The 66,239-nt window shown below is 37.6% G+C and overlaps 4 protein-coding genes across 5 annotated transcripts; 2 read left to right on the top strand and 2 right to left on the bottom strand.

The window, feature by feature from the left end:
- Window positions 1–42,421: 42,421 nt before the first annotated feature.
- Window positions 42,422–44,147, bottom strand: LOC124633890 (protein D2-like). 2 transcript variants are annotated; one of them, XM_047169261.1, is made up of 5 exons: window positions 43,942–44,147; window positions 43,533–43,744; window positions 43,310–43,402; window positions 43,168–43,222; window positions 42,422–43,083 (listed from the first exon to the last, which is right to left on the bottom strand). In XM_047169261.1, exons 2-5 carry the CDS (start codon window positions 43,671–43,673, stop codon window positions 42,890–42,892), a joined length of 483 nt encoding a protein of 160 aa, XP_047025217.1. In that variant the 5' UTR covers window positions 43,674–43,744; window positions 43,942–44,147; the 3' UTR covers window positions 42,422–42,889. The 2 variants fall into 2 exon arrangements, with proteins under 2 accessions (XP_047025217.1, XP_047025216.1); XM_047169260.1 differs by lacking the exon at window positions 43,942–44,147 and having other exon boundaries at window positions 43,533–43,824.
- Window positions 44,148–46,681: 2,534 nt separating this feature from the next.
- LOC124633823 (nuclear receptor-binding factor 2-like) lies at window positions 46,682–47,955 on the top strand. Its single transcript, XM_047169184.1, has 2 exons — window positions 46,682–46,816; window positions 46,900–47,955. Exons 1-2 carry the CDS (start codon window positions 46,793–46,795, stop codon window positions 47,671–47,673), a joined length of 798 nt encoding a protein of 265 aa, XP_047025140.1. The 5' UTR covers window positions 46,682–46,792; the 3' UTR covers window positions 47,674–47,955.
- A 175-nt stretch (window positions 47,956–48,130) lies between these two features.
- On the bottom strand, window positions 48,131–52,157 carry LOC124633822 (transmembrane protein 127-like). The gene is made up of 4 exons (XM_047169183.1): window positions 51,953–52,157; window positions 51,174–51,407; window positions 50,520–50,819; window positions 48,131–50,106 (listed from the first exon to the last, which is right to left on the bottom strand). The coding sequence occupies exons 1-4, from the start codon at window positions 51,975–51,977 to the stop codon at window positions 49,826–49,828; spliced, it is 840 nt and encodes a 279-aa protein (XP_047025139.1). The 5' UTR covers window positions 51,978–52,157; the 3' UTR covers window positions 48,131–49,825.
- Window positions 52,158–59,124: 6,967 nt separating this feature from the next.
- On the top strand, window positions 59,125–60,516 carry LOC124634137 (octopamine receptor-like). The gene is made up of 2 exons (XM_047169561.1): window positions 59,125–59,974; window positions 60,065–60,516. The coding sequence occupies exons 1-2, from the start codon at window positions 59,125–59,127 to the stop codon at window positions 60,514–60,516; spliced, it is 1,302 nt and encodes a 433-aa protein (XP_047025517.1).
- The last annotated feature ends 5,723 nt before the right edge of the window (window positions 60,517–66,239 follow it).

Here is a 66,239-nt window from a genome sequence, read left to right on the forward strand (position 1 = left end):
TTCATGCCTTTATGCAAATCAAAACAAGGCCTACTTTGGAAATGAGAGGTACTGCAACAGCGAAATACATAACCTACTTTGAAAGATAAGATAAACTAAACATATATTTTTTTCTACAGAAGACAAGCAATGTCCTAAGTTTTTGTATCATTCAGTTACGTCATCGCGTAATCAATGAAATATGTTCTATTGCAAAATCGCAATAACAGCTTACGACTTACAACAGACAATAATATTTGCTTAAAAACCCAGTTCATTCATAGAGAGCAATGCACCATTATCACTTGATCTCAATAAGAACATAAGTACAGTTGCGGGAGACGCGCGGGGGGCGAGGTTCATTCATCAAGCCTTCATAAGGCTCTAAACCTAATTCGACACAAGCAGCCTCGCAACATCCGCTCTTGCAAAACGTTATTTCATTCATAACTTTAGCACGTGCCGTGTTTACACCGAGAACAAAACAATACGGCTAATTAATAACGTAATAAAACGAACCAGGAACACGTTTGATTTGTGTGTTTTGAAGTTCATTTTGAAAAGGTACTTAATTTATTGCACTTGTTTTTTATGTATGTTTTTTGGTTAAGTATTTTAATTAAAAATGTGCCTTAAATAGCGTTAACCGCTGTTTTTCAAAAACATTTTTGATACAAAATTCTACATCCGTGCACATATTATCGTTCAGATGCAAGTGCCTAGTAAATGGAAGTGATGAGAAATAAAATTCAGTTTACAAAGGCGTAATAAAAAGATAATGTGCAAAATAAGGTTTTGTGGGTTTGGTATGACCACGGCCGATAGTGGTTACCGCGCCCACGCGAAGCCGAGCGACGGAAAATAACATTTAAGTTGAGCCGATGACATCAGCGCTTGCGCCGCGCCCGCTACCGCGCAGCTGCACTCGCGCACGCGCACGCAATCACCATCTTATAAAAATATAACCATTCTCACTAAAGACGATAATAATTGTAATACGGAAATGGTAATGACATAATGATATTATGAATAAGTACCGGTTATTTTGTTTACATTAAACACCTAATGATTTCATTTTGGTGTTTTGTGGTGAGGCCTCTCACCTTTTGCCACAGGAAGTTCATAATAAAACTAACGGTTAAGTTTGGTCTACTATGTAATATATGGTTTTCGATAACTGGTTTTTATCTTAAGTTATGAATGTTTATTAGGACATTACTAAAATAATTGACACTGGGGACGATATTAGGTAGGCTAACTGTCAAAGATGTGTCAAAGCCTTCTTTCAAGAAAATGAAAACGAATCAATTACTCCCATAAGATATATTGACATAACTTATAATAAATTTTAACATTATAAAGGGACTGAACCCGTCAGCCATAGACAAAACGTCTCGCTGGATCTGAGGTAAGACAATCCGTGCGATGAAAGCAGCCTCGCTCTTCCTAAATCAACGTCAAATTACCACCTTTTAATCTTTTGTAAGCGATTCGGTTACACACACGTGTTGTAAACGCAACTAATAGTCGCAGCGACTGAAATACTGACGGAGATTGCCGTATAAATCTGACGTTTGAGAAATTTTACACGTCTTTGTTACAAATACATGTTTGTCGGCGAGCAGCTATATTATTTTACTATTAGCTCGTGAATGGAGCGCGATGTCGTAAATGACCCATTCTTTTGTGGTAAGTTTCGGGTTTAAATTTATTGTAGCACTATGTTTGAAATAGTCATTTAAGATAGAATCGGTATAAAATTGGGTAATGTTACACTTTGTACACTAAAGTATTATGTAATAAGAATCGGGCGACGTCGAGAGAGATCATCGACACTTAAGGCTTTATAGACAATAAAGCAGACAAGTGTAATGGGATCTGACGTGCCAGCCGGCCTATAAGACGGGTCGGAGGGCATTCCGTTAGGACTCATTGTGAAACAGACTGGACTAAACGATCCGGCTTTTCTGAAGAATAGTCTGCACATAAGGAAATGAAATCGCAAGCTGTTCAGGAAAACCAATTGTGCCGCTCTTTAACCATTCAGATTTATTCAACAAAACGATCTTATGTAAGCAGTGAAACAGGAAGATGATATGAAGTGAGTATAATTTATTATCTTCTAAATTGCGTGCTTTATAGCGTTAATGGTCTCAATTATTTATGAGGTTTGAGTCTTACGAGAATTTTTTGAAGTCCTGAGGGTTTGTTTGGAATAACTTACATTTTTACTCTGGAAGCTTACCAGATTGTGGAATCTACCGAGATGAGAAGCTATTTTGGTGACCTATATAACAGGTGTTTATTCAGAGTTGCACCTGATTATGTAAATATGTATTGCTAAGTTGCTGACATTTAGAGAAACGGTAAATGTCGAGCGAACATCATATTTCATGTCATTGTTTAAAGTGTTTGGGTTTGTTTCAATCTATATTTATTTACAAATGCATATTAATAATGTGTTACAATTTTGTTTTCTTAGTATTATTAATTTAGACTACATTATGCAGCTTACGCTTCATTTACTTTCCTATAGCTTCTTACCAATATATGGGACGCAACTTAGGGATGTTAATTCTATGCGAATCAACATCCTACATCCACTTAAGTTTGAAATTGAATTGTAATTCGGTTAAGTCGAGTGATAGTAATTCCCAATGATAGGCTGCATAAGTTCACAGACGTAGATTGCCGGTGAAGATAATTGTCTTGAGTTAATGCTGGCTAAACAAAGTGCGTATGCTGTATGAATGACGGGCGTGCGGTTGGCGCCTCGGGCGTATGGCAATAGCAACTCGTATGGGAAACCTTCGGACATGTGCTTTAAATGCTTTAACTATGGTTTACACGCGTGTAATTTTAATATTGAACAAAATAATATTAAGAAGAAAATACAAATTTGCTGCAAAAAATTGCGAAGAACTTCAATCTTCCATCAATTTCGTTGAATGGTTGACTTAGAAAAAAAAAGTGGATATCAAAAATAAAATATTGTATGAGGAGCAAAATTTCCTAGGTAAATCTCCATTAGGTACGTATATGAAGCCTAAAAAAACGATGTGTCGTGTCTAAGGGCCAGCCCTCAGTTGATATGGGCCAACACAATGGCCTCCACACACGTGCAGCGATCCATTACACAGGATAAGTGCAGCTAATTCCCACTCTTGAATGTTGCGTTCACGCGTTAGAATAACCATCGCAGGCTGTACAAATAGGCATAAAATGAAAGAGGTTTCTAGATTGTGGGTTATTTTTTTCCAGAATAGGTTTTGGTTGTGGTAGATTATTTATATACAATTTGGATGCAATGTCCACAGAATTATTTTATATGTCGTGTAGGACTCATGCTTAGCTTTTAAAAAATGTCGAATTTTCCATTAATATTTAATTAATGAAAGTACCAAAATAATTAATATTTCATGAATTTCAGCACAAAACCTGATTTACTGAGTCATGCCTATCAGTTGTTTTGGTGTAAATCTTTCAAGTGGCCAGTAAGGTTAGCGTACAATCACTTAGTCTATGCATGAGGTGCTTATTCATTTGTGCGTCGCAGTCGGCTCGTTAGCAATTGGACATGCCCGTTGCACGAAATATTTCAGCGATTGAAGCGGCGGTAAATTGCGCGCAACAATAGCACGCGTCCGCGGCATGCGCCCGCGCCACGAGACCCTATTTACTACAAGAGTTTTACGATTCACTCGTTATCTTTAAATTATGTTAACTGGTTTAGAACGAAATTATACACCCAGGTCTCTATGATACAGTTGGCACTCGCGTTCTTTACATGTAAGTTACTTGTCAGATAATTGTTTCTGTACTGTAGTCGAAAGCAATAAATAACCGACCAATGACAGTGTACAGTATTACCTTACGGAGTGGAAAACGACATAAAGTGACAGCGATTCCCATAGGCCGTACCGCTCGTATTAATTACAGCGCAGTGATCCGAGCGGAGCGACGTCGCGCGTCGCAGGCGCATCCATCACACGCGTCAGATAGCGCGTTATGAACGACGCACAGATTTGTATTCGTAATTTGTACTACTGTCATCACATTTCAAAGACAAATATAAAAGATTGAGGACCGGAATGACAAGTGTCAATGGGCTCATTCGGTTGGTATTTTAAGAGAGGTTTTTATTTAACACGAGCAACAAGAGGTGGATTGATCGAGACAGGTTTCAAGTGCCGTTCGATGGCCAGGTAACGTCGCGTCGCCGAGTCCTTTAGTGTCTCGGCCAGCATTCCGAGAAATGTCCTTACCTAACTCTTCACGTTTAACCAACAACCATCACATGACTCTGCTTATGTTTCTGTCTCTCACGGTTATTTTATCACTGGCTTTTATGCGTTTTATTAACAAATGGATGTTTTGCTTCGGTCGAACTAATTGAAAGTGTTTGATCATTTCATAATGGACTGCAATCTGAGGTGGAATTACTGCCTGTAAGTAGCGAGAATCTCCAAAAGATTTTTCTCTGATAGCTAAAACCTGATGCGTATAATTTGCCGTAAACGGCTATAATTTTGCACCCGAAACGCGTGGCGTGTGTCGAATATTAATTGAGCGGGTATCGATGCTGTCGTCGGTTTACAATTACACGCCGCGATGGTATCGGATGGCCAAGCGCCGGCGGCAGCGTGCATGCGTCAAAATTTAATTACCCGCAAATTCGCCACTCACTCGGCCGGGATCGTCGAGATTCGTATCGATTCGAGCGCGACTTCACAACATCCGCTCGCATTAACACGATGTTGATGGACTATGTATCCGAATATCAATCATCATTGATTGGCATTCCGGTTGTTTGTTAAGCTTTTGTAAAACGTAATCCAGTAGATGAAGAGAACTAGTTCTATTCATAGCTTTTAAAGCAGAATTAAGCAGATATTGAAGTATTTAGTCTAATATCGTATCTACAGCCATGTCAATCTATTTTTTATAATTACCTACCTTTATTATTTTAAGTAATTTTGATCATTGATTTTTAATGAGTCTTGAGCTTGCAAATAGCAAAAATAAACGTTTGGATTGTGATTTACCTGTCAAGTATTTAAAACAGGAAAGTAATTATGGACAATCACCGCGAATTAACGGTCATTGATGGAACATTCAATGTTCATTTGTTACCAATCATCCGAATGTTGCCAAGTCATTGAATATAAATTAACAACTGTGAATACTCGGTATCATCTCGATCTCGCTCGTTGTGTCGCCTCGTACATATTTATCACAAACATTGTTCAGTATTATGTTGGCTTCACTTGCATTATGTTATTTATGACTTTTGATAGTCATACTTGTTCTACCTTCGAGTTTCGAGGCGAGATAGAAGAAGTGAGTCGTCACGGGTGGGGCTGTGATTCACTTACGACTCTAATTTCTTAGAAGATAGTGTTGTGATTTTTTAATATCTGTTCTTTAATAATAGCTTAATTGATGCTGGATGATTCATTGTGACGGCGAGGTCCGTAATTTGTTAGTTGTCGATGTTTGAGTTTTTAATTATACGTAACTAAAGATGTGTTATTAGAGGGGCGGGGTGCAATGTTTTCGTCACGGCTATCTCTCAACAAATGCGATGCGCGCTTGTTCGTTTTGGACAGACGTATTAACTATGGTGTTTATGCTGTTGAAATGCACTCATGACGTGATTTGATGTAAGTACTTAACTAATTACATTCTGAAAAGTTTTTTACTTTAAATAAAGTGTCACTCATAATTCATTTCCGACCCTTCTTTTCCTCTTTTTTCTTTTCTGCACAATGAAACAAATAAAATTTATTTGTATGTTGAATAAATGTTAAATTAACTGTTGACAATATGAAAGCTCATCAATCTTTTATGAAACTCTGATTCGTGTAACGTACTCCTAACCTACTTGGTCTGTAGGTACAGCTAAAGAGGTCTGAATAAATTGATATGTCATCTTTTATTGCTGAGGTTACTTTTCTGCTGTGGTTCTGAGTAAACAGAGGGAACTGTACATTGTTTCATACTCTGAAAAGAGTTTGAATTATTATTTTCCTCTCAGGTTAATCTAGGTACATCGTATTGTATTACTTATCGAAAATATATGTCTTTTGGTTTCCAATAGATATAATTTTAACAAATTTTTGCTTCAATTCTCTTAACAATTTATTGTTTGAAAATTAATTAAGGCACGATCTGTAAAGCAATGCAGTTCAAATGTCATAGAAACGTATAGGCATGTAAGGGCATGGGGCGCTCTTGGAGCCGACGCGCAGGCGCGCCCTGCTGCGCAGTGACATGTCAGCGGTCGTCCAGCCCTCAGCTAAGACAAAAGACAAATTAATTTTGTACACAAGGCATTTAATTTGAATGTGAATAGCATGAAGTGCGACGAATGGCCGCGGAGAACAATGGCCGGCGCCGACGGTCCCGCCTTTTTGTTTTACACTCAATGAAAGTAAAAAGTATAAAATCTAAACGTTCAACAGACAATTCCGTATTATGATATGGACACAGTAATGGAGGGCTGGCGAGGCGCCTAATAGCTTATAATATTAAATGTACGTGATGGAGCAGAGCGAAGTGCGGCTATAAGCTCACGGGTCAATGTGGCCGGAAATAATCGTTAAGTGTAAAATTTTTGATCATAATGCGATGAATTATCCCAGAATGGTGGCGGCTCAAATTGCTTACACAATTCGATGTTCCTTAGTATTAATGGGGTGTCTGACTATTGTTCTAATTCTGTTTTGTTTTATTTTACTAAGCCTTTCTAATTGTGTGGTTTTGCCATGTCAGATCTAAACGAAAATGATGCTGCAGGCTGACTTTTAGTTGCTAGTTCGACACATAATTTATTGCTTAGAGTGTAATAAAACAGTGAATGTATTGATGTTTCATTAAATTGAAAGCAAGTTTTGATTAAAACCGTTCTGTCCGCAACAAATCTTGAGTGATGGGAATAAGTCAGCTGCAGGCGACGGATGGTACACACCTAACGACGCGGCCGCGTGTTTACTTTATATCATTAGTCCATCAATCAAGATCTGTTGAATGGTAACTGTTAGTTAAACACTAACAATCATTGGGTCCGAGGCTCGGCCGGCCATCAATCAGCGCTGTTGACGCGCTGCCTTCGGGTGTCGCGGCGTGCGCCCGCGCCTCTGACCGCTGCCCGCACTCTTCAACGCCCTCTAATGACAGCCCTCGCGCCGACCTGACACATCCAATTCACATGTTAAATGGAATTCCCTTCGCGTCTCAAAATTACCAACGTCCGTGTTATTAAAGTGTTTGTTTCTTAGAGATTTTTTGTTCAAATGTTTTATCCAATTAGTGCTACCGTGTCGAAAGGATAATGTTGTGATGAACGTATATAAAACGTTTAGCGTGTTAAAAGCGGAGCCTTGTCGGCGGCGATAACAGAGTACCAACGAGGACATCGGGAGCTTGCCTATTCGATGAACATTAGTGTTAACTTCACTAGTCAGTTCATCTTTACTTGAAATCTATGTATTTATGTATTATGTAGGTCTCGCGATGGCATCTCTGTTATTCTAAGTAACGATTCGTATTTATTTGCTGACGTTCTGTGCAGATGAAACATTTGTACTATTATTGAGATGCGACGTGACTCGCATAATGAGAGAATTGATCGGATACGGGAACCGCCACAATGACAATTGATCGATGTTTACAATCTCAGATTGAAGGCTATAATGAAATGTTGTTCATTCGTCAGTAGGTACTGACATGACATCACACATTGGTACTGGTAATATGTATAATACGTTTGTTGGATAGATATTTTGAAATTGAAGGTGAGACAATTGAGTATCTACTGAGGAGTCTTGTATTAAAACAGATTTATAAGGACCATAAAATTGTTACGAAGCTTTATTCATTAAAATTTCACAACAGTAGTGATTCATTACCTCTGTCCTCTTCACAAGTAAAACAATATAAGTCTTTATTGCATGAAAAATCTTCAGGAAAAAAATATTTTCAGATATTAAGAAAACTTACTGACATGATTTATTATTTATTTCACATTCAATTGTACATTGTATTCAATGTGTCTGAAAAGTTAAAAAACATGTTGTTAAGCAAAAGTTTTGGTTTTCATGCAATAGCTTAATTTATTTCAGTCAGGTATAATCAAATAATCAAGTAATTTTAAAACACACCAGTAAACAACACAAATGCATCAAAATCATAATCTAGCTCTGCTGTCATCGATTCGGTTTAATTTAATTGACTGAGCTGCGTACCTATGATAAATGTAAGCGGGGTTAAGCATATGCAGGGCTCATGAATAAATCTCCCCTCGAGAAGAGCTGATTTGCGATAAGCGTGTATTTATTGCGTTATTTGTGCGCCACCTGATGGAGACGGCGAGTAGCCGACGCCGCGGGAGGCTCTCTATTGCCTGAAAGGAATCGGCTCGAATGTTCCCATTGATGTAGCGGGAGCGGGGACAGCAAGAGCGAAGTTGCTGCAGTCTGAAAAGATGACGATGTCACCATGTTTAGCATTAGTGAAGAGAGGTATACATGCTCTTTATATATGTCGGAGACGGTCAATAGTACGGACACTAAACGTCACGCAAGCGCGCCCTCTGGCGGCGTTTCCGGTGAAACAACATTTTGGCGCGCTTGGCAGAGTCGTGGTGGTCAGCGTGGCGTCCGCGGAGCTCAGTCTTGATCGAGTCTTGGTCGAGGCTTCGTCGAGTCTTCGTGAAGTCGTCGCGTTACTGCGTTTCGTTACGTGTAGTGTACCTAGTGTTATTGTAAAGTGTCTTGTGATTTTTGTATTGTAATGGTTCTTCTAACCTAACAGACAGACATGTGTTGCTGGGGAGTTTGTTCCGCCACTTCTCCCCAGTCAAAACACATAGGAAGTGGCGAAGGGCGGGCGTTTTGGGGGCTGTCTTTTGTTCCAACTAATTTTTGAGTTTCTTTGAGTTATGAGTTTCTTTGAGTTATCGCTTTGCTTGATTACCCTAACTGATGTCGGATGATAGTGCCATCCTGATGAACGCCTCCGACATCAGAAGTGGGATGCAATCTGAATGCCCACATGCGTTTCGAATTCGCCATGCGAAGATAAATTTCTACCCACTAACAAAAAAAAAATGGAACGTCAATAAATTTGAAATGGAGTTTGTAGTAGAAGATTTATTAAGAATTTCAGCGAAGGTACAAGTATGGTAACCACGGTTATGGTAATGGTATCGGTTTCCATTGTTACATTTCAAGTTACTTATTGAGGGTATTCTAGAAAATTAACCGAATTTGTCTTTTTTTCATGTTTCAACAATGACGGTGGTTATTGTGCAATATGGCGACAAAATTACTGCGGAGCATCCCAGCTGCCAGGAGCCTGACGTGTTATCGTGAGTTCGGAGTGTTGGTGCTCGTGCATCTCCGTGGCTTCACGTTCGCGAAAGCCGCTGTACTGCGCGCTATAGCGATATGCGCATCGTCACGCACGTTGAGTGGAAACCCGGTGAGACCGATCCATTTTTGGTTTATTTTTGTGGTTATTTGTCATGACATTTATAAACTTGAGAGGTAGTTTCAGTCTCGTTGATTATTGTTGGTTATGAACCGCCTGGGTTCAGGGAGCATTCATTGCCACAAGCTTCGTTATAAAGCTGCTGTTAGGTTTGTTTTGATCCGAATGTGTCCAGGAGCTAACATAATGTTGACGTGACCTTCATGAATTGCATTCTTGGGAAAATCGTCAATCAGTGAAATTAGATTTATGCCATGATAGCAATATTATCATAGTTGTTATTAAAATGTTGTGATAAAATTAACCGATTTCCAAATTCTTTTGCATGTGATGATAATCCCGTGAGCCTCCCCTGCTGCGAGTGAAAGGAGTCCAGTCTGCTACTTCGTCGCTGTGGTGTTCGCGAGCGCGACGCCTGGATTCTACTGCGCGCCGGATTTCAGCATAACCATACACGAGGCACTATGCACAGATATGTTAAGAGACGCCTGAATGATAAACATGGTGAGATCAATCCCATTTTATTGTGGCTTGTCATTGTACAATAATAGAACAGTATACTGTTCGACTGACTCGTTGGCCTAGTGGTCGTAAGCGTGACTGCGTGTCTTGGGTTCGATCCCCGGGTCGCGACGAAATCGCTTTGTGGGTTTTAGAATTTGGTCTCAAACCATATAGTGCTTGATGGAGGCACTGTGTAGAATCGCGATATGTGTTGAGATGTTGATGTGTGATTAATGATGGCAGTTTTTTTTTTTTTAAATTAATGAAATCGTGGATGATGAAAGCTAGGTTCACAGGGTTGTGTTGCGCTTCAATCACAGGGTTGATTGACTGTTAAGTTGGAAGTCACAGAGATGACTGCCGTTGAGCACTTGTCACAGGGATGGCTGAAGTGTGTATCTTATGTTTGGTCACAGGAATGACCTGGCTTCTGTTTATCAATTAAAGCCTAAAATTAGAATATTTCAGTTTTGCGTCATTTGATTGATTTTTAGAAATAATATAGAGTCGGTACTCAATTCTATGTCTTTATGATGAGATGTAATTTTGTGTAGACATAATTAATGTTAAGGTCAGGATCGACCGAACGATAAATACTGCGCTTGGTTTTCTTGTTTCAGACTAACACACGAGGACGTGTGTCCTGTCAGAATGGCCGTGTCGGAGACGGTCAATAGTACGGACACTAAACGTCACGCAAGCGCGCCCTCTGGCGGCGTTTCCGGTGAAACAGCATTTTGGCGCGCTTGGCAGAGTCGTGGTGGTCAGCGTGGCGTCCGCGGAGCTCAGTCTTGATCGAGTCTTGGTCGAGGCTTCGTCGAGTCTTCGTGGAGTCGTCGCGTTACTGCGTTTCGTTACGTGTAGTGTACCTAGTGTTATTGTAAAGTGTCTTGTGATTTTTGTATTGTAATGGTTCTTCTAACCTAACAGACAGACATGTGTTGCTGGGGAGTTTGTTCCGCCACTTCTTCTCCCCAGCCAAAACACATAGGAAGTGGCGAAGGGCGGGCGTTTTGGGGGCTGTCTTTTGTTCTAACTAATTTGTATAAACGTTTGAGTTTTTGAGTTTCTTTGAGTTATCTCTTTGCTTGATTACCCTAACTGATGTCGGATGATAGTGCCATCCTGATGAACGCCTCCGACATATACAATGATTCAGGTCTTCAGTGTTAGAAACAAGGACTTTGGCTCTGGTCCCAATATTAGCACTATTTTGCTGGATGCTCTAAGCTGCATTTATTAAACGAAACTAAGTTTTCGTGACACTCTTTTGTCCATGATCATCAATTTCGCTTAACAGTTAGCTTAATAACAGCTTCGTGATATCAGAGCCAATTAAGCTCACTATTGACATTGTCCAAATCAAATAAGAACAAATCCGCAAATGCATTCGCTGTATTCCCATCGGTGTAACCTCTGCCTAAGTCCGCGGCATCCCTACGGGAACAAGCGTGCGGAACGCGCCCTCACCACATAAATCACTGCGGACATAACAGCATTAACTGTTGATGGATTTCGCCCATTCAATGCTCAGCGTTGATATCTGTACAAATTGCCTTCCTGCCCTTTTTATTGTCTTCGATATTGTTCGAATTGAACACCATTAAATTGTTTTATATTACCGCAGCAAGTCTCAAGTTAATGTTGTTGATGATCGACAATTTACTGAATAAGGTTACGATGAAAGTATGAAAGCACGCGATGCTGGATCAATGAAGCGAACAGAAGCAACTGTTGACTCAGTGACATTTAAAGCTGGCAATCTAATTATATTAAACGATATTCAGTTGCGCAACGATGAGTGCCGCGATATATTCTCGTGTAGGCAGATATTAGAGGACAAGACGAGTAATTGGACTGCGCCGGAGCACGGCAGCGATCAATTATGTTTATGTGAATAGTAATTATTTTATTATGCAAGTTGATTGAATGGTTCTTATTTGTGGTTGCTCTAGTTTAATAAGTAATTCCTCATAATTATATTACGGTACGGTAGATTAATTTATTAAGCAGTGGTTTTCGGTACAGCCTCCATAATCAATTAATACATCAAAAGAAATCATAAAAGCATAATAAGTAATCATGTGAACAGGTGAAATGGTTAATCTGTTCGTTTCGTAAACGATTCCAATCGTAATCAACGTAAGTTAGTCAATACTGAACGCAAACAAGCATAAGTTACTGTGGACGTCGAAAATAAATTTATGTTCATGTAATGATATTCCGAAAGCGATACACACAGTACAAGTTGGTACGAACGCGTACAAAGTGAGCAAGAGCCGCACGTATCCGACGCGGCCGCAGGCGCCGATACACGTCGCAAACTAAAAATGTGTATAAATTATGAAGATTACATGAAAAAGAGAAATGTGTTACATTTAATTTTATTACATACGATAACTTATGGGCTAGGCACGGCACTCGCTTGAAAAACACGTTGCGTCCATTGAACACCTCTTTAACATCGTAAGATACACACAAATGTCAAGCAACTTTAGCACTTATTTCCTTATTCATAAGCTTCAACTTAGTCCTGCTCCAGAATTCTAATTAACGCTATTTGCCGATTGTTGTATTTCATAGTTACATACAGATCATTTGTGACATTAAAATATCAATTATTTATGGTGTTGAGATAGAAACAGCTTTTCGAGAGGAACTTATCCTTTGGCTTATCTATGCAAAATTGTTAGTATTATGAACGAGCTACGAGTCTCTACAAACTAGATATTATTAGATATAATATAATCAAAGTGTGGTCAGTTAGTCAAATCGAGTTTTATTAGCTATAGATATGTAATTTCCGGTATTCAAATATTTTGTTTGCGATTATCGTTATTTTAAGTGCATTGCTTAGTATGAACTAAGTTCATATTTTATAAAAACATGTTGCATTGTGTTGAACATTGAGTTGAACTTTCAATTCCATGCTATCGTAAAAGTTTTCTTTCTTAAGCCTTAACGCGACCAACTAGCGTGACTTTTATCTTGATGGCCTTGTAGAACACAAAACATGATAATACAAAAAGTCCAAACATAATTTCATGTTTATTTATTGGCTGTTTACGCTCAAGTTTCTTTATAGGGCCGGTGTCTATTATCAACATTATAACTTACCTATAGATACAGTGTTATCTGTGGGACATAAAACTGGTACAAACCTAAGACCCCGCAATCTAGTATTAATGCGATATGGTGACATTTGAGGACGTTTTCCGCATGATCCTCGATACCGCCCCAGGACATAAAAGGTTCTATTAATTTAGGTGTAGATACTTTGTCGGGGATTGCGGACGTCTGTAGATGCTATCTTTGGTAATTTGTAGTGAGGAGACTAATCAAAATATTTGTTAATCAGCGAGTGAAGTGATCGCGATGATTATCGCAGCTAATAATGTTCGCGGGGCGGTCGATAGCTTATCTCTGAGACCGCGGCTTGTCACTTAAGCATCGCTGGAATATTCTTCGCGACTTTATAGACTTTTGGGAATGACTATTTCCAGTTCCGGCGAACTACATGTTGCGGCTTCTCTTGATGTGTATTCATTCAATTTTTAGGATTGTTATCGTATTTTCGGCTATACCAATTGATGTCTGCTACCATTAAATCGAGCTGAGTTGTCACATGCCGGAATAAACTTTAACCGATTAACGAGAACAAGTGCAACTTAAAAAAAGAAGGCGCTACTCTCAATGTCAAATTGTCAATCAGATAACCTGTTCAAAAAAAACTCGAACAGCCTCGGAACGTCACAACAACAAACAAGGAACTCGGATCAACAATATAAGGTGATCATAGGAGAACAAAAAATATTCGTCGAAGTCTACTAATGTGTAACTAAGGCTGAGAAGCGGAGACTGACACGGAAACTCTCTTCACACACGTCTGACCTCCAACAAAGGAGTTCTGTTTACTTGTGTCGCTACTAAAATATTGAAACGAGCGCCGAGTGCGTGCTTGCCTCTGTCACAGTGCTTATCCATGGTAGGGTGGTGGCATAGACACAGCTATAATACTCGTGCTTTTGTAGGATGAACAAGATGAAAAGGAGAAAGGCCTACAAAAAATAATTTTATTTGTCATAGCATTACATGTTATTTTTTATTGCATTTCTGGTCGTTACCTACAAATAATACATTGTAAGTAGATTATAAAAAATGACAAGTTTACAAACAAATAACGCGCACGATAATGCTATTTAATTTTAGATAATTACGTCAAATTGCTATTGCTACGGCGCAGCATTTTTTTGCTACGGCTACGAAACAAATACATGTCATCGTTTACCATAGAATTTTTTTTTACACTCTTATATCTTATAGCTAAGCTACGTAGTGTGAACATTCCTAAATAAGAGAGTCTCACGCACATGTTTGTTCTCGCGACAACGGATGGTACGGTTCACCGCGCAGTGTCCGGTAAAGTTCACAACACACTCGCTGCGAAATCAACAGCCTCCGACCAGTTTTTGTTTGCTTAGAAAATTTTAGCTGACCTCAACCTTTAGGAGACGGTGATTTGATGGGTATTAGATTCTGCAAGGGTGCTTGGATTTTCGCTTTCGCATCTTCAATTTGCAGAACTTTTACCGTTTTAATTACTTTTTTTCTGAACGATATTTATTTGTATAGTACCTATTCATTGTCACAATAACAGAAGCAAAGCATATGTGAGTGTTTATTGTATTTAAATCATTCATCTATGACTGTTTGTTTACAAGCAAAACTAAGTAGGTATGACCAACACTCATCAATTAGCCGATATGATCCAATTAGATCGCATGCGTGCATCTGTTCAGGTATGCACGTAATTGGACTACACGACGTGTGTTTAGGACTATTGATTTGTGCATAGCCACCGACTTATACAAATCATCGACTTCCTGGTAACCGTATAGGGAACTATGGGAAACTTCAATATATTTGTTTATTTGACGAAAGAATCGAAGTTAATCCGTATCCAGTCGTATATTTCTTAGAAAGTAAACCTCAGTAATCAGGATAAAAAAATAATAAATATAATTCTAAAGCATAATACATTCTAGGCCTGCAATAGATAAAGGTAACGAAGTCATGCACGGTCGTGTTTTGTTCAATATTGGACGATTTTGTCTCAATAATTCCAGCGTAGGGCCGGTGTCACGCGAACATTCGCCAGCACCAATTAGTTGGCGCCTTGCTCCGAACACTGCACAATAAATCAATAATTAAACAGTTCATCTACCGGCAAATGCTGATTTATTTGCCCCTTCTAGCCACGCTCGCTCTGTGTCGCGCGACTTATTATTGCCTACCTATTGCTGATTGCGATGTAAAATAAACTACACGCGTAACTGTTACATGCACATAGCTATTTATTTTCCTATTGCCGGATGATCTGCGGAGAGCTATAGCCGCTGGGAACAAGTAATAAGTAATATTATTATCTTAAAACTTGTGGACGCAAATAAATGCTAAATTGTTGATTTGTATACCGGTTGTGTAATAGAAGCGTTTGCGTAAATTAAGTTACAGAGAGAGAACCTAGGTACTCAGAGGGATAGTTTTACTACCTTAAAGCAAGTAGTTAATAGGCTTTATACTATATACTATAAAGATTTGTTAATTCTGTACTATGATTAATTGAACAGTAAGTAATGAGTAGGTACCTGATTTGACACAGGATGTTAACAAGTGCCAAGTTGGCATAAGTTTGGTATCACTGTTGTGTTCTGGAAATGTTCTATCATATCACGGTACACAATGGCTAACTCAAAATTAAATGTTTTCGTGTTTATTATATTATTATGTTCAAGCGAGCTCGGCCCAACCCAAACTGCTCACTGAGGGTCAAGAGCAACTACCGCACCGTGTTGTCAGTGGGTACCTATCGGTCAATAAAGTTCAAGTACCGAAGATGATATTGGCCAGTGAAGTCACACGGCACACTAACACTGATTAATACCCTTCTCCATATGATTGGTAAATTCCCGCAATCAGCAAAGAAACATGCTAATACGTTGAGCATAGCCAGTGTTTGAATAACATTTCTTTGTTAATTTCTCTCTAAGCGGCACAAAGTGAAAGATTAAGTGTAGTTTACTTTGTGCATTAACGAGCGTGTCCGATCTGAACAGGGCTGAGTTTTCACACACGCTCTGCTCATGTTTGTTCTGCGCATTAGTGGCCCAGCGTAACTGTCGCGGATGACGACAGCACACCGACGCGGTAATGAAGCCTGCCTGCACGTACGTGTAAATAAGCACAACGCATGCAGATACAACGTATTCATTCAAGAAGAGGCTTTTTGTTATAAGCGTTCAAGATCATCGAGCATAAACAACACCGGGCGTGCGTCACTGACTAGCAATCATTACTGAGAACCCTTGAAACCGTGCGCTTGTAATCTTGAACGTCTCAAATTAAAGTAAATTAAAGACGTGCAGCAGGTATGCTCGGCGACGCCGTGTAGTGGCGTCGGTCGCGTCAGGCGTCAGGCTCGGCGACACCGACAGCTCTCCGTCACCACGAGGGCTCTTCGCGAGGCCACCGAGTGTTTTCATACACACACAACGGGCGGACGTGTTAATTCGTAGACACTTGGTTTTTTTTACCGCGGTGATCGACGACTGTGGGAACGTTTTTGGGTGCCTTCGTTAGAAGTACCTACTACAGTCCGTAACGAGCAAACAGTCGGAATAACTCTGAGTATCGCTCCTGCGTTAAGTGGCCTTACGCTGTTGGAATTTACGACATTTCACGAGTAGGCAATAGGCGATCGAGTTCAAGCTAACGCCTGTAGACGCGTAGATGCGAGTTATAAAAATCATTTTGGTTTCCAATTTGAGCGTTATTGTCTGCGAGACGAGAAAGTTGTCGATGGCGCCGACACCAATAAAACGTGCGGCAGCGGTGCGCACGCGCGGCCGGCCAAGTGGCGTTCTGCGAGCGATAACTCACACAGATTCTCAGGCCACTCAGATGTGGCTATCGTTTTTAATGCTGTTATCATTGCGAGAAATGCGCCGAGATTATATCGGCCTGCGAGGATCATACATTACAGTGACAGGACAACAATAAAGCTGGTTACCTGTTAGCGTGCCGATGCTCGGGGAGTACGTGCAGACAAATGGAAGGCAACTCGATCTTTGACCTAAACTCGTCATTTCACTTGCGCCTTTGAATTGTTCCTGTATGTACTAAAAACAAGCAAATAAAATGCTTGTTTTTAGTTGCTTGACAATTCGCAACCTGCGCTTCCCATTTACTTCTTATAAGAGGGTACCAAATACGTCATCGACGTGACCTCTTTGGACTAATTTGTGAAAAACACTAAAACACTTGGAAAATGCCCAAATCTATTTAATGATACGTAGTTCTTTGGTGAGGGTTAGAAACCTGTGGATTACAAGGGAGTTGATGATAAGCAAATGGCCATTTAGGATATAACCTTCTTCGAGGCCTATGAAAATTTTCTTTGTCTGAAGTAGATTTTGATAGTGCATCTGTAACTTGTAGAAAATATCTTCGTCGATGATCGTAACAAATTTCGTTTGATTCTGGATCACTTTTAGCCACAACTACAGCAAATGACATCAAGCGAACAGACCCTTGCTGGTTGACAGGTTGTTGACGAGAATCACTTTGTCTCACAGTTACTAATATCCGTTCATGAATACATTACAATAGACAAATTGAATTCTCAAATAGATTTACATAAATAGTGTGCAATAGCAGTGCTATTATAATGCTATAACGCGTTGTAAGACAATGGGTGTGCAGGGCCGTCCCACCTCCCACGTGGGCCGCCGCGCGCTGGTAGACGCGGAGCCAGCGCGGTGTGCGAGGGCGCATGCTAATCGTCTCTAATCACGGCTCGATCGAGAGCTGATTCATCTCAGCCTTACGATCCTTTATTCTGTTTATTTACCAATCAGTGTAGTTAATACCCAGCGCGACCATAAAAGGCGATATATTTGTCTAGTGTCGCTCCCAATTAGTAGGTGGCGGCGAATCGACGCCATATGTGGTCGTAGTTAGCGTCGACTTTTAAAGAATATTTTTTGTTAATGTTTAATGTAAATGAAGGAAAATCATTACTGTTTGCCCCTTCAATTTTCTGTGGTTGCCTTTTATGGTAGGCAGTTCGGTTTAGTCGCTCGACCAGATAAGCTGAGCTACTGAGATCTTGTACCAAATTAACAAAGGAACCAGAGATGGAAATATTAGTGTATGTTGGTTATTTACTTTGTATACAAGATTAACACTAGCTGCCTACGTAGAGTGAAAGTGCCTAGTGTTCTCTAAATAGTTACTAAGCTTATGCATACATACTTTATCATCAGCTTCATTGTTAATGAGGAAGTGTGGCAAGACCTGGTGCTCTCTCTACAAGAGCTGTTTAGTCTTAAATAGCTAGCTGTGACTTGAGTCATTATATCTGTAAAATAATATAAACAAATCTTCTTATTGTCTATAATCGTCACATTGTCCTCCACAAAAACATTTGGTGTGCCACGACTCCTGCGCAGTCTGTAATTAATATTATCATTTAAAATTATACTACATTAGACACGCATAATATAAACCTCAGTATTAATAGGCAGTTTTCTATCACGCAGAAAGTCAACGCCGAAAGTTTACATATTAATTGCGCCGGCGCAGCACATTTTGTTATGGCGCCAGGCGTTTGGCTGGCGCGTCACGTCGCCTCTCGCTGTTCAATTTGGTGTTGATTGCGAAAGCGAAAATGTGCCCATGCAGGTGCAAGCGAGGGTAGGGGAGGGGCGGGGAGGTGGCGCCCGGTGGCAGGTCCGCCCAACTCTTTGTTTACGTAACGCCCCCGCTTATTACACCAACTGTTGTTTGATTGCATGTCATGTCACGCACCAATTTACTATTTTTTTGTTAGATTTTAAAATGGCCACTTATTTGTATGGCCTGGTGGCCTGCTTTTTGTTTTTGGAGTCTTGATTATTTTCTTTGTTACCAAAGTATGGTAACAAAGAAAATAATCTAAGGTGACCTGAGGACTTGAACAAAAGACAATTAGGTCATTATTGTAACTATGTTCCTCCTCACTATTCTTGAAGTTGCCTTTACAGCTTGAAGGCTAAGTTAGCGTAACCTATATCCATAATCGGCTATTAGCATACACAATGCACGGTTGATGGGTTCATCTGCAACGGAGCCAGTGTGGGCGCCAGCTATATATCAACACACGAACACACGGATTGATTTCATGTTGTTGCGTCATGTATACGGAACGGAATACAGTAGCACTTTGTATTGTAGTTGCGGTTAGACGGTAATATGAAAATAGTAATAAAAGTTTTGATGAGATCGAATCGCGTGCGCAATTTGTCGTGCGTTTTTGGGATGCAAGTACTAAAATCTGAACTGGATATGCTGATTCATGTTGCGAAGAAATATGTGCCTGAGACAAAAACAACTAATGTACACCACGACGGCGTTTCCTTACTTCGAAAGGATATTTTATTAGTACTAGTTGGTATTAGTATGGAGACATAAGCAATTAATTGTTTCTATGTCATCTTCACCTTTGATTGAAAAGATAGGCCAAGCAAAATATAGTACCAACGAGAGTGAACTCCAATGACACTTTGGCCTTTAACCTCATCATTACACCAAAGACACCTGTAAAATCAAAGAGGAGATCTATGTTATAGAGGACTTAATGTGTCTGTCTGTTGTATAGCCCATGATGTCACATCGGAAACAGCCTTTCTTTAAACTTTAATGGCTAGGAAATCTGACACTAACAGGTATCGCAAAGGCCTTTTCCATTAACGAACATGATCAATGAAGATTGCCTATAAAGCCACATAAGCTATAAAGTTCTGGTCCGGTTTTAGATCATTAGGTGATCGGTGCTATTACCGGAGATATTTACTGATTGTTCTTTGTACGCGTCCTGCTGGGTTTAATACCAGCTGTGGCGGCCCTAGGTTTGTAGGAATCGGACGTTCGGACGTGCCGACTGGTAGGAGCATTCGGAACGGTACCGCACCACACGCCGTAGAATAACGACTGGCGCCGCACGGTCCCGTTAGACGCCCACGAGCCGCGATGAGCTTCGTCGAACTACTCGACCCTTGAAATCTGCTATACAAATTACTTGTTTGTTTTAGTAAGTTATATTAAAAGCTGCTGTCAAAAGTTGCTGAGGTTACATTGGCTTTGAAGGTTTTTGGTGGTCAGCTGATTTTACGCATGCAGTTTAACATTTCATTGTCACGCATATTTGATGGACACTGTTCAATGCTCGTTCTATTTATCCTGTTATTCTTGTACCGTGGAGAGTGTGAATGAATTTGTAAATAATTAATTCAAATACTGTTAATGTCTTTAGCCTTATTGAGCACCTGCATGAGAAGAACGCATATTTCGATAACGAAATCAATTACGATTGGATGCTGCGATTAAGTCCAGTTCACTGTCACTATAGTTTGCATAAATACATACTAAAATGTGTATAAATAAATTTTATATCGGATTTAACCTACTAATGATGGAAATGAAAAAATGGGATGGTTTAGCTTTCGAGTTTGGCGCCGGCGCGGCCGCTCGAGTGGCCACTGCGCCACTACGCGCATATCTTGTAGCGTCCGATACATAGTGACAGGCGACACAATAGCTCCACACATTTGCATAATTAGATATTTCCATGTTGCGATGCATTTCTTGCTAACACAACTCATGTTGTGAATATATTTTGGAGTTTTCATCCAACAATACTAGCGTATTTGTTTGCTAAAACAAATCGAAAATAGAAGCAGAGCTTTTCAAGTATTTTTATATACAAGCTGTTGATTTGCATACGTGCCATATTCAAGGACGTAATTATGCTACTGATTCTCGACCCAAATCAACAAAAAAATTGGTACGTAATATTTTTTTTTAATTTTTTTTTCGGAATTCCGTCAATGTCATCTAGCCGTATTTAAACTTCGCGCGTGTGTTACTGGCCTTAAAACCGTGCTGCGCCCTCACACAAACGCAAACACAAAGCATACGCAACGATTATTCATAAATTTCATTCATAAAATTGGATTACTTCTGAAATACTACGACATTACAATGACAAAAAAAGCAGTGCATATTAGCTATTTCCCGTCTACTGTAATTCCAATCGATTATTAACGTATTGTATGTCCTCATCCTGAAGTATGGCACAAATGCAAATCAACACCTTGTATATAGCGGATAAAGCTTAACACAGTAGTTTAAATAAGACTGACTTTTATATAATCTTAGACAGCCGCAAAAACAATATTTTGACAAGAAATGTCTAAATTCATTGAGGTCTAGCACATACATACCACATTTAGGTAACATTTTCGAGATTCGCTAATAAAAAGAGATTTGATATCCAAAACCTCGACATTTACAAAAAACTGAAAGCATCAACTGTTAGTTCACTACATTAGCACTAGCTTAAACAAAGCTAAAGCGTGGGCGAGAAAAAATAATTATCACCCACATATTAGTGATCAGGGATGAGGTCGATTGCGCAAGATGACATGATGAACATCAGTCCGCCAACACGAGGTAGCAAAACAACTGGCAATCGTCTTCTACATGACTCAGTGTTTATGAAAGTGACGATTATTTATTAGCAGCGATTCTTCTTGAGTCTCAAGTTGCAACATCGTACAAGCGTGGATGCGACAACAGCCTTAGCGCCGGAAATGACTCGTGCCTTGCTCATCGAAGCCCTTGGCTAAGCACGCGATCCTCTATAGCTTTAACTATCTGCGTGTTTCTATTGTCTCCGCTGCATATTGAAAGCTGTATTAATTGGCTGTCTTATTTATTGTGTTATTGGAAATGTTAGGTCCATTTTCTTGAGGTGAGTGATGATTTTAGCCAGTCTTGATTGGAACTAAAGATATTATACGAATTTGAAACGTGTCAAGTTTTTCATCCGCATAGCCATCTCCCAATTATGTTGTGATCGGCTTCTAGTCTTATCGTATGCAGCTAAGTACCAGTCTTTACTTGTCAAGTTAAAGCGTAGGTAAGTTTATTTTCAAAGTGTTAGTAAAGAATGTAGAATATACAAAAATCTGCGTATTAGCAACAATAGTACAAGCAGGAGCCAACATATATGGAATCAACTATTGAAACTGGCAGATACCGCATTCGCTATAAATCATGCTAACTAGGCGCTTGTGGTTCCAGCGCTCATCCTTTGTGCAGGATGAATACAATGCGTGCCCCGTGATATCGCCCCTAATGACTCTGCCTAACGAACTATTAAAGAACTCGTACTACTTAAGGCCCTAATACATGGAAATGGTAATAATTCTATTGGTATCAGATTAGCAGGTTTCAATACTTAGTAAGTTCTTGTTAGGGTTTCTTTTCAAAGAAGGCCTTACCGGTCTTATGGTGGAAATTGAATTCTATATTTGTATTTTCTGTCTGCAGAAGATTTGCAATCACGCTCATGTGAGATGTTGTTAAATAATCTAATATACACCTAAATCCCGATCATGTCTACCTACACTTTATATACTTAACCCAATATCTACATAACAACACATAAGTATGTACGCACATTTGCGCCATTTGATAAATTTTGATTTCAGATAAACTATTTTCACAACATTGTTAATACTGAGAACTTAAGTATTAACTATAAACTCAACATTTTGTTGGGAATTGTCAGCGCACAAGCCGTGGAACGGTTCCCTGAAACCGTTGGTTCTGCTAACACGCACCCGGAAGGAGATCGCTCTGCAAACATTGAAAGATCTCATTTCCTTGGTGTATTATAAACTGTTGACTTTCAAATATCATTTACATTTAAAATTAACTTCTCGAATATTGAAGAGGTAACTGTGCTTGAGAGGAACACGTGGCTCGCTCGAGCCAGTATGCAAATCCGCGCGTATGTGTGAGCGTGCATGCTACGCGGCCGCACACCCACACACTTGCATTGGCTTCCATTCATAAAACCATGGCACTATCCGACTATGAATTAATCGCAACATTTGAATATGTTTACTCTCACAAAGGAAGCGACCATTCAGAAAAACTTGCCCGAAAAACTGGTTTGGCACGTGTCAATGAACGACGGGAATATTTTAGACGCCATAGACGAGTCAGAGTTGTCGGGTTACATGATTTAAGCCGTTTAATAGACGCTCGTTTGAATAGTAGGTTTATATCAATTTATATTAAAACGAGTTCTGGCGACAGCCAATCATAGACATTTCGTTATATTCAAATCTCTTATTAGTTTACAAAAATAATTCATTTGACCTCACCTTTTTACAAAATTTCCCAAAATTATTGTTAGTATGTTTAAAAACAACTATTGTTACAATATAACAAAAGAAGAAGAACAAGCTGTTAAATTGTATGCATTTTCAATTTAGCACGTTTACACTACTCTTCGGGTCCCACTTTTTACCTTAACAAAGTACCTTATTATCGTGAAAACAAAGGTGTTAAAAACCCCACTAAGATATTTTAAGTGCCCATTAATGTTTAAAGAAAAACTAGTAACGACTAGCAAACTTAAAAGCTTTTTTGTTCTGTGAAATAAATAAGTATCTTATATCTATAATTGATTTTAAGACAATACGACAGTCACCGTAATAATTAATCTTTGATCATAAATCTCGTCTTCTCCAATCATAATAAAATCTTTACTCATTTTCCGAGTACGCAGAAACTTTCAATCGTAAGCAGACAGGAAGCCATAAAGCTGGACAAAGATACCTACCTGCATAAAGCATTACGTCAGACTAGGAAAATGTTGCGCAACATTATTACCTCAGTTACTTCAGTTGCGATTAGATTGCAGATTTTTCACGTTGCAAATATGACCGTCGTGCCTATGAATGAAAGTTGGCGACCTCGAAACGCACGTAGGCGAATGCTGTTGCAAGCGGTGCAGATCAGCACGGCTCGGGCTCTGCTGCCGACCGACGCTCCATTCACAAATCCACCTCTAGAAACGGCGCGACGGTGGGCGAACGCAACACCCGTTTTATAACAATTCATGCAACAACTACTGACACACTTCTCATTCAAATGGACTTGGAATGTTACGCGACTGTTGCCTAATGTCGTCAACGTTTCAAAAATAGCTAATATTTGAGCGCCATACACGTACAAACAAATATGTAAACACTTAGCATGAAACCGTTCGGTACACTGTTTGCGTTGACCACTAGCTGTGACTACAAACTATGCTTTGAAATGAAGGAGTTGGAATTATGTCTACATCGTGCTTCAATGTTATCATCAAAATTCATTACTTCTTGGCAGACAAACGGTGTCTGGAAGCTTACGTTTAGTACTACCCACCTGGCACCTACGAAGTACGCTAACAAAACGTAAAGCACAGGCATCTACATGCCTTCAAAGCAAACCGCGCAGCCTCTAGTTTTATTCCCAAGTATAAATCTGCGACCCAAAATAACTCAAAGCCATAGAAGTGTCACATATTCTAGAAATTAAAATACACAAGTAGAAATAGTATTAGATGGTACAGTTTAACACGATACCTGGCGATATAGCGACAGCTAGTTAGCCGATACCATCGCGTGGTCAAGAAGCGAGTTCTTTACGGCTCCTTACTTTATACACAAGATGTAAGATATGCGTTAAACCAATTTAGCCTAGTTGGTCATTTTAAATAAGCCAACCAGGAACTTCGTTGAGCCGTGGGCAATAATGCGATGTAAATTATGGATGTTTATTGCGTGGCTAGCCTTCATGGTGATCGTGACCGAAAACTGATATGAACTTGGCCATCAGCCACCGGCTGTTACACGAATACCTACTTAATTTAATATGCCAGAGCTTATGTGTGATAGCCTACATTTTTGAATCCCATTGAAAGTGCAAAGGTGGGAGGTATTATGCTATTTTTGGCCCTTAAAGAGGGTGAAGTCATCAAGGTACTTAATATTAGATAGGAATATAATATACCTGGTTTTAGTGAAACGTCGTGTGTCTCGAATTCCTGGCCGTTTTTTTGCTGCTGTGTTGCTATGCTAGTACCTACATACTAACGAAAGAATATAAGGTTAAAGATGAAAACATATACAATATATATTCCTTAAGGTACCTTAGCTAAATCACATTTGTAATCATCTCTGACATCTTTGTATTGAATTGCAATGACATCACAAAGTTAATCTTGCAGCTTAATTGCGAACACAGATTACCTGCTTATAATGTCGTTATAAATCGCGACATCTATGGTATATTTACTTAACGTTTATTATTTTATTTTCCATAATAACTTGTGTTTTCCAATGGTTATCTATAACTTATCACACTATAAAACTAATCCGCGCAGTGTTTATATTAGTAAGCGACTAAAGTGGGAATTTAATAGTGTTATTTGAAACTTTGTACGAATACTGATGGTGAGGTGAGATAGTAATAGTATTATTTTACTTGTTACTTTCTTAGAAGTTAAGTTAGAACAAAATAAACCAAGTTGACGTTCCAAATCTTCTTGCTAATCATGTACTGATCCTGTTTGGGTCCTAAAGAAGGAACACAAATACGGAATGCTTTTAGAAAACGTTATGTCTAACCTGCCGTTTCCAAACCTGACAGTTGAAACCAGCTACTAAAATGAATATAATAGGTAATATGTACTAAATAAAGCCAGATTATTCATGGACTGCTCTAATCGGATCTTGTTTACATTGGCAACAACTTCTAGTGTATGGCAGCCCTTATCTGCCGGCCACTTAAACTGTAAACACATTCGAACGCCTTGTTCAACTATTTATTGTTTACCTATTCCTAACTAAATGCTATAGATGCCCTTGTTGGGCACATTTCTGTAGAACATTTCCCATTTGTGCCATGTGTGATTGTTTTTCATGTAAATTGTGTGTTGTAAATATCGGCGTATGGTCACATAATCTGATACTATTTCCATTTATCGTCACACTGAACTTTTATGGAGTCACTAGTTGTTTATTGTGTAATATATTCGCTTGTATGTCGCTACCATTGCAATCTAAAACAGGTCTTATTCATTGACGTTGCTGAACAATGAAGTATTAGAATCATGAAACGTTTTGCGCAATCGTTTGGTGTATTGGTAGCTACGATGTATCTGATTGATAGACAATTACTTATGCTTTCAGTTTTTCCATGGTTATTGATATATCCCAGGCAGATAATAAATAAACGTGAGTAGATTTATTTGTACCGTTTTGGTCATTCCCGATATCTAACACACAATGCCATGTGGATAGATGAGAAGAAGAGGTACATGGATAGCATTCATGCAATTCTGCAATTAAATACAGATCTGACTAAATGGGCCTACCTTTTTCTATGAAAAGCGTACAATGTGTCAGAAATCAATAAAGCTTTCGCGCCGTGTTCAGATACGAGAAATGTGACGTAACAAATAAAATTATTTTTGAACAACACGAACACAAGACAAAGCTATAACTCATTCAGCCTTTTTGTGTGCAGCATAAAAGTTTTCTATAGAGTCTGACATAAGGTCCGTACCATAATTTTCGTTAGGTAACTTTAATGTGGACTTGAAGCCATTATATAAAATTAATAGCCCGTTCACCAAACAATTACCCGTCCGGTTAAATGCTATCAGCAAATCTATGGGTTGAAATCTCATAACCTTTTGCCTTCGAGTCAAACCAACTGTACTTATATACGAGCCTACGGCGTCAGGCTGGCGAAGAGAGCTTTTACACTTGACGTAAAATTTAAACAAAATGATATTCTGGTAAGAAATGCGGTAAATATAGGTATTTTAATGCCCAGGTTAGACTGGAAGCCGACCCCAACATATGTAGTTGGGAAAAGGCTCGGAGGATGATGAGGATATTTTAATGCCCAGAAGTTGAGACAAGTTCCTAATTATGTTATACTTAAGTATTAAACGGCCTTTGTATTGTTCCACTGCAAGTAAGTATCTCCGCGGCCAGATTACTTAACATTGAGGTTAGCTTAGCTAAGTTTAGACATGATAGAAGTTCACAGTTTAAGACCTACATACATACATTTTACATAATCAGTCTCATCAGATGTGTAAATTAGTATTTCTGTGTCAGAAGGCTTCGTGTAGGAGGTTCCTTGGTTGAATTACACAGCGTAATAATTTATTGAATTACATTATGAATGAAGTGGTAAATACGTTCTGATACAATTTTATTAGTACTTAACCAGTGCTTTTAATCTTTAGTATCCTGTGTTTTAATATAATTTTAGGGTATTTTAGATACATGTACCAAAATTGATTAATTTTGTGAAAACTGCGTTCTAATCATCTCAGTACTTCTTAATGTAAATGCACTTATCGCATAACAGTACTGTGAGCGACACCCGCCGTGATGGGCACTTAGTTGAGAATAGATTCGTTATTTCGCAAACGTATTGCAGCACGGCATAAAGTGGCATTGAATTGATTTTCGTGGCGTGTGATGCGCGCGCGTCGGTTATGAATGGGCCGTAGTGAATCACGCGCGGCCATTCATGCCGCGACGCCTCCGCGCGCCGCACGCGCCTATCTAAACAAACGCATTATTTGCCAATACAGTCGTATTGTCTTTCATTTGCACCATCAACCTCTCACTTCCTGCCAGCGATAACGCTCATTATATGCTCGTACTTCACTATCATTACTGTCTCAAACAGATACTGAGATCTAATACCTTTTAATTCTATCCCACTGCAGTAAATGTCGATTTCCTGTTTGAATCCTAAGTCGTGAAATTTGAAATGAGATGTTGAGGTTAGGTTAATGATCGGCTCTTGCTTGTCTACCTACTTACTTAACTTTGCGTATAACCCTGACTTGAGGCCTCGACAACAATCACTTTGTATTGAAACATTATATCTACAAAATGGTGCCTTGACCTCTTCAAGCGGGGAGTTCGCGCGAACTTGTGAGCGTAGTCGTGACACTTGAAGCGACACTGAGCTTCATGGCACACTATGTTAGCCGACACTTTGAGAACATCGCAACACAGAGGCACACCTATTCATTATCGCCTCCAGTCAATAAAAATTCTATCGACATTTCTGACGTCTTTTAGTAAATGAGCATACTTAATTATACTCCGGGTCATTTTCCATTCTCTTCAACATAAAAACCAAGAATTAATGCTGAAATACTTTTATGTGAGCTAATTTAAATAATTCAATGCAAATTCGACATAAAAATTAATGGTTCGACTTAAATGGAATCTAATTCCTGATTAGACACGGTGGGATTATTAGTTTATAAGTGTTATATACACCCTAGAGAGAAAATATGAAAATATTTGTCTGAGGTACCTACTGAAAGTCGGATTTATAATATTGATGATACCTAATTAAGTACATAAGATTGTCATAGTTTACAGTTTAGTACCGTTACTAAGCACGTAATATAAAATAATAAGTATGTGACTATAAGTCATATGCATATCAAAGAGGATTATAATTATATATAAATTGTATCACTAGATAAAGCAAGCTTCGCTCTATAATTAAAATGATATCCAAGTTTAAATCGGGTTATAAAAATATCTAGTCTAGATAATACGATATCGATATTAAATTCTTGACCGTTATTTGAAGCTTACTAGTTTGAGATAGGCACCTACGTGTTTTCCGCTTTTATCTCCGTCCTTTTCTACCCCATATCTTGCATCTCTCTCGCACACCGACCAGTTTCACTCCCCACCAGGCAGGAGGCGACGAGTGTTCTCGGCGGCCACAGTTCGTCATTGGCGTCTTGTTTTCCGCCCGAGAAGGTTGGTCTAACCAACCGCTGTAGTATTTCGTTGAAAAATAAACTCAGTGCTCTCGCAGAACACAGGTGAGTTTATAATATTTTATACAATTTGTTAACGGTTTTACCGTTCGATATTCGATTTTGCGAAATCAAGTGTTAATATTTTGTGCATCTACCCCTTTTTTGTCACGAGTTTCTTCCGTGTACTTTTTTTTTCAGTAATTTGTTTTCAGAATGAGTGACTTATAAAGCAAATACAGATGCGGTTAATAATAAAGCTACCACAGCCCGTGCACGTGAATATGGAAAAGAAAGCAAGCCCGAAGTTCCTAAGGCACCTGTGGCCCTAGTTCAATCCTGCAAGGCGTTCAACTTTTTGACAAAAAAGAATGGTGTGAGGTGCGGTCCAACCAGCATCTCCTTAGTTCGGACTGGTCACTACCGCACTTGAAGAGGGCTGATGGTGTCAAGAAAGCTTTTCGGCCTTGAAAGACTTGGTACGCTCCCACGGACTGCCAGTAAGTCTGTTAGCCACCCCCCGTGGGGGTCGGCTCATTATCACGGCGTGTGATGGTTTTCAGCCTTGAAAGACTTGGTACGCTCCCACGGACTGCCAGTAAGTCTGTTAGCCACCCCCCGTGGGGGTCGGCTCATTATCACGGCGTGTGATGGTTTTCGGCCTTGAAAGACTTGGTACGCTCCCACGGACTGCCAGCAAGTCTGTTAGCCACCCCCCGTGGGGGTCGGCTCATTATCACGGCGTCTGATGGTTTTCGGTCTTGAAAGACTTGGTACGCTCCCACGGACTGCCAGTAAGTCTGTTAGCCACCCCCCGTAGGGGTCGGCTCATTATCACGGCGTGTGATGGTTTTCGGCCTTGAAAGACTTGGTACGCTCCGCCTAGGACTGCCAGTAAGTATACTAGCCACCCCCCGCAGGGGTCGGTTCATTATCACGGACCCGCGCAGGGTACCAATCTTGCATTTTGCGAGTCGCAGCATCATTACAAAGCAGGGACCAGTAAGTATACTAGCCACCCCCCGCAGGGGTCGGTTCATTATCACGGACCCGCGCAGGGTACCAATCTTGCATGTTGCGAGTAGCAGCATCATTACAAAGCAGGGACCAGTAAGTATACTAGCCACCCCCCGCAGGGGTCGGCTCATTATCACGGACCCTCGCAGGGTACCAATCATGCATGTTGCGGATCGTACCATCATTGCAATCTACCCTCGCAGGGTGGCTATTTGGATTGACTTTCGAAGAGTCGCCATTATAACCTTCCCTCGAAGGGAAATGGTAATCACACTCACGCTGAATGGTTAGTGACGCAAAACTCTAAAGGCTCCCTTGGGTCATCACGAGTAAATTACAATAGGAACCATGTCCAACAGAGGAAACAGAAAGCGTCCAGGACCGCAGGCGGACTTTGATGCGTCCAACAAGGCACGTAAGTTATGACTTTCGAGGCGGGTTGCCTAACATTATATCAAGACCAATGGAAAGAAATGGGAGCTCCGCCTTTCTTGTCAAAAATAATAACTGGGTATCGCATACCATTGGCCAAAAGCCACCTTTGATAGATAATGCCAGATTTGACCAGAGAGTCCAAAGAGATGGATGTCGTCATATCCCAAATGATAAAACAAAAAGTTCTATTGATAGCTGCAAATTCTGCCAGCTTTCTTTCCAATATGTTTCTTGTGCCCAAAAGGCGCCGGAAAGAACCGTCCAATACTCAATCTCAAGGTTCTCAACAAGTTCATAATTACGGAACCCTTCAGTTTAATAAATGTTTTTCGGGTGCTAGAGTTTCTTCAGAAAGACGAATGGCTGTGCAAGTGGATCTCGCCCAGGCTTACTTCTACCTTCCGGTAGCCGAAGGTCACAGACATGTTCTTCGACTAGTATACAGAAGAAGACTGCTTCAGATTACGTGCCTACCATTTGGCTTAAGCACGGCACCCAAGACCTTCGCCACAGTGACCAATTGGGTGGTTCAAACTTTGAAAACTCAAGGGTTACTTATAATTGTGTATCTCGATTTTCTGGTGGCTCACCAAGATATATTCGCCTACTTTGGGATCATTTGCACCACGTTTTGGATGGCAAGTGAATAAATCGCAAGCATTATCAACAAGATAATGACAAAACGCACTACGTGACAAACAGCAAGACAAACTTAGAAGACCTGCATAGCTTGATAGGACTTTTAAACTTCGCAAGTTTTCGTTGTCCCATACGGCAGACTGCATTTCCGGGCTCTCCTCACTTTCCTCAATGCAGTGTTGAACAGCAATCTATACCTACCCTATTCATGGAACCGTGAGCCAAACGGTGAACAAACCATAAGTCACGATTGAAGTAATGATCATATTTTATAAAAATAACTACGAAAGTAATATACTGACAACATTAGAAATGATATTTTAGAACGATGTCTGTGGAACTTATGCAATCTTTTCAAACTTATTTGAAATCAAATATAATAAATGCCGTAAACTATTTTCTTAATTTTAATGAAATATGTAGTAAATTGTTTACATGTAAAAGGAACCTAGAAGTCTTGACTGTCATACATAGAACCCTACTTAATTGAAGACCACAGATACTATGAACATTTTACATAAAAATGTGACGTTTTTGTCATCGGTCGGGTTATACCCACCATTTTGAAAAAGTGTCATTCTTTGGTTACATTGTGGGCTCACGGCTCGATGAATGGAGTATAGCAATGTTGAACCTACCAGCAGATGCCTTAGCAGATCTAAAGTGGTGGCTGGTCAGCTGCCACCAAACCTTGGATATTCATACGCCACTTCCCTGTCACCTTATAACCACGGACGCCTCCGATGTAGGATGGGGGCACAACTGAACGGAACTCCCGTAATGGGTTCATGGAACAAGAGAGAAAAAGGCTTTCACTGCGAGTTGCTAAGGAGATCAACAGCCATTTTTCAATGCAAAAATGGGACTGTGGTGTCATATCTAAGAAATCAAGGTGGCACCCGATCAAGGAGCCTACCGAACTTGACGTACAAAGTATTCAGTTATCTCGAGCTGTATCAAATCTATCACGTCGTGAATCATATACCAGCCCTATTCAACAGTCATGCAGACCATCTCTCCCGACACAAACCTCCACCGGAGTGGCATCTTGTATCAGCAGTGGACCTATTTGCCTCGAAGCGAGCCCAGGGACACATAGTTGTGTACTACGTGCCCCTAGATCTGAAGGACCCGAAAGCGGGGTTCCACGATGCCTTTTTCTCAAGTTTGGACTTACCCGCTAGCATGGGTATTACCGCCACCTTACCTTATACCGTAGGTCCTCAGTCATCTCAATTCAGGAACGGGAGTTAATCTCATAGTAGTTCCTTCGGTGGCACCAGGTATTTTGGCGAGCAGATTTGAAGTCCCGATCATTAGCAGTACCCTACACACTGATGAACCTCGAGCAGAAACTGATAGACACAGCAACGGGGATACCCCCTGCCAAGGTCAAGGAAATGGGGTGGGGGGGGAGGGACAAGGAGTCTCTCCGACTGAAGTCTTCTTCAATCCACACGCAACACTTATCGATCAGCTTGGAGTCGATAGTTAAATTGGGGCGAAAAGTATGAAATTAGATCCTATGAATCCTTGAATCCCTATTTGGACCTATACTTACCCAATTTTTAGCGGACTTACACATAGTAAATAAACTAGCATACAATACTATTTTATTACACAAGTCAGTTATAGCTACACTATGCAATGCAGAAACCACTGGAGAGCTAGGTTCACACGTTCTAGTCGGACACATTTTAAAATCAATAGCGCTGAGCAAACCTGTTCCCCGGGAAGCCGTCCATCTGGAATATTGACCAATTGGTAACCTACTTAAGTGCAGTAAACGGAGACGAAAATAATCCATTTGCAACTTCCAGGCACGCTGCTGCTCTTTCTTTTGCTAGCTGTTTTGGAAAGGCGAGTCCATGATCTTTCCTTGCTTGCAATAGACCCAGAACATTTCAAAACCAACAAAGATAATTTTATCTTATGGCCAGTCTTTGGCTCTAAGACCGACAGTTCTAGTCATAGGCAGTCGGGTTGTTGTTTGATGGATAATCAGGAAAATATAAATCTAAGTCCAGTGTATTGGGTCAGAAAGACTTAAGCCTTGTTAGAAGATAGACGGACATCGGCTAATTCCTTAAATTTATTTATATCCGTTAGAGGCCAACCAAAGGCAGCCACCCGAACGATGATTGCGGGTGGATTAAGACATTGTTAAAAGAGGCAGGAATAACTACAACCCCAGGAAGCTTCCACTCGGCGGTAGCGTCAAAATCTGTGTTGACAATATACCTTTGGACGATATATTAGCCAAGGGTAATTGGCGATCAGGCAATACATTTGCCCATTTTTACAGAAGGGAAAGATACCCACTAAATAGAAGTAGCAAGTTATCTCGATTATTTAATTAATCCAGCTGATTAATGTCTATATTTTTGTTACTATTGTTATTAAGAAGTGTCGCAATGTTTTTGTTAATTACTATTAGAAAATGAAATCAATTTTGCTTTTGTTCTTGCATCTCTCTTTTAATTATTTTTTTTACTCATCCTCCGAGCCCCTTTCCCAACTATGTTGGGGTCGGCTTCCAGTCTAACGTCTAGATGTAGCTGAGTACCAGTACCAGTTAACTTTTATTACATTAGTATTCCAGGACGCAATACACATACTTACATGTGATTACTCGTGTACCTAAGTACCTATTTACATACACAATTTCATTGTGCTTTTGCTCACATTGGCGTCCACTTCCACCAGGCGATAACAAACACGTCTCAAACTAGTAAGCTTCAAATAACGGTCAAGAATTTAATAGCAGCGTTTTACCTGAAATAAAACGCATATTAAATACTTACCTTATTTGAAGCTTACATTTTAATTTCTGCCTGGTGTTTTCGACTCAATGACGAACTGTGGCCGCCGAGAACACTCGTCGCCTCCTGCCTGGTGGGGAGTGAAACTGGTCGGTGTGCGAGAGAGATGCAAGATATGGGGTAGAAAAGGACGGAGATAAAAGCGGAAAACACGTAGGTGCCTATCTCAAACTAGTAAGCTTCAAATAAGGTAAGTATTTAATATGCGTTTTATTTCAGGTAAAACGCTGCTATTATTGCACTATTAACTGTTATGTTAAGCTTCATATAGTTAGATCTGTGGTACCGACACAAGTACTCACGACATAATTAGGTTCGGCTACTTACTACTTAGCCACTTATGGGGCCACTTACCGTGTCGTTTATTGAATGTGTATCGGCCGAGGAAAGTTTAATGCTTTTTAATGAATTTAAATGTATTCTTAATTACGAACTGGTTCAGGTGCGTTAACCTGCATTTAGGGTACGTACCTATATCGTATTTGTCACTCTACTTACCGTTTTTCGAAGTGCCTCGGCGTTGATTTGATTAATTAGACGGTGAACTCGTATTTCAAGAAACGCAGATCGAAATAATTTGAACATTGCCTGCAGGGTAAATCAATTAGAAATTGGAAAATAAGTGCACACGAGGAGCACACACACACGTTTTGTTTTTTTCCAATTTCCGTGAAGTTTATTATTTGAATAAATTGTTTTACCTAAATTGAAAAGCTATGCAGAGAGTGGTCGACAAGTGAGGAGTAAAGTAATAAAAAAGTAATATTAACAACTGAAATATAAACTAAGACAGCGAATATATTCTCCAAACAATAAACTGATCCATCTAGATTTAGTCAGGAAACATTGTGTGGGCGGAGTTTATGCACCTCATTAATAAATTTCGGACTTCCCAATTCTAGATTAGTTGTTTTAATAATACTGGATCTATTATAACTTGAAATAGCAAAAGCTGTTTTTCACATTCAACTTGACCCATGTCTCATAAAATAGTCATTGAGACTTCCGTTGTGGATACCTAATATCATTTCTGTATCTAAGAAACAACATCTCACGTGGCTTTTACAAAATATTCCTCAATAATAAGCTAAGCTAGTTTTGTTATCTATGAATAATCGTTATTTTATCATAAACATGACAAAGTAACAATTTTGCCTCCAATATCAGATATATTAAGTCAAAATTTAAAATATCGTGTGTTAGAATGTTTCGCGTGCAAAAAATATAGAGGAGCGGTTTAAAGTTCATTTTAATCACGTTACTGAAAACGAAGTTTCTGTTCGCTGATTATATTGCTATTTATGAGTTCGTTTTTCGCACTAATTAAAAGGTACTTTCAGCAGCTTCTGAGGCTGTAAGTTTTGTGCCACACTGCTGTTTTTTTCCGTGTACTGATTTTAATGTATTTTTGTGAATAACATGACATTGTCTTGCCATGTCACATTACTAACGTAAATAAAAGGATGTTTAGAACAATTTTCTTATCGCCATGTGGTTGTAGGAAACGAAGAATCAGCAAGGAACTTGTGACATAACATTGCATTATTAACGAGCAACTGGTAAGTCCACCTCGTATTTATTAAAAGTGCGTGTAAATTCAAATAACATCAATTAATATTCCCCGCATAACTCTCCGAGACGTTAAGGTGATAGCAAACTGACTTCTACTTGTGTGAGTATCATGATATTATATTACGATATGTAAACCGATAATCTGAATTCAGATTCCCTTCACCCGTTTATGGCTCTACTTAATGTTTGCGATGTAAAATCGTCGTTAAAATCGAGCTTATATTATACTCGATACCTTTTGATATTCAACTAAGCTACTAGATCTTTATGGCAATGGCTTGGCTTGTGAAGTTTACGGCTACCTACTTAAGAAAACTTCAAATGTTACTTTTGTTGTTGAAGAGACGATTACGCGGATTAGATATGTTCGGGATGGTGTCTTATCTGGCATTGTACAGCCATCTCCCCATTTCCGGTTTCATTCAAGAGAGATTGCAGAATAATAATACTGTAAGGTTAACATCTCAATCTGGTGTTTGTTGTTTCAGGTCAGGACAGCAGATCATGCCGATTTCATATCGAGATTCCAGAATACCCGGTATAAATCATACCTAAGCCAGAGTGAGGTTACTGTAAAATCTAAACGCATTCAATACAGGAAGACCAATATGATGTACCCCGGTAATGCAGACTTCGTAGAATCTAACATATCATCCGATTCAATTTCTGAGATCAGGAATGGTTCAGTAGTAGGAACGCTTAATAAAATATCTGACACGCGCTTTAAAAGCGTTTATTTGTGAATGAATGTTACGGAACACGAGGCGCTAGAATTCGCGTCATCTGGTGAAATAGTGACAAGCGTTGCGGAAAGCTGTTAGTGCTTCGAATGAAGGTTTCGGCGGGAGTGCGGGGCGCGGGGGGAGTCGGAGGGCCACGCATGCGCGTTGCGCAACCTGCGGCGCCGGTGAATGGAGCCTCTGCGACGCGAGTGGGAGTCGGTTTTTATCAATGAACGGCGAATTTGTGGCGTTCCTACGCACGGCGGCATCGCGCGTGTCACGGCCGCGCACCGCGCCGCATCGCGACGCGTCGTGCCCTGCCGCCCGCCCGGCGCCAACATCCACCACCAACCTTGCTAACAGAGAATGTCAACGCACGCTCACATACGTTGCGTTACTTCCTAACCTCTCATTAAGATGGCACAGTTCTCCGCAGTCGCTGATAAGCGCCTACTGGTCATTCAAAGCGAGTGACATACACCCACGCATAAATCTAAATATCATGTCAATGGTTACTGCTTAATGTTATAAAACCAGTATCTTTCTGTAGCAGATATCTTGTTTTCGTTAAGCTCTACGCAAATTACTAAGCCTTTACAAAAACACGTAGTTACTGCAGCTACACTTACTTTTTTATGTGTTTGTTTAAATAGGCAAATCATGATTTCAAAACATTTTAATAGCTGATCCAATTCAAACATAATTATATGTGTATCATAAATCGACATTTATTGATTACGACTTCACTATTACGCATGATATCTTTTAATCGATTACTGATCTGATATAATTGATAATTTAATTAATATAATCCGGCTCGTCTCAATAGACGGCACGTGTCCTATAAAAATGTTAGTATATTGATGTATTCAAGCGAATTTGAAAGGAAATAATTAATTAATTTAATTGCTTGGGCTCCGCTAACGCCTCCAGTCAGCCTTCGTTCAGATTTAACCATGACGTCGCGCGCGCAGTTATCTCGGCCATTGAGAAACGGGCCGCGCTTGCGCTGTATTTGGCGATGACTGCATTAGAAACTCTCTTAATGTAACTTTATCAAACGCACTTGGCCTTATTTATTTAACAATAAAGCACACGTTGATAATGTTTACTTGATTATTTTCGAGTTATTCGATATTGTTTTGTTTGTTAATCGGAGCGGTACCCTTATTGGTATGAAAGGCCGGTAACGTGAAATAAACAGGCTATAAACTATTATACAAATATTGCTAATACAGCTTACAGTTTAAGTATTAATGCTAATCATGGTAAGCCTAAAGAAAATCAGCTGAATACTGATTATAATTAGATCAAGTGGCTGTGAGCTTTTAACACTTTAACAATGTCTCTTATCAAAGTCACTATGGATTATGAAGCATACGCATAAGCGAACATTCAAAGTCTTCTAAGTCATGTCCTGCTCTCTCAACTGTTACCCAAATCGTTATCTGCTCAGATTGTAGTCGATTTATACACACAACAATAGAAAACCTGCTATCTATTATATTTCTTCAATTAAATATCAAGTATCAAAACAGGTTGGCACAAGCCAGCAAGGTAAGTAAAATCAATGCAATTCTTCAAGTAACTTCAGTGGTCGCAGTAATTCAAACTTCAAGCTAATTTCGGATCACAATGTGGCAATATAAACTTGAAACTGTTGCATTATCATAGAAATGGATTTAGCCGAATTGATTGATATTACCTGCGTGGCGTGGGCGATGGGCCGGCGTGGGCGCACCGTGGGCGACCGGAAGGAAGCCGTAACTTTTGGCTTTTCACATATAACAGCACTTGCGACACGTAAACAACCATGTTTTCTATATAAATCATTTAGAGTAAAGCTTTAAGGGATTTGGAGACCATCAATCTATTTATTAAGCCTTCGTAGTATATCTTACACGTGGAACAAATCTCTAGTCAACAGAAGCCGCGTGGTATGTTCGTAATTGGAATATTTATTGGCTTTGAAGTTATGCAATACTCATTTTGACATTTTTCCACTATAGTGTAGTAAAACAATTAAGACGGCCCTTTAAAATAAAAAAAAAATACGTGTGGCACTCGGGGACTGCCGCGGGAAAGCTATTGCATAGCATTCTGTATCAACTTATGCAATTATAATTATTTATTTTTATTTTTTATTTTATTCATACAGTATTTCTGCAATTACTTCATTGTTCACTTGCCACACGTAATTGCCAACTTACTTAGATAAATACTTATACACCTATATACTTTCTCACAAACAGCTGATTATGTATTCGTCCGATTTCGGAGCAGCTCGTCTCGATTCGGGCGAGTTCCGTAAAGTCGTACAATACGTCTAATCGCACGACACACAGCGCCGTGTCGAAGACTGCCGAACTGACACGACGTTAGACGATGCACGGCCTTCAAGCCACACCTCCATGCCCGTCGGAGTGGGGAGCGTGAGGTTTTTTCGTTACGGAATTTCTGGATTTGGTCCCCGCGCTCAAAGCCTGCGATAGAAGCTATGCAATAGCTTAAAAGTTTACCACATTGTATCCTAAGTTACTTAGTCACCATGCAATTTTGTCAGCAGATATCATTTTGGGTTCTACTAAACGCGCAAGTCCACATGTATCACCTTATGACTCGTCCTGCAAGAAACCGTCTCACATCTCAAATCCAGTTATGGAAATATCACGTCACTCAAATTCAATTTCTTATAACAACCAAGCTAGAGTGTATATTTATGTATAATTCTAAAATATAATTGGTATAATCTGACCAGTGCTCATGTCCTCAAGACAAACCACTAAAAGTATGTTTAATGATTTTATTAAGTCAATTACACGTTTAACAAATGTATGTAATTCGATAACTGAACGTTTTAGCTGGACGATGTAATAATAGGTAATAAGGAGACTAGCGGGCAATGCTAATGTCACGGCTCCATTTTGTTCGGCACTAGGTTAAGCCCGCAGCTTCGCTTGTTTTGACTGTGAAAATATTTATAGGTATATGTATTATCTTCCTACTCGATAAAATGTATTCTTTTGCTATGAGCTTACACAAAAATTTTAATGTATTATGAAATTCAAATTGAGCAGGAAAATCTTTTCACGAATACTAATCTTACGTAGCCTCGAGTGCCTATATGCCTATTACTATAATTTCCAGCGATTCATTATTTATAGACAATTGATAATACTTATGTTGTTGATATCTATCAGTAAAATATTTTAGTTTATATGGAAATATATCTGAGTAGGTAGGATCATGTTTAAGTGTATTTTCCTGGTATCTATTACATCTATTTAAAATGAATAGGTTTATTTTATTCGTTAAATCTTATATACGAATCTAATTAGTTCGTCTAAAATTCGCTTTACCCTGATGAAGAAATATAAGACTCAATCATTAAGTATTGTGATTTTATCACAAACACACAGGTAAATTATTAAGTAGTACTCGTCATTTTATTGTAGAGAAGAGAATATGTGAAACATATTTGACCCCAATCAAAAAAAGCAAACCACCGGCAAGTCAAAAATTTCAATATAATGTAGAATATTGATGACATAGATAGAGGGTTCGAAATCATGCACCGTAATGTTCTCCATTTGAATATTAAGAAAAACGTGGCGAGTTTCTCTATGGGTGTTGCGTCGCAAGTATTTCCGGAGGGTCACCGAACGCGCACACGCCAAACCGGTTCAGTAATTTGGTGTTTCTGGAGAGCCATGTCGATTAATTTACGATAGACGAGCTTCCTGTCAAAAATGATGCGACATCCAACCTCGTGATATGACAACTCAACCATTAGATAGCCATCGAAGTTTTGTTTCTTTTTACCTTTCAACAGAACTGTTAATTAAGATAAGCTCCATGGTACCTTGGCATGGTGATGTCATCTCTGAATGAATTAATAATTCATGGTCATAATAGAAATTAAATTGATTAAATTTCTAATGGGGTATCAAAGTCCATGACAATATAAAAGGTTTTATATAAGTACCTGCGTGTGGCTAAGTTCTTACAACTATTGCAAGTATCACTAAGCATAGTAGAATTAGTAGGTATTACAAGTTGAAGGTTGTTATGCTTTGACTTGTCACCAGTGATTTTTATGAATGAACATAAGTAGTAATACTGATTCATTATTCCTCTTATTTTGTTTTCATTAATCTTTACGTCTATCCCGCTGTTGAATAATATACCTATCTACATGTATATACATTGGTCGCATTACGTCATTATTATCCACTTGTTTTGTGATCTATAGCTACAAAAACAAAACTAAGTCAAGACCTTCGGCTTAATACTACCTAAAGCGGAATAAAAAATAATGTTGTAACAAATATATTCCCAGAACTAGCCCTGCTATGAGCACCGTGTGTCATTTTGTGGTTAACCAGAATTAATCATTCATTCAGTATTATATATTTCTAGGAATAAAGTTTGTGTTTACAAAATCTAAATTTAATTCAATCTCTATACCTCTGTGCATTAAGAATAATAATTATAAGAAATCTTGACTGTTATTTCTAGTAACTGTAATTTATTAGCTAGAATTATTAATTAGCTAAAAGTAAGGATATTTGTTTTTATTGTGACGCGCAGCAAAATAAAGTCACAAAGGTGTAGGTATATGTCACAGCAGTGATCCTGAAATAAACTGAGTAGGTATGCTACAGGAACGTAGGCTGCAATTACGTACAAATGAACACTCTTTGAACGTAATGAAAAATTTATCTTTTTCTAAAGATATTTATTGTTGTGAAAGAAGACACTTGTTAACAGGCGATACCTTATATTGTTAAACCACTGACATTTCTAAATGAACACTCAATTATCTACGCGTCTAATTTAAGACATTATTTTGTAAACATTTGCCAGACATGACGCATTTCAGCAGGTAGCTAATGTTATTGAAAGCTTCACTTGGCCTTCATATTTCTGATAAACCGACGTTTTTTATACGAAATATCCATAAATTTTCCCTACGCTAATTGCTCTTACAGGGGATTATTTTAAGTCCCAATTAAAATTGTACTTGCAAATATAAATAGTTCGCCCTCACAATTTTTTATTGAGCGAAATTCAAGGTTGATGGGTACCCATTGGTATTTTCTTGCGAGTTAAAAATAAAACTTCGACCCTACAATGTCGTCATTCACGGTCTAGGACAACAGATACCTAGCTGTTTTTTTCTTAAGCTTAGTGCATTAATTAGTAGATAAAGTAGATAAATAACCGCCATTAAAGAATCATCAGTGAGCCATTAATCAATGTCTTGTCATTTTGTACCATTATGTACCTAGATACTTGAAAATAAGAAAAAGTAAAATACTGAGATTAATTTCCTGTATACCTAATAATCTGAATTGTTGTTAGTCCAAATTGTATTATGTAATCGGCTACCTAACTCTAATTCGTGGATAAGTTGAGTTAGAAAAAACTAATTTCGTGATTGTACTCTCACTGAGAAGCCTAGAACAAACTTTATGTGCCGTTACATTTGAAACTGGACGCTACGGCAGAAACTTATCCACTCGATTATCCTGACTCATGAGATTGATTTGTGCTCAAAACTTAATGTTTAGCTTACAATGTACTACCATATGACAACACAAAAAATACACACAAGCACGCAATAAATATCGAAGAACGACGACATATTTTTAACGTCACGTTAAAAGCAACACTTATCTGAAAGTAAATTGACTTTCATAAACACAATTAAACCTTGTGATACTTTATAAAAGTGTCCGAAAACAACGGCGGCTATAATACATTGACATATTAAGTACCACTATAAAACTGCGAGGGACCACCCGGGTCATGGACCATGGTCCTTATTCCGAGAACTGTCACACCACGTGACATTCGCATTATTTTGGTGACCCGTAACAACACTCTCAAAGAAAAGGCGATTTTCGAAAATGTATATCATTAGGTCGTCCACGATAAATCACACTGGATAAAACCAGTAGTTAGAGATGAGAAAATAATTTGTTTATATAAATTAGGCGCGGTGCACGGTGGTGGCGCGTGGGACGCGAGGTGAGAGGGAAGTGTCGCGTGCGCGCGCGCAGCCTACGCTCAGCTCGTGCCGCCATTATTTTTCAACTTGTCCGTTGAAATGAAATAAAAGAATTGTGTTTTAGCACGAAGAGTACCTATGGGCGTTGTTTTAATTAACCCTTAGTATTTGTCTTCGATTGTAAATACGGCTCAACATAAATCTATTTATTTCTTTTGGTTACTTTACCAACTGGCTTAATTATACCATTAGCAAGTACTATGTGCTTAAGTGGTCACTTGTATTTTATTGAAAGCTTTGGATATTTTATGTTTTTCAATTATTTTATAAATGGCGTTTGTATAAATGTTGATAGGTTCGTAACCTTATTTTAATTATGGTTTTATGACGTCTTTGAAATAGATTCTAAATTCCCGTTTTTAAGTTCGTTAAGCTTGATACTGAGAAGGTAATAAAACCAAAATGTGTTATGTTGGTTTATTTAATTCTTATTAGGCGATCATAATGCTACAATTTAATGTATCAACTACAATTTATAGCATAAGCTAGTTACGCTACAGGGAACCATCTTATATATCTCCTCATATTTAAATATGATATGAAATAATGCAATATAGAAGGTAATTATTTAAGTAACTAAAGTACCTTCCTACATACCTCTATACCTACTGCCTACCTATACAATTTATAAAGATCAATGTACCTACTTAAGTTCTTATTTATTTTATTTTTGGTAATGTATCTTAGAACAGAAACAAATTAACTTAATCTTAACTAAAAACATCGTATCACAAGACTGTGTGAAAATGTCATAACTATTAATACAAACAAAAACGTCCAAATTAAAATAAAACTTAGGCTGAAGATTTTACAATAATACTAGACTGTGCTTGAATCAAAACAAGAATTTTACAGTCGCCATCGTAACTACTAACGCCATCTAGAATTCGGTCTTGAATTCAATTCCCGCAACGGGTCCACAGAGGTTTTTACCGACGAGCCATTTAGCGAGAGTGAATCGGTGTCGCGTGGAAGGCACAGTGGGCAAGAAGTTGTTTCCATCGGCCTGTTCGTAGAGTAGGATAACGTAGCGATGTGGCCCCGTGCCGCGAGGTGGCGCTGGTGGTTTGTACCCTAAAGCGTGCAAGAGTTAAAAAATATTTTTGTTGAAGGCGTAGAATATTATTCCATAAGCTTTTGCTCATCAAAAGGACTTACCCCTATAATCTATGCCAACGGTTTTACTACTTTCCTTAGCTTTCAGCGCTAATCCCTGGAACAAAAATCTTGAATGAAGATCGCAAGAGCAATTACATTGTCAGAGTTCATTCATATTCGGATACCTATACCTAGAACTTACTGGTATGTTAGATTTCACCATGTGCAGATAAAATTCACCGTCCAACTGCGGCGGTGCATCCGGGTCAACCATAATTAAAGTGTAGAATTTTTTCTGCAACAGTCAAATTAATAAAAACGCAGAAGAAGCTCACTCGACAAATAAAAGTAATGGAGAGATTTTAGAAGAAATATATGATATGCTGACCCAAAATTATCAAAAAGAAAAATTAGATCAATCTTACTGAATCTGCCAAAGGATACTGGAATAACGGCTCTTCCATGAATACTTGTTTTGGAAGAAGGACATCGCAGTTATGGTCGTTGACGATGGTGCCTCCAACACTGGTGATGTTTAACCCCGTAAGACGATCACACCCTTCCATAAGACTCTTTACTTCAGTCAGAGAACACTGGGAAGCGGTTCCGTGCACCACCCTCCATACAAAAGCTAAAGCTAGATAGCATTTAATCATTTCAGAAACCTTATAGATTCGAACGGTTTAAAGCAACTGAGATTCTAACGGTAAAAAGTATAGGTTGCGTGTGAAATGTTGTATTAACGCCAGATGTTTGTTTTGAAATCAAATGGTGAATTTGCAAACAATAGACCCGATAACATTGATGTATATGGCGAAAAGAAAAGGGACTTACCTCATAAGTTCAATTATGTTATTATTGATCTGGTAATGGAACCGTGTCTCACCTTCTTGGACTCTTAATATCGTATTCACATGGCAAATATACTAACACAATGATTTTAATATGTATCTAATTACCAATACGTCATAGGTCCTTGCCTATCAAAGTATTGGTACTAACTACTATCACAAGACCCTCATTTGACAAAAAAAAAATAATTTCTGGTTTCTGGTCATGTTTGTTGGCATAAATGACAGATATAAAATTGACACTGAATGGCACTATTATACAGTTACCTACCCCAAAAGTACAATATAAATAAGATATGCAGGATTTTTAACAAGTAATAATGAAGATACGTTATTTGGAGTGAAAAAGTTAATTTCAGCAATGCAACCTATTTACCAACATAAACTAGGTATACCTAGACCAGACCATGCAGTTATCCAGAGACCAGATGAATCTCGAAATAACAGAACGACTAAGATGCGCAAAATTGTGGTGTCAACGTTACTGGAGTTTATTATGCAATCCTGCCTTGCACTGTCGTGCTAAATTCGAAATATATAAAATGTTTGTAAGACCTATACTGACTTACGGTTGCGAGGTTTGGTGTTTAGACGAATGTAGTTCAAAAAAACTGATTCGTTTTGAAAGTGGTGTCTTGATTGAAATTTATAAATCAAATTATCCTCACAGGCATCCTAACAAATTAAAACCCAATATCAGGACCGTTTATAGTAAATATCGAGCAAGTGATGTCATAGATCATATTAAGAACGAACGTCTATGTTGTTCGATATTGCTGGAACGCGAAGAAGTAGCTCTAAGGAGACATCGGCAACGATTTCGGCATGCGTGTATTCGTTTTTGCGATGAAGTACAAATTAAGAGGTTTAGAGCGCATCTTTCACAACCGGATATTTCCACAGAACAGAATATAGAACTGACAGACTATAAGGCAGCTGCTTCTTCACGCAAAAATAGTATGGATGACTCACCAGGATGATTTATTTGCTGCAATGTAGGTACTAATGTGGAACTTATGGTGGCGACAGTAATCCCTCAGTCAAACCGACATTTCAGGATCAGTAACGATAACAATCTTTATATCCTTGAGATATAAAGAGCAGAAAAAGTGAATTCCTACCATTTTTTAAAGATAATAAATAAGGTAGGGCAAAGATGAAGTGATACTGAAGTCGGAAGAAGAAAGAAAAATTAAATTAATCGAAAATTATTGGATTCAGTAAGAAATATTTAACTTAGATATTAAAATGTTTAAGACTTTTTTTCTGTCATTATTTTTCCAGTTTTGAATACACCTTAGAGCTAAAAAGCTGCATGAAAATAACTTCCATGATGTACTTACGCAGGTACTGAAATTCAAATTACAAAGTAGGTTAGGTAGTTAACTAAAAGATACAATTCTCCTAATCCTTATTTATAAATCTCATTTACATCCGTTTGCGAAATCCATACGCTCATTAAGAAACAGCAGGTATTTAACACATAATTTATTTGCAAGTAGTTTTATTAAAACTTGCTTACGTAAAGAAGAGCTTGGTACAGGTTACAGGATGGTAGGAAATGAAAATCTGGCATGAAAAAAAGTTAGTCAACGTCTGCTTTTCTTAAGCCTTCTTTTATTTTCTAGTCGGATGCTCCTTCGAATCACAACAGCAGCGGACGGTTTAGTTTCAGAATTCATACTTGTTAACACAGAGCAAGAGCTATACAAGCTATTCTGGTTTTTTTGCTTATCACAAGCCCTGGTGAAATATCTTGATGTGTCAGACTCATTTCCAGATAGTGCATGAATCAGTCTGCGAATGGTTTTTAATTTGGCTCCAGTTGAGCGTTTCCATCGTATCTCTTGTAACTTCATATATTTGGTCACATCAATATCTGTGAACTGTTTGTAAAGCCTACGCTCATCATTTATTTGGAATATATGTCTTAATGCTTGAACTTCTAGAGATCTTGAGTGCCTGTTGCACCCTTCTTCAAACCAATTATAAATCAAAATTGGTCTCAAAAATAATTTATAAGCAAGTATTTTTCTCGCAATAGACGTATTATTTGAACAGTTTAATATTTGTTCACTCTTTTCCGTCCAGGAAGTACATAAATTACGATAATTATTCTGCATTTTGAAGTGTCATTGGAAGGTATGTAGGTACGAAATCACAGCACTAAATAAATAAATCTCCAGAGAAGCGTAATCATGCCGAATTTTATTCTGGAATTAGTACACTAAAGTGACAATACAACGATACAACCACGCTGTCACAGGTAAAGTCAGGAACATTTTGAGAAACTCTTTTCTAATAGACAAAAGCGTTTCTATTTCTACCGCTCAATCGTTGTGGCGTTGTCGCAGGAATAAAAGATAGTGTAGTTGCGAACTACAAGTAAGCAGGTATCCAAAATTCATGGTCATGAACCTGGAGGAGGTTTTGGACATTCAGTCGAAATAGGCGGCAAAGGACATCTGAATCTGAAAATAAAGGTTCATTAATGAAGAACTGACCTATTCTAGTCATTTTTGTATTAAGTGCTTAAAGAATGAGATTTATAGAAGTGCAGAAATTCTTCAGGTAAATGTTAAAAAAGGCTTCCAAAATTCATTGATGATTTGCCTGTATGTACAAAATAAAAAACACAGAATTTCACGGTTTGTTTCAAAACGAAGAATTTCTGCAGCTTCAAAAATATTTTTTGATAATGGCAATTTTTTCTCAAGATTTGACAGAAGAGTTTTGTTTGACATTGACATAATAATATTATTCATTCACGAACAGTAGTAAATAAATAGTTTTTTTTTTTTCACTGGAAAGTAGTTTTGTAGTAAAATAGAGTAATGGAATCACATCCACTTAATCTGGTAATGACTAAATTCTTACAATTTATTCCATGGGGAAGTTATACTACCGCTTAAAACTAGTAAATGCTTATTCCTGTTTGCAGGCCCATCAACAACACCGTCGTGCTGAGGCGCACCTGATAAACAATAGGTATGACGAGGCGATGCAGTGCCATCACAATGCTGCTGAACTATTACTGGACGCTATGAAGTCCACGACGTCGTCAGTCGCACTTGAATCTATCACATTGCAACACAGTTATCATCTCAAACAAAAAGATCTCATCAAGAACAAAAAGGAACAATACGAACGAGTCAAAAAAGCAATGGACAATATCAAAGGTTTGGGGAAAGATCCCACCTACAATATTCAAGCAAATGATAGTTCTAAAGTCCAAGTCGCTATTTATAGAACAATAAATGAAGCAGATTCTTTGTTATACACTTTAATCAATAGAAATGCTGAACAAGGCCAAGTGAAAGACGCAGTTATTAAAACTGATGTTGTTGATGGTAAGAAGAATGAAAAGGGTCAGGAAACTGTTATAGAGGAGTTGCAAATACTGAATCAGAACCTACATTCTCTTGTGGAACAGTTAGTAATGCAAGCAGAAGTACTTAAGGATGAAAACATGACCTTAAAAGAGAGGGTAAATTATTTAGAAAAAGAAAGGGTCAAGTATTTGAATCTTCCGTCTACTCAGAATGATTTATTACAAAGGAACTTTTCCAATATCATTATAGGAAATGAAGGTGTTCAAAATGATTTTATTCAAAAAATGCCTACATCTAAAGAACCTCAGCTGGGCAGACCTATCAATGTAGCGGACAGAGCGGCTCTGCCTCATTTTGACTTGAGTGCACTGAAAGATTTATAATTGAAATGGACCTGTGAATAAATATCTATTCATAAAAATACACTTAGATCGTTAATTTTATTTGATTTTGTTATTATTGAAAGTATTTTTTTTTTTGTATAATTTTGCTCATTTAGAAATTAAATCAATACATGGTGATTTTATAAGTCTATTTAAGTAAATACATGTTTGTAGATCTATAAATTGTTTTATGATTTCTTAAAACTGCCATGCTTGAGATATATTTTCATTTATTTGTTGCTGTAAATAGATAACCATGACATTAAACTGTTAGGTCATCAACAGGTTCTTTTATTTTAATTATATGCACTATTTTATAATAAGTTGGTAAAAACTACCTGTGTACTAATTTGTGGTAGAAAATTTATAGGGTACCTAGGTATATGAACAATTGCAAGCAACAATTTTATACTACAGGGATGAGATTTCAGGAGATTGTTTAGAAGGAAAAAAACAATTTTGTTTATAGATATGTATTGCATATTGGTCTTACACAAAAATAAAATTTTACTCTTGTTTTAATGTAAAAATAAACTTCCCAGTTGATATACTAGGAATAACTATTCTTACCCCTATAAGGAATCTATACATTAACAAACAATAAAACTAATAACATGCTCATATTTTTGGTAACATGAATATTATACAGGGATGCTACCATTACTATTTACTATTACTCATACATCAATTTTAAATTTAGGTATATTTTGTCTAGTTATTTGTGGCAGTCAAGACCACAAATTATATTTACTAGATTCTAAAAAGCTCATTACATTGTATCTTTTGGATGAGACAGATCTCTCGATATTTTTTGTATAATTATGCCCTGACTCATGCCCTTAAAATACACAATTGTTTTGGCTCTAGTAGTTTGTTTTTTTTTATTTTGCAACATATTAATTGTAATGCAAAAATAAGTATTAGTAGTATTTATCATCAAATTTAACAATATTTTACTAAATTACAATGGCATCATTACCATTCTATAACATTAAAGGCATTAAGTGATGGATTGCTTTAATTTCAAATTGGAAGAGGTCATTAAATCATAAGAAGGTGATAGATATACACATGTAGTAACAAAATGACTCTTTCATCATTTCAATATGAGACCAATACAGAGTAAGTTAATGACATGGGGAATAATGTTTTGATAGTGGCCCATTATCGAAATTAAAGCATGTGCAATTAGTGTTTCAAAGATAATCTATTTGTTAAAGTATTAATAATGATAAGATAAAGTCGTAAACACGAAACAGGTAAACGTTTGGAGATATAAATACATTTGGCATTTCATAGTCATTCACGTAGTCTGTTATTGTAACGGGATAACATACAAACGTACCAGGTAAATCCAGTTGTATGATCATTTTTGGAACAGTGGACAGACTGAATCAATGATTGGGTACATTTCATTAATATACAATCGTTACAATTTAGTGTTACTCAGCCCTTAATCTATAAAATTATACCACCTAATTAGGCTATAAATAATAAACAGAACTTTTATTATTTTATCTTAAAGCATTTCGAGAAATACGACATGAATAGGCACTAAAATGGCAAATCACATGTAGAAGTGAACAGTAGTCATTAATTAACTCACAACCACAATATATACATACATAAACCAAAATTCCATTTAAATTTTAGGCGTTTTAGAATAGATATAATTAAGGTTACCTATGCATAAATTTAACATAAAGAAACATTCATCACAATTAAAGTAAAAAACATATATTACCAACTTTGGATTTGTAAGTCAGAAATCCATTAAACATTTTTTTATCCATAACAGCTGAGATTACTTCCTTCCATCATACTTTCATTAGAAGTTTGGCTAGCACGAGTTTTTGCGAAATATATTTGTAACAAATTTTGTTCAAAAATATTAGTAGCATTACGGCATGTGCGTATTATAACTAAACATCAATATGTTTGACATTCAGCAATTTGTAGATCTCAATTTTATTTAGCAAAAACTTCTTCAGTAGCTCCATAGAGGCTCCAAACATCTCATGAGCTTTAACTTACCTTCAGCATTGGACTTATTATGCCGATATAATTAAAATAATAAATACTGTAGATTACAAACTAAAAATACATCAATATTTGGGTGATTCGAGAAGTGAACTGGATAAGTTTAGGAAAATTAAGGAGAATAAGGGGGAGGCGGTGGAAGAACGGACAGGTCATCAAATGGGAAATATTGTTGTGTTCCGAGTACTGGTGGTGCGTACGGTGGGTGTATGGTGGGCACATAGTCGGCACTAGGTGTGTACGGTGGTAAAGTGGGCACGGCAGGCGTGGGGCCTACACTGTGTGCCTCATATCCATCCCAGTCTTCCATTAAATTTCGCCTTTGAACATCTTCATCACTAGATAAAGGAGCACCCCAAAGGTTGGCAGCAGATGCTAACAAGGCCAGCGCACCTGTAATATTTAAATTTAAATATTTAGTTTAGTAAATTCATAATTGATTGAAATGAAATACTTAAATCCCCTGACTAAACCAATTAATTACGGAATTATAATATTCTATAAATAGACACAATACACATTTGTGTTAATAATAATTTGTAACTTACTTAAGTTACAGATTGTTAAGAATTATTGAACAGGAAAACTCAACTACTGGCCAACCTTGTCACATAGGAAATCCATGGCCTTATCTATTTTTTTTGTAGCAACTCAAGCATTACACTAAACAAGGAATTTGTTCTAAAAACAACATTTGAATGAACTATTATTATTATTCGTTGATATGAGTAGCAATAGACTTAAAATTAAAAGGTTGCTATTTAGTAATCAATTGGTCGTTTAGTTTTGCAACAATTGCAACTCACCAGCCCCTGTAATAGTATAGAATCCATACTCATAATCCACTTGTATTGTATTTGGATCACTGTTGTTTGCATTTCCAAGCACAACAGTTGTGTAGTAACATACTCCGACAATAGCTATGACCCAAAATACACACATTATGCTTGGAATGGCATTCCTTCTCAACATTTTGATGGCTCTACTGTTGAGGCTTGTGAGGTTGATCAGGGTACCAATACATGAGCACAATAGCACCATAAAGCATAGTAATATTAGAACTCTCATAAGTGTTATAGTCTCTGGTGTTGTGCATGGAGGTAAACCTGCAAAACATTGTTAAATAATAAATATATATGTATAAATACAATTCTTAATCATTCAAGCTTAAGAGGAAACATGAATTTACAAGGTTATGAGCAAAATATTTCTAAAAAGGAAAACCAGTAACATTTGCCTGAATTCTAGGTGCCCCAAAGATGTAGGATAAATTCTTTTGTTGCCTCAGCAGACTTGGGAGTTTGTTTCAGTTATGTAGAAGTTTACAGACAATATACATATCAGTTTTCTTCTTAAAACATGGGCAAATGGGTCTAAAGAAATGTATGAAAGTAGTAAGTAGTTGTTGTATGTAATTTCAAAAGGTAGGTACAAAAGTACTGTTTCATCATCAAACTTACCATTATAGTCAGATCTAGGATCATACTCAATACTCTGGCGACTATCGTCATCATCATCATTATCAAATGAGAAAAATTGTGCTAAAGACAGGCTCTGTGTACAGTGCAGGCCTTTGATCCTGAACCAACTGGGCTGAACAAGAGCAGCACAAGTCAGGAGAAATGTGGACACATTGAACAGTGCTGCTATTTTGTTCAATTCCTTATCTTTAAAAGGAAAAGGCATTTTGAACCCTGTAATCATAAGTTTGAATTGTGTTATTCCTATCAGCATATAAAAGCTATTAGCTACATTAAACATGAGGAAAATGTATGGAGTTATAGGTAAAATTGGGTTTTTGGTAAAGATAAGGTGTGGATAATAATAGTGTACTTATTAGTGCTCTTCAATGTTTTATAGCAAAATGTGATGTATAGTATCTGCTTTCAGTAAAAGTCAATCATGATTGAGCTATAAATAGGTTCACACCTTAGGGGAGGCGTATCTTCGAGGGAGGTCGACTGGCTGCTATTAACTTAGGTAGTCATTTTCTAGCCAAATATGTTGCCTATGTAATTGATACTATGTCGTAATGGAAATACGTACGCAGCGTTTTAATAACATTAACTCAAGGAAAAGGTCATACGCACGGTACATCACAGTTATAGAAAAACGTTGCAAGAAAGAACTCACGTACAGACACATCGTGAAAATGTAGTTAAAGTGATCGTTAAGCTAATTAAAACACTGAAAATATCCAATATCTGAGTAAAACAGTCAGTAAGATTGGACGTCATACCTCGGATCCACGATAAACACCCCATTATGTTGCACTTATCATTTGAACAATACACCTAAGTAAACAGGAGACACTTTGTATATTACTCTTGCTGATTATTATGTTTTGCAAGCGCAATATTAGACGCGATATTTTACTAAACTGTGTTTGTCGCGTTTCGTCTCCGCTAAATATTTTGACAGCTAGCGCAAAAGGTGTAGAACTGCAAACAGAAAAAATCTTGTCACATGAGAATCAAAATAATCGGATCGGACTTCTCTTTCGCTCTAACGGCAACAGCATAGCACACAAGCGCCACTTGTTGCTAAACTTTTTTGACAGTCTTAATATCCACTCCTTTCCAAGCAGCCTGAATTTAATTTGAAATATAACTTTTGTTTTCTTCTTTAAATGATGAGTTATCATTTATCAATAATATTTTAAATAGTACTTAAAACATATTTTTGAAGGATTTTTTATGTAATAAAAGCGATACATAAGAGTTCTGAGTAGTGACCTCTACCGTTCACAAATGATACTTGGATTGCCCTCCGGCCTATTCATCTAATAAAGAGAGCTGTAGATGGCGTGCGATGACTGTTTTTTTTTCAGCAGAGGTTTTTTGTTTGGAAACGTAAAAAATCGTTTTATTATTACTTTTTTATGTTATATCTATCCAATGGCGGATTTACAAATTTGCCGCTAGTAGGCCCCTAATGATTGTGAACTTAATGATATTTCTGTCAGTTACCTACTAGATTATTTTTGCAACCCACTATGTACCGAAAAGTTTAATGTTGACCTAACAAGTTTATTTGACAGCGACTTTAAAGCGTATAAGCTCTGTAAATTTTAAACGGCTCAGCCGATTTTCATCAAACATGTCTGAGAACGCTTGCCCGTAAAACACCTGTAATACAAAAAAAAAAACTAAATTGAAATCGGTTCATTCGTTCGGGTGCTATGATCAGTGGCGACGTGGCATCGGGTGGCACCCGGGGCGGACTACCTATTGAGCACCCAAAAAAAAAAGACAAAATATAATCACGGACTAAAATTGTAATTGAAGCAGGTACTTAAAAATCGTGTAGAAATCTCCAAAACTCAAAAAAAAAAAGTTTTGGAACAGTATAGTACCAAAACGAGTTAAAAAAAATCCGCCGTAAAGTGAAAAAGTCGCGAGCGGAGCGAGCGCGAAATTTTTTAGTTTTGGGACACAGAAGTACCCAAACAAGTGTGAAAAAAACACTGCAAAGAGAAGAAGCCGCGAGCGTAGCGAGCGCAAAATTTGTGAATTTTGGGACGCAATGATACCTAAACAAATTAGAAAAAATCACTGTCAAATTGTGCGAAATTTTTGAGTCTTGGAACACGAAAATACTCAAACAAGTTTGAAAAAAACCAGTGTAAAGTGAAAAAGTTGCGAGCGCAGCGAGCACGAAATTTTTTGAGTTTTGGGACACAAAAGTCCTCCACCTCCTAAACAGAAAGAAATCGTCAGCGAAGAGCGTCAGTTGTTTTTGCTACTTCGGTGCTTTAACTTTTATTAGATTGAGGACTCGAAGAGCGCAGAGTAAACCAGAAATGATGAAAAAACCGCGAGCGAAGCGAGCGAATTTTTTTATTTATTTTTATTGAAACGCTATTGGAATATTTTAAAATTCATGATCACATAAGCCTAAGTATATGTTTATTACAGTGCGCTTATTAATAGTTTATAATTATTTTTTATAGTAATTATTATTCGTAATATGGATTGTGTACTCGTATAATTATTAAAAAAAAAACTGTAAAAAAACAATAGCTAAATTTGCCGCCCTTCCAAATTTGCCGCCCTAGGCACTGGCCTACTTGGCCTATTGGTAAATCCGCCACTGTATCTATCCGATACCAAAGGTTGGAAATTCATAAGGTAAGGTAGTACCTAAGAGAGTACATAGTGGTAGTCGGTGCCTTATGGATTAGATAAGGGACTACATAAGGAAGTATACATAATGCTCCTGCTCCACCTGCGTCTTAACGCGTAAAATTTTGGCGTTACGCAGATGTGGCCAACGTTTTAATGGCATTTTATACAAATGGCATTATTAATAGCATTAAACGCTAAGCGATAACTCGGGTGTCGGTTTTTTGGACACATCAAAGGGTTTTAGTGCGTAGCTTAGAACGCTAAGTGATGTTGGCTACATTAATGCCATCTCATTGCACGCATGCAAGGACGAGTGTAGATACTTTGTTTAAGCGGTAACTGCATTTTACGAGCACGATAATGGAATGGTCAAATGAGAAAGCTTTAGTTTTTAGAATTATTTTGTGTGTCTAAGTTTAACCTCTTTAATGTGTGTTAACGCGTTACTTCATGAGGGATTAACTCTTGCGGCATTGTAACCTAAGTGTAGCCAACACGCATTTTTAATGCAATAAGTAACGTGTAGTTGGCCATTGACATTAACGTTAACGCTAACGCAGGTGGAGCAGGAGCATAAAAGAGCGGTAGTTAGATAGGGGTCATTCATAACGGTGTAAACAATGTAACTATGTACACAAGGAAACAATTAAGTATCTACACAAGAGAGTACCTACTTGAGGTATCTATTTACTAAGATAGGTACCTCTGCTTACCTACCATAAAGGAATAGATGTAGGTAACCTAAAATGATTTAATTTTTAGTTATGTCGAGCCCTACCCAACTAAGCACTTTGTTAACAACCCAAATTGAGGTTAGTTTACATTCTAACCGGGGAGTTTCGTAGTAGATACCTTACCTACCTTATAAACATGACAGGACAGTCTTGCGAAACTGATTATTCAATTAGAAGTTAGGTTGGTTAAGGTTCAACGACACGAGTAGGTACCACGACAAGGTATCTTTGCTAATAAAGCGGGCCAAAGGAAGCGCGCCGACCGACACGCACGGCCGCGAGTCTTCTTGTCTAAAAATAAACCGGCCAAGTGCGAGTCGGACTCGCGCACTGAGGGTTCCGTACAAATCCTGTATAGATAAAAAGTGAGTCTCGCGCCAACCGTTCAGTTTAGAACAATCATAGTTATGGTAATTACGTGAGAGTCAAAATGGTTAATATTTTTTATTTTATAATATAACTAAAATAGTAGGCCAGTACCTTGTAAAAGTTATTTTATTGAAGTTATTTATATACAACATTTTATAGTCAGAATTATCATTCAGAAATTTGATTGAAAATAACTAATTATGTCTTAAAGGTCATTGGGCATATCTGACCCGCTTTGTAAAAAGTGGCGGACATGAATCAAAGTAGTTTTAAATCGTGGAGAATGGTATGACGTTTCTTTGAATATAATATTTTATTAAAATTCCATGGAGACGAATGTCCAGGATCGTTTGAAAAATATAAAAGACAAGCAGTTTCAGAGGATTGTACAGGTTGCAATGCTAGTTTTTATTGTTAAAGAATTTTCATAAAGAAGGAAGATGCCAATTCGGATGGCCAGGATTTGATGAGGATCTGGAAACCTTGAGAAATCGAGGGCAACTCTTGAATATTGTAGGCACGCATCGAGTCATAACCAGACATGTGAGTGTATTTTTGAGGGTACTGGTAAACAGTGACCGTCTTACCACAAAAACTTTTTAACGTCAGTTTAAGACTTGTCTAAAAAAATGTCAAATTATGACGTTGACATAAGGTTCATTTTGGAGACACATTTTTTTTAGACAAGTGTAAAACAGTTGTTAAAGTTTTTGTAGTAAGGCCATGAAGGTTTGGAGCTGATTTGATTATGGAGACTACAGAGAGTCGAGGGAACTCCTGAACGGCTTATTTTATTCGTATTGGCGAAGACTTTCCACATAGATAGGTTTGACTGCCATTGTGGGATCGATAGCAAAGATCAGATATAGTTATGGGAACTCCTTTACAATTTATAACGTAACCTTGTGTTGGAGCTTATTTTATTTTAGGTGATGAGAATTCACTACTAATGGGATCTTTTATTTTTGAGGGATTCATCACCTAACGAGCCCCAGTTTCAGGTTTTTTTCGAAACTGCCTGACGACTTGTAACTGTCGAATTGTAACAACGACTGCTAGAGAGTAGGATTCGGGGCTGCTGGCTTTACGTTTCTAGAGCCTTGACAAAAGTGTAATTCTGCCCCTTTCTTTGTTTTATAAAGTCGGCTTTATTTTATTTTGTAGCATTTTACAAACAAATCTAAAAAAGCAACAAGAAAACAAAAGCAAGAAAGAAATTAAAAAGATGTTAGGTGCATCGGTCTAGAAGTCGGTGTCTAGAGGATGCATCTATATTTATTTAACCACCGAGATCTAGACCGATAAACAGTTTTTTTGTTGTTTTTAGAAGTTGTATTTTTTTTTGCAAAAAGTTTTTATTTTTAACTTTTGTGAAAAGTTCTTGTCAATTCGAATAATATAAGCCCAAACACGACGTAACTAAAACATACCGTTGAGGAGTTCTCTCGACTTTCTCACGTCTCCATCATCAGGTAAGCTCTAAACCTTCACTGTTTGATAGTATCACCAGACATACATCTGAGAATCAAGTTTTAATCCTATGCATGCCTACAATTTCTGATAGTTGCCCTCGATTTCTCAGGATTTCCATCATCAGATCCTGACCTGATGACAATGGAAATAAACGGCGAGTATACTCTTTCACTACAAAGAAATGATTTCTCAAATCCGTCAAACTTGGTCGTTTAAATTTCCCCATTGAAATGAGGAAAATATTTGATGTTTACACCTGATTTTCTCTTGATTCCCATGGTTCACATTGATGCGACTAATGCCATAGTAAATCAGAGCCTTTATCATTATACTGCGCTATATTTCGTTCGTATCCGCCGTGGGTATGGTTTCCATACTAAGGTGCCCAATGACATTTGAATGATTTAAATTTTTTCACAGTTTAAAGGCTGAATTATATTTAAGAAGTGTTTGATATGAATTTCAACTTTAATATCTCTACGCGTTCATGTGAAAAAGGGTAGGTAGTAAGTTTATAATTATTTAAAAAATATTTTATGTCATGTAAGCAAAAATAATATTTTAATATTTTATGTAACTTCAAATTTATCATTTTCGCAATTTTTCCTTTATCTCTACTATATAACGTTGCTTCGTGCCGAATTTCAAGATTCTGAGTTCACGGGAAGTACCTTGTAGGTTTTGATTCCCTAGCGTGTGGCGGAAATTCGTCTAAGGTGTCGGTATAACTGCTGTATCTTTTGATCGTGTTAACTTAGAAGTTTGATTGTTTCACTGCCTAAAGGGACAATAGACCTAGGTATTTGGTATAAATTTCAATTTGATACCTTTATTCGTTCGTGAGAAATAAGGTAGTAAGTTTCATTTTATTAAAATATATTTTTTATAATTTATAACTAAAAAAATGTGGCTATCGAAATTTTTCCTGTATTTGCATTATATGACAATGCTTCGTGCCAAATTTCAAGACTCTGAGTTTACGGGAAGTATCCTGTAGGTTTTGATTCCTTTGCGAGTGTCGAAAATTTGTTGAAAATATCGACATAATCGGCTGTATCTTTTGATTGGCTAGGCTTAGAAGTTTGATATTTTCCCAGCTTAAAGGGACAATAGACCTGAGTATTTCATGTGAATTTCAGCTTGATACGTTCACGCGTTTTTGAGATAAAGGGTCTTGACAGACAGACAGACAGACAGACAGACAGACGGACAACAAAGTGATCCTATAAGGCAGTGTTTCCCAAAGTGGGCGATAACGCCCCCTTGTGGGCGCTGCAGGTCTCAAGGGGGGCGGTAAGAGACCCAGAAAGAAAATGGGGGCGTTGTGTAGAGGCCTGGGGGGTGATTTGTAATTTTATTTAGCTAGGAGGCCTCTTAGACAACGACTGCATGAGCTTTCGACTCTCAACAACAAATTGTGAACATCAACTAAGTAATATGAATTAAAAGATTGCTCAAACTCGGTTCTATATTTCTCTCCGCGTAGTTCATATATCTGTCCTATTTTATTGAATATACAAAAAAATAAAATCATATCAATGTCTGTCGCTTCGTTTCGTAATTAAAGTAGACACAAACAAACAAATAAAAAGGCAACAGACACATTTTCGAAGAAGTTATAGTGGTTTTTAAATAGGTGAAAAACCGACCTAGTGCGAGTCGAACTCGCACACGAAGGGTTCCGTACCAGAGCAAAAATGAGCAAAAAAAAACATGTTTGTTGTATAGGAGCCCCCCCAAAATATTTATTTTATTCTAGTTTTCAGTATTTGTTGTTATAGCGGCAACAGAAATATCAAAAAATCTAATCTGTGAAAATTTCAACTCTCTAACTAACATGAACCGTTCATGAGCGAAAACAATAGGGTCCCGATTTACCCTTTGCGTACGGAACCCCAAAAAAGGGGGGCGCTAAAAAAATATTTATTCTCAAAGTGGGCAGTAGACAAAATAGGTTTGGGAACCACTGCTATAAGGGTTCCGTTTTTTCCTTTTGAGGTACGGAACCCTAAAAATCATCAAATATTTTCAGGAATTTTATTTTGTAGAATAGTTCCCTTATGTAACGTTCTGTTTCCAAAAAAAATCTTAACTTTGTAAGTAGGTACCTACATGAAACGTAGATACTCGAAACAATAAAATATTTATACCCTAATCTAACTCTCACATTCGATAGGTGCACTATAATTTCAGCAGAAATAATATCCACATACTTATATCTACAGGTCATCTGTAATCCCACGAAAGGTGCTCTAGATAGGTAGTCGTATAAAAATAGACTGAAAGCTCTCACACTGCCCCAGGCGTCCACGACACTGACATGGCTATATACAAAGATCTTTGTATCTCTGTCGTGAGAACACACGTTAGATATACACGGTTAACTATGCATGTAGTTTATTTACAAGTATCTCCGCTATGTGGGTCGACTTTAAAAGTCCCCTAGGTCTCCAGTCTCATACGAACCGTTTGGCTGCAAAGAATTATTCGATTCTGCAGCTATTGTTTTTCAAAAATACCAAAAGTGTATAGTAAAAATGTATTCATTTGATTCTTTAATTAATTAACGGCAAAGGAGAACAATCAACTTTTGTGTAATAAATGAAAAACGAGGGTCTACTATGTTTTCGGTTCCCGAGTGACAAAGATGGAAAATTAATTAAAGATACTTTTGCGCATATTTTAGAGAATCATTATATTTTAGCGCTATGAATGACATTTTGATTAATGTAGACTATTATTACGTCTATAATGCTTCTTCATTCAACAATAATGATTCCTTATACAATTTGTCGTTGGGAACAGAATGTTATTCGACTAACCTTCTCTACAACTCAAGTTTTGGCTTTGAAATAGCCGTCCCAGGATGGGAAGCATTAACTACAATAGTGATGTTGGTCATAGTTATAGCAGGAACTGTTTTTGGAAACATCCTGGTAATACTTGGAGTTTTCACATATAAACCCTTGAGAATAGTGCAAAACTTTTTTATTGTGTCGTTAGCAGCAGCCGATTTAGCAGTGGCAGTGTTAGTGATGCCGTTAAATGTTGCGTACATGACATTAGGACGATGGTTGTGGGGCAAACAATTGTGTAAAATGTGGCTAACTTGTGATATAATGTCGTGCACTTCGTCGATCCTGAACTTGTGTGCTATAGCTCTCGACAGATACTGGGCAATAACAGATCCAATTAATTACGCTAATAAGAGGACATTGGAAAGAGTAGTGTACCAAATAATTGGAGTATGGATCCTGTCTTTGTTAATAAGTTCACCACCTATTTTGGGTTGGAATGATTGGCCAAATGAGTTTACCGCAGATACTCCTTGTCAGTTGACCTCAGAACCCGGTTATGTCGTGTATTCATCGCTCGGATCATTCTTTATTCCTCTTCTTATTATGACAATAGTGTATATCAAAATATACATAGCCGCAAGAAAGAGATTAAGAAAACGAGTCCTAGTAACGCGCATTCAAAACAAAAATCCGGTGTTGGTAATACAAAGTCAAGAAGAAAGCCAAGAAAATAGAGACGATTCAGACAATGAATCCGACAGTGGAGCGAGTATTAAAAGATGTCAGAGAAAAGCATTTATAGATATAAAGAAAAACTTCTTTGTACCTTTTCTGTTACTGAATGATCCAGTTGCGCGTCAAACGATTGAATCGAATATGCACCAGATGCAAGCAGACGTTTCACCAGGTAGTTGTGGAAGTTATAAAACGAAAGTAGTTGGTTCTTTGAAGAAAATGAGCCACAAGAATAAGAAGCAGGAGAAGCCTTTGTTGGCCAGTGTCAATAAAAGCGGCGACGTAGTAAATCAGTTCATTGAACAAAAGCAAAAGATCTCCCTGTCTAAGGAGCGCCGTGCTGCGAGGACTCTCGGGATCATTATGGGTGTATTTGTTGTCTGTTGGCTTCCATTTTTCCTAATGTATTTAATATTACCCTTTTGCTCATCTTGTTGTCCTAGTCTAAGGCTCATTAATGTAATCACGTGGTTAGGGTATGCCAACTCAACAGTAAATCCATTAATTTATACCATTTTCAATATTGAATTTAGAAAAGCTTTCAAAAAGTTATTAGGCCTGAAATAGAAAAGTTTCAATGTAACACTTAGCTTTTATTTTGACGGAATTGTTACCAAATATTATTAGTTTTAGCCAAAATATTGTACAAATTATATGCTAAAATTTAGGATGAACGTTTTTAACGTTGTTTTAATTAAGATTTTAAATAATAGAGCCTAAACAAAACGTAGTTAGGTCGAGTCTCGTCGACAGACTTCAAGCCTCGTTGACAATCGTGCGGACGGTCCTTAACAACTGGCTTGAGGAGACTCGACCACTTACGCCTCGTATGTATAATAATAATACTTCACATAATGTTATACACAGCTAGCACCCATTGTATCTCTTCATTCATTTGTTCGGTTACTAAATCTGAACATTGTTCTCGACTGTGTCCAATTAGATTTCTAAATTGGTACTATTATAATATTGGCATTGTAACCCTTGAGTAGGTAGATGTTATGTGCTCTCATTACCAGTTTGTTTATGCTATGCTTTTTATCTTTACGTTGATAGATTTGTCTGGTGGGTGGGTTCATGTATGAATGAATGGAGTATACTCAGAAACGATAGGTACATGTTTGTATGACTGAAATTCAGTGTATTGAATACAATGTAAACCTGAAATTCTTGAATGTAACAAAATAAACATTGATATATTTTTGGGTTCATTAGTTAAATTGCTCTGTATTTTGATTCAAATTATTACTGTGACGTAGTGTGAAGTAATTAGCGCTATCAATCAAATAACCTATTCTGTGGCATCGCTTGCTAGAGACATTCGCTTGATGAATTGCCTTTGATACAATACTGTAAATACTTAAGATTTTAATTATCTAAATTAATTATGTAACATGTTTTCGTTGAATTTGTGCACACGACAGATGACTAGATTAAAAATTAAATTAAGTTATTTTTGTATTTTCATTTTGTGAGACTGATTTTCAATAATTTTATAAATTACTTTAGCTGAATTTAGGTATCTATATACCTAGAAGTTCATATTCACTACATCGAAAAAATCACGAATCAAATTAATATGAGCGAGATATTTTATGAAATTAGTAAGAAAAAGTGAAATAGTTTACACGAGCTCTTATCTCGTTTAAGCAAAGCACTCCATTTCATTACAGCGAACATGCAAGTACGGCACCTCTATGCTTAAGTTTCTCGTTCATTTTGAGAAAATATCACAACACGAGACAGTTTATTTAAGACGACAACTTTAATCAGTAGAAGCTCACTGGTAAAACAGGACTTGTTTTTAACAAAATTGGCTGTGTAAGGCAAAAACCATTCTCCTAACAACGTAATGTAGATTTTTTCTTAGCAACCAAGTCACCAAATGAAAATTGTCATGCGTATGTACCTCTAGTTTGTGTAGTAATTAATATCTCTAAAATTAATTTCCATTTGGATAAAATGTTAGCTTCAATATTCAACGTAAGATCATAAAGGACAATGGGCGATTCCGGTCCAAATGTCCACCACGAACGAGACCTATATGGCTAGATAGCCCGTTAAATTTAGAACATTTTTTGTTATGAAAGTAAAAAAATATATAATGCCAGAAAAAAGTTATAGCAAAATCAAATAAAACATTTTATAGATTTTTTCAATTTCATTTTTTCAATTACTTTTCGTGATGTTCGATTTTCGTACTTTCTGTAACTTCTGATAAAATAGAATTGTTCATTATTAAAGAGAAGACACCACCAGTTACATCGAACTTTCTTAGATCCAGGCACCGCTGAGTATATTCAAGCACTTCTGGCGCCTCAATTGGTTAGTGGTTTGTACATCCATCGGGTAAAAAAATATGGGCTGTTTATATGCAAATGTGTCTTACTCATCTTAGTTTTAGATAAAGTGGGGAAATGGAAGTGGAATAAAATAAAAAATAATAATGATAACATACAAAAACTACCGAAAATTAAGAATACATTTTTGGCTATAACTTTTTTTGGCATTGTTTTTTAGGGTTCCGTAGCCAAAATGGCAAAAACGGAACCCTTATAGTTTCGTCATGTCCGTCTGTCCGTCTGTCCGTCTGTCCGTCTGTCACAGCCGATTTACTCGGAAACTATAAGTACTACAGTGATGAAATTTGATGGGAATATGTGTTGTATGAACCGCTACAAAAATATGACACTAAATAGTAAAAAAAAGAATTGGGGGTGGGGCCCCCCATACATGTAACTGAGGGATTAAATTTTTTTTTTCGATGTACATACCCGTGTGGGGTATCAATGGAAAGGTCTTTTAAAATGATATAAAGTTTTCTAAAAAACATTTTTCTTAAAGTGAACGGTTTTTGAGATATCAGCTCTCAAAGTCGTAAAAAGTATGTCCCCCCCCCTCTATTTTTATAACTATGGGGTATAAAATCTAAAAAAAATAGAGGTGATGCATGCTAATTAACTCTTTCAACGATTTTTGGTTTGATCAAAGTATCTCTTATAGTTTTTGAGATAGGTTGATTTAACTGTAATTTACGGAACCCTTCGTGCACGAGTCCGACTCGCACTTGGCCGGTTTTTTTTTTTACTTTCTTAGTAAAAGTTACTCTAAATTAAGTGGAGTATTTAATTATATAGGTCTCGTTCGTGGTGGACATTTGGACCAAACTTCATACATTCTTGCCCAATCTCCTTTACAGCAACTTCACATGTCAGTGGAGAAGTAAATTGCGCGGAAACCTGCAGGCTTTCCTGTGTTGCCATTTTCTCGAATCTTTAATACGTATACGTAGGTATCTTTGTCTATGTCTGTCAGATTGTAGGTATCTAAGTATAATTATGTTACATGCACTTTGCTTTGCGGATTGTTTGAGAATTATCGTAGAAAAAAACAAAGCTTCAGAATTAAAATGGCTTTCTCAGTAAGGGCATAGCAATACCTTCCGCTCTATCCATAACGAAGGGATCTTTCACCTTAAGAAGTGCATTTTGCTTTACAATTCACTGCTTTGAGTATATCGATTTTATTATCAGGGTTAATATTACAGATGTCTGCGTGTAGCTAGGGGCAGATGGTCGTAGTGTCGAATGCATACTAATGTTCGTTGGGATTGCATTGGGATTGGGCGTAACTAGGACTATATTTTATGTGCATCTTGTTGTTTTGGCACAGTACAGAGGCTTTTGGTGCGACTGCATTGAAATTGCCTTTGGCATATTTTTAAGTCAAACTTTATGAATTGTTTTGTTGGTACATAAGTATAAGTATTATATTATTTTGTTCCCGTATCGTAGAAACTTGAATTGTAAAAACTCGTTAGCTGTATGAACCTATTTCAATTTAACAATAAGTAGGTATATCTATTGTAATAAATAAATGTTGGGAATATTGCTGACTTTATTTTCCCTTAGTATCTACATACATACTTATCACAGAGAAGTACTTATGTGTCACGTAGCCTATCAAAGTACTCAAATTTCGACGGGCATTGGAATTCATAGGTGTCTCTCGACCCGAAACTTTACCAAGTTACCCTTTAAGACAATGTCGGCTAGATTTTGAGCGGACGCGGCTCCCAAGAGAATACTTTACACCTTTGAAGGTTAGTGGAAGGGTCTTATCTATTGATAGTTCCTAGAGAAGAATTGGAAAGTCTGTTTTTTTTTTCTACATAACAAACTTTTGTCTCATATGATAAAGAAAATAAGTTTTCAGTAGGTAATGCTTGATGTGCGAATGGTTTGTGTTCAAGCGATATCGATGGCAAAAGTGACTGGCATATCATGTTTTTAGAAAGTGTAAAACAATACTTATAGTAAATCATGCGCATAGTTGAGGCTTCTTGGTTTCTAACTCAGGTAGATGTTAAAGTACCTTTTATTCTAAGTGGTACAATATAAACAGGTGCACTTAACTATCATCTTTGTACACATTGAACCACATTTGTAGTTGAAAGAAGAACATTTCATTCTTAGCAGCTGCAATTCATTTCACAGTGTGTAGTTCTTAATAACAGCCGGCTGTGAGAAATAGCCTCGTAACATAGGAAAGATTTTATAAAGTCTCTTGCATTTTGTTACCAGTTTCATATCTTTAAATAACGAATACTTACCTATATAGAGGTATTATAACGGATGATTTTTTTGCTTCTTCTTTTTGGCAACACTGTTTTTGATAGATCACGCGTGAATCGTGTCTTGTGTCATTGTCAAACTTGTTCAGTTTGGTCTATAATTTAACCATGGATCGACTTACGAACGAACAACGCTTGCAAATTATTGAATTTTACTATCAAAATGCATGCTCGGTTAAGAGAGTGCATCGCGCACTTCTTCCAATATATGTTTTTTTTTTTGCCCAAAATGGAAGAATTGGACATGCCTGACATGTGGTTTCAACAAGACGGTGCCACATGCCACACGGCACGCGAAACAATGGCCCAATGGGGGCTACCGTTTTTTGTGTCACCAGATCAGATGGTGCGACCGTAGCGTGAGGTCCTAAACTACGGCAATCAAAGTTCGTATTATGAGCGCCAAAACTTATATCTACATTAGATGATTATATTAGATCATATTTAATACAATAGAACTATAGTGTGAACGTATTAGCGATGCCACAGTGTTGCGCAGTGCCGTTTTGCTCGAAAAACAAAGACGGACATAAGTTTCCGAAAGATAAAAGTGTGTCAAAGCAGTGACATTTGTAGATCCGTAATCTGTATTTGCCATAATTAATGTAAAGTGTTGTTAAATATTCGCAATATTAATTTAGTTAGAAATATAAGCCCGCGCGCGTAAAAAAACGGTGTCATTTGACGTTTCGTAGACCTCACACTACACAAGCGCCTCTAGCGGCGATTTCATACGCGGTAAGGTAAACGTACCAATAGTCGTCGGATTTCGGAAATCACTGACTTTGAAGCGCTACTGTGTGTTCAATATTCAATAGAAAATGAAAATTTTTGCATGACGTGATAGAGTATTTATTCCTTATTCTATGTAACTAATGTTTTTTTAATCATTTTGATGGGTTTATATACTTATTAAGGCAAAAGTAAAAAAAGGGCGATTTGTACCAATAGTCGTCTGATTTGTACGGATACTCGTCAAATATTCCCAGTACTCGTCAACTTTTAATGCTAATGTAAACTCTCTGCTCTTGAACATAAGGTTCAAGTTATGCACATTTTTTTTGTGCTTGAATTTGTTAAGCATAGTGCTTTTGAAACATTAGGTAGGTAGATAGATAAAAAACCAAATTCCTATTTAGAATAGCAGGTCATAATCTGTTAGAAGAGCAGGTATTCAATAAAACAGATACATGGTTGCATTTTAATTTATATTCCTATCTATCAAACGCTTGGAATTACAAAACCAGTCTATAAAATATCTATGCTAATATTATAAAGCTGAAGAGTTTGTTTGTTTGAACGCGCTAATCTCAGGAACTACTGGTCCGATTTGAAAATTTCTTTCAGTGTTAGATAGCCCATTTATCGAGGAAGGCTATAGGCTACTTTTTATCCCGGTACGGCAAGTAGTTCCCACGGGATGCGGGTGAAACCGCTGGCAGAAGCTAGTATGTTATATTTCTTAATCATAATAACGATGCAGTCATGTGCATATGTAGCACGAGTAAAATAATTACTTTTAAAATATTTAAATTGTAAAATAAAATAATTAGTATTCACAAAAAATAAAAGCCACATTCATTTATATAGCTTTCCGCGAAATAATTACTAACATTCATAAATATGTAGGTAAGGTTGTCATTTATCAAAACTTCTG

The sequence above is a fragment of the Helicoverpa zea genome, chromosome 10 (genome assembly GCF_022581195.2).
Source record: "Helicoverpa zea isolate HzStark_Cry1AcR chromosome 10, ilHelZeax1.1, whole genome shotgun sequence".
In the NCBI taxonomy this organism is placed as follows: domain Eukaryota; kingdom Metazoa; phylum Arthropoda; class Insecta; order Lepidoptera; family Noctuidae; genus Helicoverpa; species Helicoverpa zea.

Bases quoted from the DNA above. Each gene is read 5' to 3' on its own strand.
- LOC124633890 (XM_047169260.1), bottom strand. From the start codon at position 43,763: ATGATTAAATGCTATCTAGCTTTAGCTTTTGTATGGAGGGTGGTGCAC. The intron at 43,403-43,532 runs GTAAGATTGATC...TGACTGTTGCAG, and splicing joins AGTATCCTTTGGCAGATTCA to AAAAAATTCTACACTTTAAT. The intron at 43,223-43,309 runs GTAAGTTCTAGG...TTTTTGTTCCAG, and splicing joins TGGTGAAATCTAACATACCA to GGATTAGCGCTGAAAGCTAA.
- LOC124633823 (XM_047169184.1), top strand. From the start codon at position 46,793: ATGGAATCACATCCACTTAATCTG. The intron at 46,817-46,899 runs GTAATGACTAAA...TCCTGTTTGCAG, and splicing joins AATCACATCCACTTAATCTG to GCCCATCAACAACACCGTCG.
- LOC124633822 (XM_047169183.1), bottom strand. From the start codon at position 51,977: ATGGGGTGTTTATCGTGGATCCGAG. The intron at 51,408-51,952 runs GTATGACGTCCA...TTATGATTACAG, and splicing joins GTGTTTATCGTGGATCCGAG to GGTTCAAAATGCCTTTTCCT. The intron at 50,107-50,519 runs GTGAGTTGCAAT...TAAATATTACAG, and splicing joins CTATACTATTACAGGGGCTG to GTGCGCTGGCCTTGTTAGCA.
- LOC124634137 (XM_047169561.1), top strand. From the start codon at position 59,125: ATGAATGACATTTTGATTAATGTAGACTATTATTACGTCTATAATGCT. The intron at 59,975-60,064 runs GTGGAGCGAGTA...TGAATGATCCAG, and splicing joins TTCAGACAATGAATCCGACA to TTGCGCGTCAAACGATTGAA.